Source organism: Spermophilus citellus (assembly GCF_964194105.1).
Source record: "Spermophilus citellus genome assembly, chromosome: 1".
NCBI lineage: Eukaryota > Metazoa > Chordata > Mammalia > Rodentia > Sciuridae > Spermophilus > Spermophilus citellus.
Genome location: NC_138182.1, coordinates 189,563,680 through 189,635,768, shown reverse-complemented (window position 1 = coordinate 189,635,768; position 72,089 = coordinate 189,563,680). Strand labels below are relative to the sequence as shown.

Here is a 72,089-nt window from a genome sequence, read left to right as displayed (position 1 = left end):
TTTAACAGTAATGAACTCGTTTGAATTATAATAGTTCTCAATTGTGTTCAATAACCCTAGTGAGTTGATTGTGTGATTCCTAACTAGTTAAATTTATATTAATAGAAGACAACTTCCTTGAACTTCTGGCATAATACAAGAAGTTTAAAGGCTTACTTTATAAGCTGATATTTTTAAGTCTCAAGTATTATTTTAGTGGAGATTAAGTACCTGTGCTTTTTCTGAATTACTATTTTTTTCTGATGATATAATAAAAAGGGGAAATTACTGACATTTAAGTCATTTTTGAAACAAAGATTTTAGCCATCATTCAATTGAAAAATTGAAGTGAGGCAGAGATAAAATGAGAACAGAATTAAACATGAACTTTAAGACAAGACATAAATATGGTGGTTAAATTTAATGATTTCTCCTTTATTTATTATCATCTATTTAAAAGAATATCTTTTATGTGTGACAAAAAAAATAAGTCTGGTTGAAGTTTCAAGTTCACAAAAAAATTCCAGTTCACTTTTCAGAAGTCTAATTTGTATAATCCCACCAAGGAGACTGGACAAATGACCATCCAGAACTCACTTCTTTCCTGCCTATATTCACAAAGTTTGGATTATTTGGGATACCACCAGAATGTAGAAAAGATCAACAGGTAATTTCACATACAAAATACACAACCAGAAATGAATAAAATAGATGACAAAAATTAAACAGAGCAAATTGGTAAACTTGAAAGTATGTCCTTCATAATTATTAGCAAAATTAAAACTCTTTAGATTAATCAAGTAAACCAACAAAAATACCAATTACCATCGTTAGGAGTTAAAAAAAAGAAACATCACTATCAATCCTACAGGCATTTTAAAAATAAAAAATAGATCTTGTGAACAATTTTCTGCCAACGTGGTATATCTCTGTACCCTATGATCATTTTTTATGTGACTCTAAATTTTTTAAAAAATAGTCTATTGTTTTAAAAGTTGAATCCTTAATTTTTAATAACAAAACTCATGACAGAGCTATATTAACTACAGCAGTAGGGTATTGCAGGATAAACAGAAAAATTAAATACTTGAGAAGACGTAAAATCACCTGACTTATGACAGTAATGAGGCTTCTGAAACAATGGGGAATGGATTATCTTTTCAATAGATGTTAAAAGGCATATGTAAAACTTTTGAGACTAACCAGATTCATTTGAAAAAAATAGTTTGATTACAGCTTTAGATGGGAAAACTATAGTAATTAATATTTCAAAATATACCTTTGTGTATATGAAGATTTAAACAGAACAGAAAAATGCAAGCCAAAAGTGATAACTATGTACAAATCAAAATAAATTAAAGAAGTTTTGATCAAAGATACCATAATAGAAATTAAAATACAAAACACAGATCAAGAGGAAATATTTGTAATATATTATATTAAAGGGACCCATACCCAGAATGTAAAAAATACTTCTACAAACCAAAAAAGCAAACATATTAATGCCCCAATAACAAAAATGACATAAGACTTGAACAAGTACTCCACAAGAATGTGTCCAAATGGTGAATAAACATGTGAAAATGTAAATAATTTTGTTAATCACCAGAAAAATACAAATCAGAATTACAAAAGGCTATCACCATACACTCGATAAAGTGGTTAGAACTGAAATGACAACATCAAATGTTGACAAGGATATGGAGCAACTGGAACTCTCATACTTTATTGGTACTGAAAAGATTACTTTTGAAGAATGTTTTACAGTATTTGCTAAAACTAAATATATATGTAGATATATATACTAAATACATTGCAGAATTTGATAAAACTGTGAGGGTTTTGCTAGAGCAGTCTGCCTTATTCAAATCTGTCCAGAAGGTGCAGTTCCTTCAACTCGGTATACAGTCCACTCAGACGATTTGGTTAACGAATCATAAGTTAAATATTTCTGTCTGACATGCACTTAGAATGATCCCTTCTCTGAAGATCTGTCTACTGGAGCTCGCTTAAAATTCCTCCTTCTTTGGGGGAGCTCTCAGAGTTATGATTCCCAGAACTAAATATATATAAATTACTAAATATATATATATATATATATATATATATATATATATATTTGCTAAAACTAAATACATATATATGTGTGTGTGTATATATATATATGTGTGTGTGTGTGTGTGTGTGTGTGTGTGTGTATACATATGCATAGCAAAATGATTAATCTAAATATATTCAGTATAAAAACAGACATGGTCACCAAAAGGTAAGTTCAGGAAGGTTTGTAACAATACTACTTTAAAAAAGGGGATGCTCAACTGGAAAAACACTGATTATCGTGAACTGGAGAATGCATAAACAAATCATGATATGTTCATACATAAAACTATTAGAAAGCAATGAGAATAAAACACATCAGAATGACATGCCAGGTATAATTTTTATGAACATAATGTTGAAGGAAAGAAAACAGAAATAAGAAAGTAATGCTCTATAACTCCATATGTGTCAAAGTACAAAAAGCAAACAACAACAACAAAACAGTATAATTCAGGAAAGAGCTTACGTTTTGGGGGAAATTTAATATTCAGACAGTGGCAGGAGACTCAGACTTCCTGAGTTTGGGCAGCTCTCTATTTTTAATCTACATTCTATTTATATGAGTGGATATACCTCCAATTTTTGATGTAATCAAATTATGAACCAACAAAGAGTTCCTTTTTGTATGCAAAAGGTACTTTTATGGAGAAGATTAAGATCTCCTTCCTTCCTTCCTTCCTTCCTTCCTTCCTTCCTTCCTTCCTTCCTTCCTTCTTTCTTTCTGGTACAAGAGATTGACCACAGGAGCACTTAACAACTGAGCGAGATCCCCAGCCCTTTTTATTTTTTATTTTGAGACATGGTCTCCCTACCTTGCCTGGCCTGGCTTTGATTATGCAATGATCCGGCTTCAGGCTCCCAAGTCCCAAGAACTGGAGGCATGCATCAGTTAAACAAGTATTTTTCCACTGAAAATTCACTCAGCAAAGGTTTACTTATAACTTGGAGATACAATTAAGGGTGCTTTTGGGATTAAAAGGGTATTGATACACAGCAGGTTTAGAATTTGGAATGAAATAGCAAATATTATATGCAATAGTAAGTAAGGACGCCTGGTGGCGCTGCAGGATAAGCAAGTGAATGATGGGCTCTGGATGCCAGGGACGCCATTAAGCTGGGAATCAGAACTCTGAGAGCTCCCCCAAAGAAGGAGGCATTTTAAGCGAGCTCCGGAAGACAGATCTTCAGACAAGGCACCGTTCTAAGTGTATGTCAGACAGAAATATTTAACTCAAGATTATTTAACCAATCGTCTGAGTGGACTGTATACCGAGTGGAAGGAACTGCACCTTCTGGGCGGATTTGAACAATGCAAACTGCTCTAGCAAAATCCCTGCAGAAAAGGCAAGTCATTTTTCTTGCTATGCTGTTGTTTTTGTGGGAGGTTGACTCTGAGGCAATTAGATATTCCATGCCAGAAGAAACAGAAAGTGGCTACTCTGTGGCCAACCTGGCAAAAGATCTGGGGCTCAGGGTGGGAGAGCTGGCGACTAGGGGTGCAAGAATCCATCACAAAGGCAGCAAACAGCTCTTGCAGCTCAATGTAAAAACCGGCAATTTGCTTCTACAGGAAAAGCTAGACCGGGAGGTGCTGTGTGGGGCTACAGAACCCTGCATTTTGCATTTCCAGTTGTTACTCAAAAACCCAGTGCAGTTGTTTCAAATTGATGTGCAACTCACAGATGTAAATGACCATTCTCCAGAGTTCCTAGACAGGGAAATGTTCCTTAAAATCCCAGAGAGCGCCCAGCCAGGGACTGTATTTCCTTTGAAATCAGCTCAGGACTTGGACATGGGTAGCAACAGTGTTCAGAACTACACAATCAGCCCCAACTCCAATTTTCGTGTTGCCACTCACAATCGGGAAGATGGCAGAAAATACCCAGAGCTGGTATTGGGCAAAGCCCTGGACCGGGAGGAAGAGTCTGAGCTCAGTTTAACCCTCACAGCACTGGATGGTGGGGTGCCACCCAGGTCTGGGACTGTCACAGTTCACATTGAGGTGGTAGACATCAATGATAATGCCCCTGAATTTTTACAATCCCGGTATGAGGTACAGGTTCCTGAGAACAGTCCCATAAACTCATTAGTTCTTGTTGTCTCTGCACAAGATTTAGATTCAGGAAATTATGGTAGTGTTGCCTACTCCTTATTTGAAGGTGATGAAGTTTCACAACCATTTGTTATAGACAAAATATCAGGAGAAATTCGTCTGCAAAGGGCAGTGGATTTTGAGGCAACCCAACATTATATCATAGAAATTGCAGCCACAGATGGAGGAGGCCTTTCAGGAGAATGCACAGTGGCCATAGAAGTGGTGGATGTGAATGACAATGCTCCTGAACTAACAATGTCAACACTCAGCAGCTCTATCCCAGAAAACTCCCTGGAGAGTATAGTTGCTATTTTCAGCGTTTCTGATCCAGACTCTGGGGACAATGGTAGGATGGTTTGCTCCATAGAAAAAGATCTCCCCTTCCTCTTGAAGCCCACATTTAAGAACTTTTACACTTTGGTGACAGAGAAGCCGCTGGACAGAGAGAGCAGAGCAGAGTACAACATCACCATCACCATCACTGACTTGGGGACACCCAGGTTGAAAACTGAACACAGTATAATCATCCTCGTCTCCGACGTCAATGACAACGCCCCTGCCTTCTCCCAAACGTCATACACGCTGTTGGTGCGCGAGAACAACCAACCCGCCCTGCACATAGGCAGTGTCAGCGCCACAGACAGAGACTCAGGCACCAATGCCCAGATCACCTACTCGCTGCTGCCAACCCAGGACCCAAACCTGCCCCTCGCCTCGCTGGTCTCCATCAACGCAGACAATGGGCAGCTGTTCGCGCTGAGGGCGCTGGACTTCGAGGTCCTGCAGGCGTTTGAGTTCCACGTGGGCGCCACAGACCAAGGCTCTCCCGCGCTGAGCAGCCAGGCGCTGGTGCGAGTGGTGGTGCTGGACGACAATGACAACCCGCCCTTCGTGCTGTACCCAATGCAGAACGCCTCTGCGCCCTTCACCGAGCTGGTTCCCAGGGCGGCAGAGCAGGGCTACCTGGTCACCAAGGTGGTGGCAGTGGACAGAGACTCGGGCCAGAACGCCTGGCTGTCATACCAGCTGCTCAAGGCCACGGAGCCAGGGCTGTTTGGCGTGTGGGCGCACAATGGCGAGGTGCGCACCACTAGGCTGCTAAGCGAGCGGGACGCGGCCAGGCACAGGCTGGTGGTGCTGGTCAAGGACAATGGCGAGCCTCCGCTGTCTGCCAGCGTCACGCTGCACGTGCTGCTGGTGGATGGCTTCTCCCAGCCCTACCTGCCGCTCCCGGAAGTGGCGCCTGAGCGCGCGCAGGGGGCCTCGCTCACTGTCTACTTGGTCATCGCCTTGGCCTCTGTGTCATCTCTCTTTCTCTTTTCTGTGCTGGTGTTTGTGGCAGTGAGGCTGTGCAGAAGGCGCAGGGCGGCGCCGCTGGGTGTCTGCTCTGGTCCTGAGGGCCAACTTTCTGGCCATCTGGTGGATGTCCGTGGTACTGGGACACTGTCTCAGAGCTACCAGTATGAAGTGTGTCTCTCTGGTGGCTCAGGGACAAATGAGTTCAAATTCCTTAAACCGATATTCCCCAAATTGCCGCCTCAGGGGCCTAATGAAGATACAGTAGAAAATGCTACTTTAGGGAATATCCTTCGATTCCCATAGAGATTTAATTATGGGACAGTTTTTGTCATTTTATTCTAACTCATCTAGATACAAATTGAGTTTGTATGGAGAATAACTTACTTTTGGAGATATTTTTCATTTTCCTGTTGTAATGAATTTGCCCATTTAACTTTATCTTAATTTGGAGAATTACTTTATTGCACTCATTTGCTTTAGTGCACTCATTTACATATTGTCATTCCAAACCTATGTATATTGCTTTTCCTGAGGTTTGTTCTTCTTTTTTTACTTTTGTTGTGACGTGTATATGCATTTTTGTTACATCTATATACCTGGTTAGAATTGCTGCTCATTTAGTATATATGCATTTTTGTTACATCTATATACCTGGTTAGAATTGCTGCTCATTGAGTAAGTAGTCATACCCTTTTTAGTAGAAATTTCAAAATGATTTCCCAAAGTAGTTGTATCAGTTTACAGTACTGTTAGCAGTGTCTAGATATACAGATTCGTTCACATTCTTGCCCTAACCTGATATTGCCTGTTTCTTTTTAAGTTTTGCCTCTTTTGGTAAGCACTTTAAACCCTTTCTAAAAGATCTTTCATATTTATGTATCACTAAGGAGTGCATTCGTAACTGTTAGTGGTTGAATAGTGCTCCCCCAGATTCAAATATTGAAGCCCTAACCCCCACTACCTTAGAACTGGACTGAATTTAAAGATGGAACATTTAAAGTTGTTATTACATTAAAAGGAAGTGGTTTGTATCTGCTCCAAGTAAATATCATTGATGTGTTTCATAAGATTAGCCCATAAGGGAGTGGGGTGGGGATCATACACAGGCACACAGAGATGTTCCTGTGAAGATTCCTGAAGATGCACAGTCATCTACTAGGCAAGGAGAGAAGGGAATCAGAATGTCAACTCCTTAGATCTCTAGCCTCCAGAATTGGGAAGAAATGAATTCCTTTTGTTTTATCCTCCCATTTTGTGGTATTTGCAGCTCTAGTAAACTCATACATTTTTAGACAATCTTCTTAAATTATTGCTGAGTAGCTAGTACACTTACATCAGTGGAGCCAGGCACAATGGTACATGTGTATAATCCAAGGTATTTGGGAGGCTGGGGTAGGAAGAGAGGCTGAAGGAGGAGGATTGCATGTTTGAGGCCACACAAAGCAACTTAGTGATATCCTGCCTCAAAGTAAAATTTAAAAAGGTTTGGGGATATAGGTCAGTGGTAGAGAACCACTGGAATCCCCAGAACTACAAAACAACAACAAAAGAAAGCACATCAATGGAAAAACTATCCATTCTTCACATATAACTATGTTACTATTTTTGAGTACTCCTCTGGTCCAACAGAAACTTTCATCTACTTTTCCATTAATGGCTATTAAGTTTGTTTTTCTTTATGAATGAAATGAACACTATTCTTATTCTTCCTTTTGTATCTGTTTCTTCTGGCAGTTTTCAACTTTCCTCAGTTGGACCTCTCTTTACAATAATCAAATATGATATTTTTACATTCATATATGTTTCTTTACATTGTCATTACAACCATATCTAAGAATTCCTTGTCATAGCTATAGATAGGTTTTAGAGCCTGAAAATATATGTTAAAATATACCTCTAAAGACAATATAGATTATAAATGCCCTGCAATCAAAGATTACTGGGAACACTATAAAAGCAAAGTTGGATTTACTGATTATTTGCATTGAGGGAGATTGCACACAATAAGAAGACCCGAGTCACCGTAGTAAAAGGGTTACTTTCTTATTCCTTACAAAGGAGTTCTAGAATTTGGGTTTGTGATAGGAAATTTTGGAGAGGGTTTAAGTATGGGTTAGATCTGGATTGGATGCTTTAAGAAAATGGAATGATTCTACAATTATGTAGTGAGGAGAACAAAGTGAAATGAAAGTATAATTGGTGAAGAAGCAGCATTCACTCACATTTGCAAGGAAGTGGGGGTCTTTGGTCATTGTTTTGGTTTGAATAATATTCTTATTTTGGTCTCTGCTCAACCATGAAGTAATTTTATTTTGATCTCGCTCAATCAGAATCACCAAGGTCTTTTCTGATGCTGGTGTTGGGTAAGATTGTTCATGTTCAATAAGGGATCTTGACCTACCTTAGAGGATCAGGACAGTTCCTGGTTACTAGTTGATGATTCTATCTCAAAATATTGTTCATTATACATCCATAGTACTTGGTGTAAGAACTCTCATTCCTTCTCCTTGGATCTACAGTTGTGCTTTCTATGCCATTGAAAACAGAGTGTTCCTAAACTCAAGATCAATTCACCATTTAAACTCCATGAGTTGACATTACCCCATCTTTGCAGTTTATCAAAATATCAATCATGAATTCAACTTCCTATATTTCCTCTTTTTGTTTTCATGGAAACTACTGATACTCTACTAATTAGTAAAAAATTGAATCTCACACATTATAAAGGCCCTTTTACATAAAGCAAACTTCTAATTGATAGATTTGGAGATCAGTCTGAATCCAACATACTATTGATGCAACCCATTTCATACCACTGTCTTGACATGGATTTGATACCCTCCCTCAAAATAATCTTGTAAAAAATTGCTTTCAAGCCCCTTTGAAATTGCAATAGTTCAACAAAACCACAAATAAACAATTGCCTGTTGAGCTATTATTTTAAATATAGACTGAAAAGCCAACAGGCATTTTTGTGTGCATTTAAAAAAAACATAAGTTGAAATATCAAATCTACAGAGCACTGTTCCCTACAGAAAGCAAGAAACTACCCATGCATCATGTCAGAGACTGTGAAAGTGGGCCTCCTTCAACGAGTGGCTGATGTGGAAGCAAGGGCTTTGATACAGTGCAGACTGCTCCCGAAGGGCTGAGGGGTGTTGGGGCTACATTTGGAGATGATCTGGCTTAAGCCACTCTCTGGCCGGCTGCCCTGTCTGGGCTGTTGATGCTGCTGCTCCCACCACTGTCACTGCTCCAGGACTCTGTGTCCCAGGAATCCTGAAAGACAAGGTTTCAGCTACTCCTTTTGGGTGGTGGGAGTAGTTACCTTCTTCACTGTCATTCCTTCTCCTTTTCCTGGGGCAGAGGTGCTCCCTCATGGTAGCTGATGAAGGGGATTGACAGGAAGATCCCACAGAGGAGATCATGCTGCATCAGTCACCATGGCCCCCTGGAGCCTTGGCTCCAGCCGATGCTGGTGGATGCTGTGGGCCGTGAGTTCCCATCAGGTGATGAGTGGGCACCCCTCAGTCGGTCAGTACCACTGTTACTTCCGGCGTCTGCTCTGTCCACCCCTCCCCCGACCCCATGGAGCCCACTATCTTTTTGCTTCCATTAGAATTAAAAGGTTTCTTAAAAGTCGGTATGGAACTGCCACCTTGTCTTCACTCTCTCCTAGTTGATTTCATTGTGTGATAGGATCCTTATTCCCTTTTTTTTCCTTTTTCATTCTCTCCCTTTGCTACAGTACAACCTCAAATGTCATCCTAAAGGAGTATGTACAGAAAAATCTGTGTCTTTATGTGCCTGAAAATATATTTAGTTTTTCCTCATGCTTGATTGATGATTCCACAAGATAAAGAATTCTTGCTCTGAAATTTAAAATCATTTATCTATTGATTATTTTTTCTTTTGGGTTTTCTGACTTTACTTTTTTATTAATTTTTAAAATTTGTTCTAGGGCCAGATTTGTGGCTCAGTATGTGTGAGGCACTAGGTTCCATCGCCGGTACCACATAAATAAAAATAAAAACAAATAAATAAAGGTTATTATGTCCACCTACAATTAAAATTTTTTTAAATTTTTTGTTCTAATTAGTTACACATGACAGAATGCATTTATGCACTTTGATATATTGTATATAAATGTAGTATAATTTTCATTTTTCTTATTTTACATGTTGTAGAATCACATGGTTATTCAGTCATATATGTACATAAGGTAATAATGTCTGTTTCATTCTACTCTCCTTCCTACCCCCAAACCACCTCCCCTCCCTTTACTCTCCTCTACCTAGAGTAACTCTATTCTTCCCTAGCCCCAGTTAGCCTTTGGCTTTTGGGGATTCGCTTATTTTGCTTAGCATGATATTCTTCAACTCCATCCATTTACTGACAAATTCCATACTTTCTTTCTTCTTTAAAGATGAATATTATTCCATTGTGTATGTCTGTGTGTGTGTGTGTGTGTGTGTGTGTGTGTGTGTATATATATATATATATATATATATATATATATATATATATATATCACTTTTTTATCCATTCATCTGTTGAAGGACACCTAGATTGGTTCCATGGTTTAGCTATTATGAGTTGAGCTCCTATAAACATTGATGTGGTTGCAGCACTGAAATATGCTCATTTTAAGTCCTTTGGGTATAAACCAAGGAGTGGAATAGCTGGGTCAAATAGTGGTTCCATTCCAAGTTTTCTGAGGCCTCTCATATCACTTTACATGATGATTGCACCAATTTGCATTCCAACCAGCAAGGTAATAGAACAGAGACCCTGTGCCAAATAGAAGAAAAAGTAGGCCAAAATCTTCACCATGTCATTCTAGGATATGACTTCCTTAAAAAAAAAACCCAAAAGTACAAGAAGTAAAATCAAGAATCAATAAATGGGATAGATTCAAACTAAAAAGCTTCTTATCAGCAAAAGAAACAATATTGTGAAGAGAGACCCTACAGATTGGGATAAAATCTTTTACCACGTTCACCTTAGATAAAGCATTGATCTCTAGGTTATATAAAGAACTCAAGGGCTGGGAATGTGGCTCAGGCGGTAGCTCCTGGCATGCGTGCGGCCCGGGTTCGATCCTCAGCACCACATACAAACAAAGATGTTGTGTCCGCCGATAACTAAAAAATAAAATATTAAAAATTCTCTCTCTCTCTCTCTCTCTCTCTCTCTCTCTCTCCCTCCCTCCCTCCCTCCCCTCTCTCACTCTCTCTTTAAAAAAAAAATTAAAGAACTCAAAAAAACTTAACACCAAAAAAATCAATAAATGGGCTAAGAAACTGAACAGACACTTCACAGAAGAAAAAATACAGTTGATCCACAAATATAAGTAAAAATGTTCAACATCTTTAGCAATTAGAGAAATGAAAATCAAAAAGACTCTAAGATTTCATCTCACTCCAGTAAGAATGTCACTTATCAAGAGTACAAGCAACAGTAAATGTTGGCAAAGATGTGAAGAAAAAGGTACACTCATATCTATTGATTATTAATCCATATTTTTAAATGTTACCAAATCTTATTCTTAATACTTCTTACCCTCTCTCTTCTCACATACATAATACATGTAATATGTAAATTATATATATATATATGTGTGTGTGTGTGTGTGTGTGTGTGTATACCATCTATTTATGGATCTACATATGTTTTTTTTCCTTCCCTCTCAGATTTTAGAATTTCTCTCTTAGATGATTTAAATTTCATGTTATGATATTCTTCATTAATTTTTCTGGACATCTATTGTACTTATATATTCTAACAATTCATATATTTTCATCTCTGGGATTATTTACCTCTGCCATTATTCCCTTATTAATTGTATCCCTAACTTTATTCTGTTATTACTTTCTGAAAATTTAGCTTATCAGATATTGAACATTCTCAATTCTGTTTCTTTATGTGTCATATATTTCTGTTTCATTTACATGTTTGTCTTTTACTCTTCATTCTAATATCTCTCACTTTATTTTGGATAATTTTCAATGAAATATTTATTTTAGTGGAATATGTAAATTCCTAAGAATGTTGTTTGATAGTGCTCTTTCCATAGTATCACTTGGGAGTTTTCAAGATTCACTTTATTTTGGAAATTATGTTCCCTACTGCATCTCCTTTTCTTCCTTTCTCGCTCATTAAATATTTCTGATTTTCACAAGTCTGGTGAGTCTTGGTCATCTGTATAAAGGACAGTATCTGCTGAAATAATCTCTCAGTTCTTTTTTACATATAAACACATAAGAGATTATTTGAAGCAGTTGCTGTTTTTTTAATACATTTTCTGCCTTCCTGTTACAGGGTGATCTCTACCCAGACCTCTGTCCTGAGTAGAAATTCTGACAGGGTGCTCTGTGAGAGGCAGTACAGGGCCAGGTTTGTGTCAGATGAGACTTTATGGGTGAGCTGTAATTAATGGGCAGGGAGCTATTTTCAATTAAGTGACCCTTGAAATGCCCAAATGTAAAAGGCTCTAATCTGGAATCCTAAAATCTCCACTAAATATTTTAGTGTTCTCCAGAATATTTCTTTAGAAATAAATGAGACTTCAGATTTTTGAGGGAAGGTCTTGAGAGGATATGATAATTATTAAACAACATTATGTATTATATACAATGAATCATTATATAATTACTATGTATTTTGTTATTAATTATTCAAACATTTACTAAATCCTTAAAATAATGCTACAATTGCTATTCCCACTTTAAAGAGAACAAACTGGGACACACAGAGATATAATAATTATGCCAAGGCCCTTGTCTTCATCAACTTGGGTTGCTATAACAAAGTACAATAGACTGAGTAGCTTATAAATAACCACAAGTTATTCCTCACAGTTCTGAAATTTGGAAGTCTGAGCTCAGGGTGCCAGCATGGTCATGTTCTGGTAAGGGCTCTCTTGCAGGTTATGAACTGTTGACTTTGCATTGTATCCTTGCATGCCAAAACAGGTGTGAAAGTATCCTCTAAGGTCCCTTTTATAAAGATATTAATTCCATTCCTACATGCTCTATACTCATAACTTTCTCTCAAAGTTACCTTCCCTCCTAATACTATAACATGTTAGGATTTCAACAGCTGTCTAGCCAGTAAATAGTACAATGAGAATTCAAATCTAGGCATACAAACTCCAGAGAAATTGCTTTCTTGTTTTTTGCCTTTTGTTCTACTTTGAAATCTATTTAAATTTTTTAAAAGTCTATAAAGATGTATATACACAATTGAAAATAAATAATAGAAAAATGATCACCCATGTGTCTGGTTATCAGGTTCTAATGAAGACCCTAGAAATCCCTGTTTGCTTCCCTCATAACGTCTTTAATCCCTATGAAAAACATCTCATATGCTAAATTTTTAAATTATTTATTCTACACAGTTGTAACAGATATCCATAAGTTCTTAAATAGTAGACTGTTCAGTTGTCTATGCAATTTATAGAAGTATGTTCATATAAATTGGATCATCTGTGGGCTTGCTTCAATCATTGTGGTATTGAACTTCAATCATTGTGGTATTGAACTTCAATCATTGTGGTATTGAATTCATTCATGTTCATGTTTTTTATTCACTTATACTTCTCTGTAGTATCCCATTGTATAAATACATGTTTGCCTTTTAATTCATTAAACTGTTGATTGACTTTCTGGTGCTCTGAATTTTGTTACCATGAACAACAATGATATAAGCATTACTGGACATATCCTCTCATGCACTTGAACAACAGTTCTTTTTCAGCATATCCACATTAAGGAAGGAACTATCTGGGTCATGCCAAGAACCAGGAAGATATCAAAGTGAGTGTAACAGACAATTAATAGATACCCCAACACCAAGAAGACAGAGATGTTAGAATTATCTGGAGAATATTTTAAAGTAGACATCATAAAGTGCTTCAACAAGCAATTTTGAACATAATTCAATGAGCAATTATGAAATAAATGAAAATAGGGTTTAAGCAAAGAAATATTAAGTCTGTGCAAAAAAAATAGAAAATACAATCACAATCAAGTGGGGTTCATCCCAGGGATGCAAGGTTGGTTCAACATATGGAAATCAAAAATGTAATTCATCACATCAATTTAAGAACCATATTATCTCAATAGATGCAGAAAAAGCATTTGACAGCACCCCTTCATGCTCAAAACACTAGAAATACTAGGGATGACAGGAACATATCTCAACATTGTAAAAGCTATCTAGCTAAGCCCAGGGCCAACATCATTCTAAATGGAGAAAAATTGAAAGCATTCCCTCTAAAAACTGGAACAAGACAGGGACGCCCTCTGTCACTACTTACATTTAATACAGTCATTGTAACTCTAGCAGAGCAATTAGACAGATGAAAGAAATTAAAAGGATATAGATAGGAAAAGAAGAACTCAAACTATCACTATTTGCTGACAATTATGATACTATACTTAGAGGATCTGAAAATTTCCACTAGAAAACTTCTAAAACTAATAAATGAATTCAGCAAAGTGTCAGGATAGAATATCAATACCAATAAATCAAATGCATTTCTGTACATCGGTAACGAATCCTCTGAAAGAGAAACTAGGACCACTGCCTCATTTACAATAGCCTCAAAAAAAAATACTTGGGAATCAACGAAAGAGGTGAAAGATCTCTACAATGAAAACAACAGAAAACTAAAGAAAGAAATTAAAGAAGATCTTAGAAGATGGAAAGGTCTCTCTTGTTCTTGGATAGGCAGAATTAATACTGGCAAAATGACCATACCACCAAAAGCACTACACAGATTTAATGCAATTCCAATCAAGATCCCAATGACATTCCTCATAGAAATAGAAAAAGAAATCATGAAATTCATCTGTAAAAATAAGAGACCCAGAATAATCAAAGCAATCCTTAGCAAGAAGAGTGAAGCAGGAGACAACACAATATAAGATGTTAAACTACACGACAGAGCAATAGTAACAAAAGTGACATGATATTGGCACCAAAATAGACTTGTAGGCCAATGGTACAGAATAGAGGACACAGAGACAAACCTACAAAAATGCAGTTATACTAGGCAAAGGTGCCAAAAAATATATTGGAGAAAAGATAGCCTCTTCAATAAATGGTGCTGGGAAAACAAATCCACATGTAGCGAAATGAAATTAACCTCTATATCTCACCACACACAAAACAAAACTCAAAGTGGATCAAGAACCTAGGAATTGGACCAGAGGCCCTGCACCTAATAGAAGAAAAAGTAGGCCCAAATATTAATCGTTTGGATTAGGCCCCAACTTCCTTACAAGACCCCCAAAGTGCAAGAAATAAAATCAAGAATCAATAAATCGGACACTTTCAAACTGAAAGTTTCTTCTCAGCAAAAGAAACAATCAGTGAGGTGAATGGAGCATTTTTTACCACATGTACATCAGAGCACTAATCTTCAGGATATATAAATAACTCAAAAAACTTAATGCTAAAAAGACAAATAACCCAATCAATAAATGGGCCAAGGAAATGAACAGACACTTCTCAGAAGAAAATATATGATCGATCAACAAATATGTGAAAAAATGTTCAACATCTTTAGCAATTAGAGAAATACAAATCAAAAGTACTCTAAGATTTCATCTCACTCTGGTCAAAAGGGCAGTTATTAAGAATACAAGCAACAACAAGTGTTGATGAGGATGTGGGGGAAAAGGCACACTCTTACAATGCTGGTGGGACTGCAAATTGGTGCAACCAATCTGGAAAGCAGTATGGAGATTCCTTAGAAAACTTGAAATGGAACCATCATTTGACCCAGCTATCCCACTCCTTGATCTATACTCAAAGAATTTAAAAACAGCATTTGACAGTGACACAACCACAACAATGTTGATAGAGTATAAATCACAATAGCTAAATTGTGGAACAAAACTAGATGTCCTTCAATAAATTAATGGATAAAGAAACTGTGATTGATATATATATATATATATATATATATATATATATATATATATGAAGTGGAATATTACCCAGCATTAAAAAAGAATAAAATCATGGCATTTGGGGGGTAGATGGATGGAGCTGGAGAATATCATGCTAAGTGAAAGCCAATCCCCCTCCAAAAAAAAAAAAACAAAGTCTGAATGTTTTCTCTGATAAGTGGATGCTGATCCAGAATGGGGGTTGGGGGGAACATGGGAGGAGTGGAGGGACTTTGGATAGGGCAAGGAGAAGGGAGGGGAAGGAAGGGGGACATGGAAGTAGGAAAGATGGTGGAATTAGATGGACATCATTACACTAGGTACATATATGAAGATATGAATGGTGTGACTCTAATTTGTGTACAACCAGAGAAATGAAAAATTGTGATCCATTTGTGCACTATGAACTGAAATGCATTCTGCTGTCATGTATAACAAAATAGAACAAATAAATTAATTAATTTTAAAAATAAATATAAAATACACAGAAATGCCAATGAAAATTTGGGCAATAATTGATACAAAAAAATCAATAGAGAAGCTCAAGAGCAGAATGGAGGAGACAAGTAATGAATCAGTTAACTAGAATATGGGACAATAGAAATGGTCTAATCTGAACAACAGAGAGAAAGTAGACTGTTTAAAAATGAACAGAGCCCCAGGATCTTGTGGAACAGTGACAAAAGATCTACCATTTGTGTCATTGGATTCTCAAGAGGAAAGGAGTAAGAGGATGAAGTTGAAATGAAATAACAGGGGCTGGGTTTGTAGTTCAGTATTAGAACAGTTACCTAGCATGTAGAAGACCCTGAGTTTGAAACCTTCCATTAAAAGGAGGAGGAGGAGGAGGAGGAGGAGGAGGAGGAGGAGGAGGAGGAGGAGGAGGAGGAGAAAAGAAAGACAATAAAAGGAAAGACACATGGCTGAAAAGTTCCCTTATTTGGCAAAATGACATAAACTCAGATAATATAAAAGTCAAACAAATCCCAAACATGATAAACCTAGAGAAACTATACCAAAAAAAAAATATTACAGTCAAGTATTGAAAAATAAACACAGGGAAATATCTTAAAAAGAGAAATGACACCTTACCAATAGGAACAATAACAATTTAGATATTTATCATTGGAAACCATGAAGCACAGAAAGCTGCACAATGTTTCTCAGGTGATAGAAGAAATGAACTGTCAAGACAGGATCCCATATCCATTGAAAATGACCTTCAGGAAAAGAACCTGTTGCCAAAAACATGGATAAAATAATTCTTTAAACACAAAGGAAACAATTTTTTAAAAGGAATCTTAAGAATGTTGGGAAAGAATTAAGAACACAGGAAATAAATACATGTGTAAATAATAGAGATTTTCCTTCAACTCTTGAGTTTTCTAAACTACCTTTGATGGTCAAGTCCAAAATTATAACACTCTTTGATGTGGTTATGAGTGTATCTACAGAAAATATATAAGACAATTATGTTATAAAGGGAAGAAGGTAAAGGGAGGTAAGTTCTTTACACTTTACTTGATCTGGTAAAATGATGACACTAGCATATTCCAAGTTATTTATAAATAATATCTTGAGCAACCACCATAAAAGCTATAGAGTGATACACTAATAAACAAAGTAGATGCATCAAGATGGAATTGTGAAGAAATGTCCCAGTAATTTACAGGAAGTTAGGGAAAAGAACAGTAGTTCTGTGGCAGAGCTTTCACTTGTCATGTATAAGTTCCTGGTTTCAATATCCAGCACCACCACCACAACAAGCAAATAAACAAACAAAAAGAAACAAAAGGAAAATGAGAAAGAACAACAGAAAACAAACAAAAAAAATAACACATTAAGGCTCTAACATATCAACAAGTACATTAAATGTAAATGGCTTAAATTTTACATCAATTATAACAAAGATTTGGGGAAAGTGGGCTTAAGAAATCACAACTCAATTATATATTGTCTACAAAAAAATTCTATGCAGATTGAAAATTAAAATGAAAAAGTATTATGTTAACATTAATAAAAGTAAAGCAGGAGTGGCTATATTAAGTCAGATAAAGTAACATCAGAGACAGCGTAGAATATTATAGGAGAAAGAAGAAACATAGTAATCCTAAATGTGTACATACCAAACAACAGAGCTGCAAAACATGCAAAAAGACTGATAGACTGAAAGAGAAATAGATGAATTTTCAAGTTGGAGGATTCAAGGATTCTCTCAACAATTGATAGAAGAACTAAAGAGAAAAATCAGCAGAGTTACAGAAGAATTCAACAATATCATGAACTATTGGCATCTCAGCTGTATTTACAGAACAACTCACCTAAAAACTCAATGCACATTGTTGTCAAACACTCACAGAACATACACAATGTAGACCACATCCTGTTCCATTTCAAACAAACCTCAACCACTTTAAAAATAAAATTAGACAGAGTGGGTTCTCTAACCATAATGGAATCCAATTAAAAATAAAATAAAAGGAAAATCTTCAAACACTTGGAAACTTAACAAGGCACTTGTAAATAATCTAAGAATCAAAGAGGATGTCTCAAGTGAAATTTAAAGAATGGAGTCCTAATTAGAAAAAGATATATTCCATGAGTGTATAATTACATCAAATGAATTATATGGTATAACTAAAAGAACCAATGAACAACAAAATAAAATACCTGTAGTAATTTTTTAAATAAATAAAAATACATTGTGTTAGCCAAGCAAGGTGATACATGCCTATAATCCCAGCAACTCAGGAGTCTAAGGCAGGAGGATTGCAAGTTTGAGGCCAGTCTCAGCAATTTAGTGAGACCCATCTCCAAATAAAAGGGCTGGAGATATGGCTCAATAGTAGAGTGCCCCTGGGTTTAATTCCCAGTACAATAACAACAAACATTGAAAGGAATGGAAAACAAAAATACAACATATCAGTATTTGGGAGAGATAATTTACAGCACACTAAGTAAATATGTTAAAAAAGATAGAAAGTCTAAATCAATTACTCAACACTTTGGTAGTTACAACTTCCATCTTAAGACTCTAGAAAGAAGATGAGAAAAATATGAGATGATAGAAGCCAAGGAAATTAAAAGCAAAAATAATAGAGAAAATATATGAAACCAAGAAAAAAAATCAATAAAACTGACAAATCTCTAGCAACAATGATCAAAAATCTTCTTGCTCCACCACATCAGATTTCAAATATAATTTAGCATCAAATTTTTTTATGTTTTCTAATTTTCCTTCAGTGTACCTCCTATTATTTGGGATATTTCTTACATGACTGTTTACATATCATCTTTTTCCTATCCCTGAATTATTGTGCTTTTCTTTTCATATAACGAAATTACAGAGAATTGTGAGAAGTCCATTTCATCCTTGAAGGGTAGTCTTTACCTTTCAATTTGGCAAACTTGAAGAATTTCTGAAAGATATAATGGAATTATAGGAAAACAAATATTTGAAACACAAAAGGGAAATCAACTTGATAAGGTATGTAATGATATAAGTTAACTAAATGAAATTAAATATAGTGTACTTTGCAAGTTTTCATAAAAGAACTTTTTCAGGACATTGGTAATAATCCAGCTAAATTAACCTTTAGAACATCTTTAATTTCAGTATCGCACACATGAGCATAAAGAGCATAGGGCATTGTGATGTTTTTTACATTGTCTACCATTCCATGTCATTTAAAGCAAAGATCGAGATCTTGCACTTCAGATATCAAAAGAAGTTGGAGAATATGATTAAAATTATTCACAATGAAAGCATAAATGTTCTATATCTTGAAAAAGGTGTGTATTACATGGATCAATTCATTTATTACAATGGTACCATTAAGTTTGGTACCTTTCAATTTATGTAAACATTACCTCCAGAAAAGGACAATACAAAAAGTAAATGTGTAGTGGAGGTAGAAACTGAAGAGAAAGTTACAGATAAGACAAGACAATGTTGTGAAACTGAATGATGTGTTTGCTTTGTATATGTTGGAAATTTTCCATAATAAAAATATTTTAAATAATTCCTTGTGAGAACATGTTTATGAAAACCAAGTCAATTCAAAGTCACTCAAGCAAATCAAATTAAAGCAAAAAGGATAAAATCAGAGACACATTCTCCTGCAAATATCTAATGTAATCAATCCACGTTCTGTAAAAAGGCAAGTTCTTGACATACCCAACTGATGTCTTTTGGGAGGATGTTCAGATACTTTCTTCTTTCTCTCTGCCATGATTATCATTGTCCTCAAAGATATTTCGCTGATATAAATTGAACACATACTGTACTACTGATGAAGGTTGCTTTTAAATGAGAAATAATTCAACAAGTAGTATTGAGGACACCTGATGTGCTGCAATCATACAGAGTGAGTACAGGACTTTGGAAGACAAGATTGCTGGATTCAGAACTTCAGTCCCCACTCAGAAGGATGCATTTAGAAGTGAGCCATAAATTGCCTTGTTTCAGAAAATAAACTAAATCCATCTGAGATCGTCATGATTGTTGGTTTTGTCTCATCAATTCCTTTTTCTTGTTCATATCCTCAAGGGATAGTCCATTCTCAGTAATATTTAGTGAGTGAGTCCTGGAGGTGAGTCACATTGATATCATATATCCTTATGGCTTTATATATCTGATTTACCCATAAAATGACGGTAGCTTTTCAGACTATTTTATTTAGTTTTATTTGTTTTACCTGGCATTGAAGTATTTGGAAAATATCTTCATTTTTAGTTTTGCATCATCTTGGCTCTTCTGTGAAGTAAATTTTTCTTGACCTCAGTGGATTTCACCTCTAAATAAATATGAAATCCACCATAAATAAATTATGCTTGGCATATTTCATGTTCTTATATTTGCACTTTATCCATGCTTTCAGGATATTTAGAAAAATGTTGCCAGTTGTGGTGGTGTATGCCTATACTCCCAGCAGCTAGGGTGATTGAGGCAAGAGGATCACAAGTTCAAGGCCAGTCCCAACCACTTAGTGAGATCCTAAGCAACCCTGTCTGGGGATGTGGTGCAGAGGTTAACTCCTGGGTTCAATCCCCAGTACCAGAGAGAGGACAGAAGAGAGAAGAAAGAAAAAGGGAGGGGGGAGAGAAGGAGTTGGAATAATTTTCAATTTATCTGAGGAGAAACTGGTGGGATAAAGTGAGCACGGTCACAATGTTCTGTCATTAAATTCCATGGTTTTCACTCAAATGTTAAGACACCTTTTCACATCAACTTATTTGACCTATATTTATAGGACCTGGATAAGAAAATATGACAAAGGTAGTTCTTGAATGTCTTCTTTTGCATTGTGATATATTCATAGGAAAAGGACATTTTTTTATCATTGTAACCAATATGAGGAGAATTTGAGAAAATGTTAGATCAAAATACACAAGACTCTTCAAACTGTGACCAATTCTATTAATACAAAATGAAGATTAACACTAAGAAGCTTCTGACAAATATAATTGATTGTTCCTAATTCCTTTTCTGAAACATTTAACTTACTTTAATGCTTCTGTCATAAGTAACTCTTGGCTTCAACTTTTCTTCTAACAGCCTAATTGTTTTCTTTACTGTGCACACATCACCACATTACAAAGTAAGTAGGTTGTTCATGCCATTTGAGTCATATAATTTAGAAAATTCATTGTCTGTTTTACGATTAGTGTGTTAAACATCTTTTACAATTTGGATAGTTTGTTGATGAGTTTGTTGGGACAGCTAAATAATGTACTTTATGGACTGGGCATGTGGTTCAGTGTTATAGGCCTTGTCCAGCATACACAAAGCCCTAGGCTCAATCCTCAACATTGACAAAAAAATTTTTTTTACCCTGCTTATCAAAGATAAATTGTACATCTAAAGAATCAAAGTTGATTATAGGAGTTTGTTACCTAAGAGAGTGATTCTTAAACATTAATATGCATCAGAATCACTTAATGAGAATCACATAGGGGAAAAGATTGAAGTGTAGATTTCCCTTAGCACCAGACAGTTTGATTGAAATATCTGGAGGGAGCCAAGGAATTGACTTTAAAAACAAAAATTTTAAAACACGCACACAAACAAGCCTTCCAAACAACTCCTTATGCCTGTGCTTCACACACTCCATTTGAGTAACACTGATTCAAACTAAGCTCAGATTTCACAAGCATTGTTAACTTGAAAATACCTCATGAAGTTAATAACTTGACCGCGTGGTGGCGGTGCAGGCTAAGAGAATGAATAAAAGCTCTGAAGATTTGGTGGACTCCCACTTCACCCAGAAACCAAAGAAAGAGAAAATACAGAACACATTTACAGCTTGAGCTAAGATAGATGTAATCGGCAAGGGAGTCGTAGCTGGATAAGCTATAAGGAGGAATTAAAAATCTATATACAACAAAGACATTTCAAAGGGTCTGTGGTCGATCTGGAACTGGGAGTTGAAAAGGATTTCCCCCTCCGGAACTGGAATCAGACATAACAATGGAGATGGTGAAAACAAAAATACAGCACAAGAAAAGGCAAGTGGCTACCTTTATTATACTGATGCTTTTGTGGGAGGTGGGTTCAGAATCGGTTCAGTATTCCATAATGGAGGAGACAGAAAGTGGCACGTTTGTGGCTAACTTGACAAAGGACCTGGGTCTTAAAGTGGGAGAGCTGGCAGATCGGAGCGCCCGTGTTGTTTTCAAAGGAAGCAGGCAACATTTGCAGCTTGACCCACAGACCCATGGTTTGCTGCTAAATGAAAAACTGGACCGGGAGGAACTCTGTGGCTCCACTGAGCCCTGTGTGCTACCTTTTCAGGTGTTACTGGAAAACCCCTTGCAGTTTTTTCAGGCTACCTTGCGAGTCAGAGATATAAATGACCATGCTCCAGAGTTTCCAGCCAGAAAAATGCTCCTGAAAATTTCAGAAATTACTATGCCAGGAAAGATATTTCCTTTGAAAATGGCGCAGGATTTAGACGTTGGCAGCAACAGCCTTCAAAGCTACACCATCAGCTCCAACCCTCACTTCCACGTTCTTACCAGCAATCGCAGCGACGGCAGGAAATTCCCAGAGCTAGTGCTTGACAAAGCATTGGATCGCGAGGAGCAGTCCCAATTCAGACTAACCCTGACCGCCCTGGATGGTGGGTCTCCGCCCCTATCGGGAACTTCAGAGATTCAAATCTTGGTTTTGGACATCAATGACAATGTCCCTGAGTTTACTCAGGACCTCTATGAGGCGCACATCTCTGAGAACAAACACCCTGGCTCGCTGGTAATTACCGTCTCAGCCAGAGATTTAGATGCGGGATCATTTGGGGAGGTATCTTACACCTTATTTCAAGACGATGATATTAACCAACCCTTTGAAATAAATGCAATAAATGGAGAGATTCGACTGAGAAAAACTTTGGATTTTGAAGAATTTCAGTCTTATCATGTGGATATTGAGGCCACAGATGGTGGGGGCCTAACTGGAAAATGCTCTTTAATCGTACAGGTCCTGGACGTGAATGACAATGCTCCTGAATTGACTGTGTCCTCACTTAACAGCCCTATAGCTGAAAACTTGCCAGGAATAATAGTGGCAGTTTTCAGTGTTTCTGATGCAGATTCTGGACCTAACCAAGAAGTTATTTGTTCCATAGACGACAATCTCCCCTTTCTTCTAAGACCTTCAGTGGAAAATTTCTATGCTCTGGTAACAGATGGAGCTCTGGACAGAGAGACCAGAGCCAAGTACAACATCACCATCACGGTCACCGACTTGGGGACACCCAGGTTGAAAACCGAGCACAGCATAACCATCCACATCTCTGACGTCAACGACAACGCCCCTGCCTTCACGCAAACATCCTACACACTGTTGGTGCGCGAGAACAACCAACCCGCCCTGAACATAGGCAGTGTCAGTGCCACAGACAGAGACTCAGGCACCAATGCCCAGATCACCTACTCGCTGTTGCCAACCCAGGACCCACACCTGCCCCTCGCCTCGCTGGTCTCCATCAACGCAGACAATGGGCAGCTGTTCGCGCTGAGGGCGCTGGACTTTGAGGTCCTGCAGGCGTTTGAGTTCCGCGTGGGCGCCACAGACCAAGGCTCTCCCGCGCTCAGCAGCCAGGCGCTGGTGAGAGTGGTGGTGCTGGACGAAAATGACAACTCGCCCTTCGTGCTGTACCCAATGCAGAACGCCTCTGCGCCCTTCACCGAGCTGGTGCCCAGGGCAGCAGAGCAGGGCTACCTGGTCACCAAGGTGGTGGCAGTAGACAGAGACTCGGGCCAGAACGCCTGGCTGTCATACCAGCTGCTCAAGGCCACCGAGCCAGGGCTGTTTGGCGTGTGGGCGCACAATGGCGAGGTGCGCACCGCCAGGCTGCTGAGCGAGCGCGACGCGGCCAGGCACAGGCTGGTGGTGCTGGTCAAGGACAATGGCGAGCCTCCGCTGTCTGCCAGCGTCACGCTGCACGTGCTGCTGGTGGATGGCTTCTCCCAGCCCTACCTGCCGCTTCCGGAAGTGGCGCCCGAGCGCGCGCAGGGGGACTCGCTCACTGTCTACTTGGTCATCGCCTTGGCCTCTGTGTCATCGCTCTTCCTCTTCTCTGTGCTGGTGTTTGTGGCGGTGAGGCTGTGCAGAAGGCGAAGGGCGGCGCCGCTGGGTGTCTGCTCTGTGCCTGAGGGCCACTTTCCTGGCCACCTGGTGGACTTTAGTGGCACTGGGACCCTGTCCCAGAGCTACCAGTATGAGGTGTGTCTGGCTGGAGACTCTGGGTCTGGTGAGTTCAAATTCCTGAAGCCTATTATCCCCAACTTACCTCCTTAGGGAACTGGAGGGCAATTGAGGAAAGTCCCACCCTTCAGAATAGCCTCCTATTCTGGGAAATATTGTATTACTATACTAAACCCTACTTAATTAAGTTTAGAAATGTTCTCTTTTTTTGTAGTTGTAGATAGACAGAATGCTTTTATTTTATTATTTGTTTATTTTTATGTGGTGCTGAGGATGGAACCCAGTGCCTCACCAATGCTAGGCAAGTGCTCTGCCAGTGGGGTACAGCAGCAGCTCCTGGAAATGTTCTTTAACTTAAATTCATGTTATTGATTCATGTTTTGATTCTCCCATTCTTTTATTACTATTCATTATACTGAAATTTTAGAAGAAAAGTCAGATACCAGAGATGTACCATATTTTATCCATTATCCATGTGCTTCATCTTTTTTATTACTCCCACCTACTTTTTAATTAATTAATTTTAATTGGGTATATATGACATCAGAATGCATTTTGATTGTACACAATTGCAACACAACTTTTCATTTATCTGGTTGTACATGATGTAGCAATTCTCATCTACTTTTGACAACTGAAATAAAAAGTAATTTTTTAGTAATTAAGACATTTAAAATTACCTATCCTTTCAAAAAACTATATTCCAAAATCCTTACAATCCTATTTCTAAAAATTGGTTACAGTCATTTCTCTACTACTTTGGAGAACTATTTTTAAATTGTATTTGAAAGTATTTAATCTCCCAAAGGAAGTCTCATTTTGAGATAACTCCACCAGTATGTATGTAATTCTAAATGCTAAGACAGATAAATGTAAAAATAGCCATTCATACTTATATGCATATCAGTACACCATAAAAATTAATACTTTCTTTGGATATAGACTTTGCTGAACTGTCAACACATAAAATTGCAATTTGTAAACCTCATATAAGAATATGATGGTCTTTTTTCTTAACACTAAGCTAATTATAAATGATTAATAAATATTTGCTTAATGTTATTAAAATTTCAGTAATGATGGTTTAAAATTGATTAAAGTAATGTTAATATCTTCTCTACAATAAACTACCCTTGCCAATGAGTGAAGTTATTAAATATTTCTTATGTTCTTATTTTTGTTTAACAGTTTCAAAGTTCAAAGGTATTATTTTGTAAAATCCGAATTATATTTTTAAATTTCTCTGGTTTTCAAGCTTTTATATGTGATACTAGCCAAGAACTAAGTACTGTATTAGACTGATTATTAAGGAATATCAGACTTTCCTTTCTACTGCTGTGTAAGCATCTTTTATCTCTATTAGCCACAAAACCATTTACATTCACAGTTTAACCTAACATTTTCTCTTTTTGTATCAGTTATGTTTGTGATTTTTTAATGAAAATTTTCATTTCAGCTTGCTACAAAAGGCAGACAATTCACATTAAATGACAAGTGAACTTTTATTTTTATACTTAATTAAAACGAAAGTAGTCTCACTGTATTTTGTAACCAAATAAGTCCAATTTTTATGGATGATTGCCAATTGGCTTGAAGAGTGTTGATAACATTTACTATTTGAAATTTTCAGATACTTATCCTTTCCTCTGTCAAATAGAATTATTTTTTGTTGAGAAGATTTTCCTCTTTCACTATTCACACTCCAACCACATGGCATTAGTTGGAACTTTGCTCTTTTTCTTTCTTTTTAAATTTTATTTTAATTTTTTTCTTGTTTTATTTTTTTGTAATTTTTTATTTGTTCTTCTTAGATATACATGACAGTAGAGCATACTTTGTAGTTTTTCAATTCCCAGGACTCCATAGGCCAGAAAATGTACACCAGAATAGACTCCTGTCTAGTGCAAAAGGTTAAAACACTTCCCCCAGAAAGTATATTTTTTACTTTTTTGTCTTTATTGTCTTTTTCAAGTTTGTAGAAAAGACATTGCCTGAAGTCTGAGCTTACACTGTTTCAAGTAAAACGAGTCGGTATTTTCTCTTTAGTTCACTGGGCATTACATCCAGTGGGTTTATGAAGGGAAAAAAGCCCAGAACCTATTTAAGCCTAGGACTGAGAAGAAAACACATTTTAATTTTTTTTCATGAGTTATAGTTACTTTGCAATTTAGGAACAGAAATCAGATTTTAAAAACATTAATTTTGCCTAATGAAATGTACAAATTAATATCTGTAATAGAAATAAACTCCACAAGACAAAAAAAATGTCTCATTTACTGTTGATCCTTAGAAGCTAAAAGATTGCCTGCACAGGTAAATATTTGTTAAATGAATTTGCCTCAGCAGTTTGTTTACTGGATTTTATCTTACTTAGGACTATATATTACTTTTGTTTTTATAACGATTGTTAGCTACCTGAATAATACTGCAAAATGGGTTCAGGAAAGGGGATTGTATAAACACTATGACCTACAATTTATGGTAGCTCTTGCTATGTACTTTGAAATAAAAAAAAAATATATCTGAATTTGTAAAGCAGAACGCTTGGTGGCGCTGCAGGCTAAGAGAGTGAAAAACTGCAGCCAGTGACTCCTTGAAAACTGAACAGTTTCCGGCAGTTTAAAAAGGAACCGTGTTACATTTCTAGGGGTAAGAATATTTCAAAGAAGCAGCTCCCACTATGTCAATAGTATTTTTTTTTAAAAAGATTAACATTATTAAATCTAGATAGCTGAGTTGGATACAAATCAATTATTGTGTATTAAAATACTGCATCTTTTGGACCCGAAGGAACAATGGAGTCTCCGCTCCCCAAAGCGCCTCAGAAAAGGCAAGTGACCATCATTATTTTCTTGTTTCTACTGTGGGAGGTGGGCAGTGTAACCGTTAAGTATTCCATTCTAGAAGAAAGAGACAGCGGTTCTTTTGTGTCCAACCTAGAAAACGATCTAGGGCTGGGCATAGGGGAGCTGGCCAAGAGGGGCGCCCAGATTCTTTCCCAAGGGAACAAACAGCACTTAGAGCTTGAACAAAAGAGTGGGAATTTGCTCCTGAAAGAAAAATTGGATCGAGAGGAGTTGTGCGGGGACACGGATCCATGTATACTGCATTTCCAGGTGTTAGTGAAAAACCCGGTGCAGTTTATTCAAGGTGAACTACACCTCCAAGATGTAAATGACCATGCCCCAGAATTCTTGGGAAAGGAAATCCTCCTTAAAATCGCGGAAAGCAGCCAACCAGGGACTCTGTTTCCTTTGGAAATAGCTCAAGATTTGGACGTTGGTAGCAACACAGTTCAGAACTACATAATTAGCAGCAACTCCTATTTTCACCTTCTCACTCGCAATCACAGCGACGGCAGGAAATATCCCGAGCTGGTGCTGGAAAAAGCCCTGGACCGAGAGGAGCAACCCGAGTTCAGGTTAACCCTCACAGCTCTGGATGGTGGGTCTCCGCCCAGAACTGGAACTTGCCAGGTTCTCATCCTGGTTCTGGACATCAATGACAATGCCCCTGAATTTGCTCAAGGACTCTACCAGGTGCAGATCCCAGAGAACAGCCCTGTAGGTTCCCTTGTCATAATCGTCACCGCTAGAGATTTAGATGCTGGGATCTATGGGGAGCTCACCTACTCATTTTTCCAATCCCCAAATCAAGTCATTCAGGCCTTTGAAATAAATAAAGCCTCAGGAGAAATTAGATTAAAAAAACTGTTGGATTTTGAAGAAATTGACTCTTACCACATAGAAATTGAGGCCTCAGATGGTGGAGGTCTTTCAGGAAAATGCACTGTTGTCATAGAAGTGATGGATGTAAATGACAACGCCCCTGAACTGACTATGTCATTACTTATCAATGATATCCCAGAAAATTCCCCAGAAACTGTAGTTGCTATTTTCAGAATTTCAGATCCAGACTCTAAAGACAACGGAAAAATGATGTGTTCTATTCAAGACCATCTACCCTTTATTCTGAAACCCACAGTAGAAAACTTCTACACTTTGGTCACAGAAGGAGCACTGGACAGAGAAACCAGAGCCCAGTACAACATCACCATCACCGTCACCGACTTGGGGACACCCAGGCTGAAAACCAAGCATAACATAACCGTCCTCCTCTCCGACGTCAACGACAACGCCCCTGCCTTCACACAAACATCATACACACTGTTGGTGCGCGAGAACAACCAGCCCGCTCTGCACATAGGCACCATCAGTGCCACAGACAGAGACTCAGGCACCAACGCCCAGATCACCTACTCGCTGTTGCCAACCCAGGACCCACACCTGCCCCTCGCCTCGCTGGTCTCCATCAACGCAGACAATGGGCAGCTGTTCGCGCTGAGGGCGCTGGACTTCGAGGCCCTGCAGGCATTCGAGTTCCAAGTGGGCGCCACCGACCAAGGCTCTCCCGCGCTCAGCAGCCAGGCGCTGGTGCGAGTGGTGGTGCTGGACGAAAATGACAACTCGCCCTTCGTGCTGTACCCAATGCAGAACGCCTCTGCGCCCTGCACCGAGCTGGTACCCAGGGCGGCAGAGCAGGGCTACCTGGTCACCAAGGTGGTGGCAGTGGATGGAGACTCGGGCCAGAACGCCTGGCTGTCATACCAGCTGCTCAAGGCCACGGAGCCAGGGCTGTTTGGCGTGTGGGCGCACAATGGCGAGGTGCGCACCGCCAGGCTGCTGAGCGAGCGCGACGCGGCCAGGCACAGGCTGGTGGTGCTGGTCAAGGACAATGGCGAGCCTCCGCTGTCTGCCAGCGTCACGCTGCACGTGCTGCTGGTGGATGGCTTCTCCCAGCCCTACCTGCCGCTTCCGGAAGTGGCGCCCGAGCGCGCGCAGGGGGACTCGCTCACTGTCTACTTGGTCATCGCCTTGGCCTCTGTGTCATCGCTCTTCCTCTTCTCTGTGCTGGTGTTTGTGGCGGTGAGGCTGTGCAGGAGGCGCAGGGCGGCGCCCTTGGGTGTCTGCTCTGTGCCTGAGGGCCACTTTCCTGGCCACCTGGTGGATGTCAGTGGCACCGGGACCCTGTCTCAGAATTATCGATATGAAGTTTACCTGGCGGGAAGTTCTGAGACTAGTGAGTTCCAAGTTCTTAAACCAATGCTCCCCAACTTACTGGGTGAAGGTGCTGATAAGAATACCGAAGAAAACCGTAACTTGAGGAATCATTTTGGGTTCAATTAGGAATGTGATTTTGACAATATGAGATAAATTATTATATTCACTAGTCTTGTAAATTCTTTACCCTTTCATTCACGTAAAGAAAGTACTAATGTGTGGTAGTAATTATTGTATGTATAAGAATTTCAACCTGTAGTACTATTTTTTCATTGTTTCCATTTCTTAGGTATCTCACATATTGCACGTGGACACAATAGCAGAGAAATCAAGTGGTTTTTCTTTTGGTCCTGTTTTTGCAAGTCACAGATATTTTCAGGTTTATTTTTCAACTTATTCGTTGGTACCTTTTTATGATTAAGATAATCATTCTCCAAACTTACTGATTACCCACAGGAATTATTTGTAATTAATGTCTCTTAGTTTTAAAAAATAATTTTCATTTATGCAATAAATTTAAGTGACTTTATAAATTGTGTTTCTGTTGTTTTGTTTCAAAAACATAATTGTCTTTCTCAAAGAAACCAATATTTTATCTGGATGGTGTTTACTTAAGTTGAGTAGATTCTTTCAAATTGATATCATTCAGTTAGGTGATCTATTATTTTATGGGATTTATTATCTATTAAGTGAAAAATTTTAAAACAGTGGTAGACTTGTGACTACTTTTTCATTATAAATGGGTTTGGTACTGAATGATTCTTATTTTTCAAATCATATTTACTCACATCATTCAAACATATACAATAAGTACAAAAATAAGATTAACATAATAATTCCGCTATCCAGAAATAATTTAAGTAACATCATTCTAAAATATTCTATTTAGACTGAGGGTGTAGCTCAGTGGTAGCTCACACAATGAGCAGTCAAGAAGCTGAGTTCCATACCCAAGACCATATAAAAAGAGTATAAATAAAATATACCTCTAAATATATATAAGAGTGAATTGTTGGGTGGAGATAATTTATAAAACTAATAATAAACTGATAGTTTCTAATTAAAATTATTAGATAAAATGTAATAAAATGAGAAATTATAAAACTTTCTTAGGCTTAGACAAATAATAGCTATGAGATTTGAAAACAAGATTATGAACAGCAAATGTATCTCAGTGGTTATTCAGTGGTTATTCAATCCCCAGCTCTGCCCAAAAATTGCTGCTGTGGTGCATACTAAGAAATTAGCATCATTTAACTGTTTTGTTTAAAAATGAGAACATAATGCTGGGAATGTAGCTTAGTGATAGAGTGCTTACTTAGCATATGTGAGACCTTGGGTTTGATCTCCAGCACTGCAAAAACAAGTACATAATAATAAAGTAAAAATGAGCAAATAAACACTTTTAAATCTCCTCTCTCCTCATCAGGCTTATATTTTGTGTGATATATATCTATATATTACCTTATCAATATTTGTAACATTTACAATATATTTGAAAAGATAACTTCTATAATCAGCCATTTTATATTTTTAATTGAAATTCACATAATGCTACATTTTTAAATTTCATTTGACTGCCCAGAGGTAATCACTTTTGATATTTGTATCTGTTCTTCCCCATTTACTTTTTTTTTTTAATAAGACATGGTTTGTTTTGTTGTTGGCTTTAAATTTTTGCAATGCTGGGGATAGAAACCAGGGCTCACATATTCTGGATGAGTGCTCTACAACTGAACTACCTCTCCAGCCACTACTTCTGTATTTCTAAATAATATGTTTATAAACTGCTTTTTTCCATTTTCAGTTTTAGATATCCTTTACTTCCTTTCTTAAACAGCACACACAAACATTCACACATACACATATACTTTTACATTTTCTCTACTCCATCCTCCAAATTAGAAATATCATAATTGTTTATATTGTGTTTAAATAATTAATACTGTGCAAATATTGATTACATCTGAGCCTCAAGAGGAAAAAAGAAAAGCCACTTTGTTTAGCCTTAAATTAATAGTTGCCTCCTTTTTCATCTTATTTACTTTTCTATCTACATAGTTTTAAGGTATTCCCATGCTTTCTAAAATCTAAAGCTCACAATTTGATATTTAGACTCAAAAAGATATCTATTAGTTTCATTCTTTTCTCTTCAAGCCACTCTAGAGCAAAACAAACTCCTGTTCAACAGTATACTATTTGCTCTCTAGACCTATTGCATAGCTAGTAGTTTGCATTATCCTCATAATGGGAATCTTATCTTCCTTTTGCATTTGATTTCATTTTCTGGATTTTCTACTTCTCTCTTATTATTTTCTTTGGAGTTCCTAAAGAATATTTGCTATTAATGTATTGAGAGATTGAATATCTTAAAATTCTAGATGTCAAAAGGTTCAGTGTGAAGATTTTATTGTGTGCAAAGTTATAGGTGGTATTATTTGCTGCTAGTACTTTGAAGGCATTCCTCCTCTGTCTTTTAATCTCCAGTGTCGAATATGCATTAACATTCTGACCATCCATGTTTTTCTGAGAACCACTGTTTTCCCTCTGGGTCTCTGGATCTCAACCAGAGCAATTTTACCACCCAGAGACATTTGGCAATGTCTGGAAACATTTTGATATTCACAACTGTAGGACATTCTTCTCCTTGGTAGAGATATACTGTTAAATATTCCACAATCCATGGGTCAGCTTCCCACAAAGAATTAACTGACCTCAAATGCCAGTAGTGTTGAGGCTGAGAAACTTTATATGAATTTACCTTCTTATATATAGCATCAGCATTCTAGAATTTCACTATTGTGTTATAGTGGGGAAAAAAATTTGACACTCATTGTGCTAGGTACTCAGTGAGACCTGTCAATCTTGAGATGTACTCTTCAAACTAGGACATGTTTAAGAATTTTGTGGGTTTGTTTTGTCATTTAAAAAATTATTTCCTCCACTCAATGTTCTTTGTTTTCTATAACTCCTTTTAATTTATAGTGAGCTCCTGGGTAACGTTTCTTCTTTCTTTTCCCCTTTGTTTAAAAAAAATAACAATTTATGTTGAACCATCCTTGCTTCATTTGATCATGGTGAATAATCTTTGTGTGGATGTGTGTGGATGTGTGGAGGGGTGATGGTAGGGATGAACCCAGGGCCAAATGCATGCTACACAAATGCTCTCTCACTAAGCCACACCCCAGTCAGTGAATAATCTTTTAAAGGTGCTATTAGATCCAGTTTGCCAGTATTTTGCTAGATCCAGTCTGCCAGTACTTTGTTCATTAAGGATATTGCCTTGCAGTTTCCTACTTTTTGTGTGTATATGGTGCTAGGGATCTAACCCAAGACCTTGTGCATGCGAGGCAAGCATTTTACCAACTGAACTATATCTCCAACTCTAATTTCTTATTGTTGCTGTGTCCTTGTCCAGTTTTAGTATCAGAGTATAGGTAGGGAAGAATTCCTTTCTCTTCCATTTTTTTGTGATAATTTAAGAAATTTGGTGTTATGTATTCTTCTAATGTTTGGTGGAATTCAGTAGTGAAGATGTCTAGTTCCGGGCTTTTCTTTGATGGGAGACTTTTTATTACTGATTCAATCTTATTAGTTGTTATGAGACTCTTTGGATTTTTTTAGAAAGTCTAAATTATGTTTATTATTTTTTTTATTGGATGTTCACAACATTACAAAGCTCTTGACAAATCATATTTCATACATTAGAATCAAGTGGGTTATGAACTCCCATTTTTACCCCAAATACAGATTGCAGAATCACATCAGTTACACATCACATTTTTACATACTGCCATATTAGTGACTGTTGTATTCTGCTACCTTTCCTATCCTCTACTATCCCCCCTCCCCTCCCCTCCCATCTTCTCTCTCTACCCCATCTACTGTAATTCATTTCCCTCCATTTTTGTTATCCCATTCTCCTCATAAACTCTTATATGTAATTTTGTATAACAATGAGGGTCTCCCTCCATTTCCATGTGATTTCCCTTTTTTTCTCCCTTTCCCTCCCACCTCATGTCTCTGTTTAATGTTAATCTTTTCTTCCTGCTCTTCCTCCCTATTCTGTTCTTAGTTGCTCTCATTATATCAAAGAAGACATTTGGTATTTGTTTTTTAGGGATTGGCTAGCTTCACTAAGCATAATCTGCTCTAGTGCCACCCATTTCCCTGCAAATTCCGTGATTTTGCCATTTTTTAGTGCTGCATAATACTCCATGGTGTATAAATGCCACATTTTTTTATCCATTCATCTATTGAAGGGCATCTGGGTTGATTCCACAGTCTAGCAATTGTGAATTGTGCTGCTATGAACATCGATGTGGCAGTATCCCTGTAGTGTGCTCTTTTAAGGTCTTCAGGAAATAGTCCGAGAAGGGCAATAGCTGGGTCAAATGGTGGTTCCATTCCCAGCTTTCCCAGGAATCTCCATACTGCTTTCCAAATTGGCCGCACCCGTTTGCAGTCCCACCAACAATGAACAAGAGTACCCTTTTCCCCACATCCTCGCCAGCACTCATTGTTGTTTGACTTCATCATGGCTGCCAATCTTACTGGGGTGAGGTGGTATCTTAGGGTGGTTTTGATTTGCATTTCCTTGACTGCTAGAGATGGTGAGCATTTTTTCATGTACTTGTTGATTGATTGTATGTCCTCCTCTGTGAAGTGTTTGTTCATGTCCTTGGCCCATGTGTTGATTGGGTTGTTTGATTTCTTATTGTCTAATTTTTTGAGTTCTTTGTATACTCTGGATATTAGGGCTCTATCTGAAGTGTGAGGAGTAAAAATTTGTTCCCAGGATGTAGGCTCCCTATTTACCTCTCTTATTGTTTCTCTTGCTGAGAAAAAACTTTTCAGTTTAAGAAAGTCCCATTTGTTGATTCTTGTTATTAACTCTTGTGCTATGGGTGTCCTATTAAGGAATTTGGAGCCCGTCCCCACAATATGTAGATCGGAGCCAAATTTTTCTTCTATCAGACGGAGAGTCTCTGATTTGATATCTAGCTCCTTTATCCACTTTGAGTTGACTTTTGTGCATGGCGAGAGGAGGGGATTCAGTTTCATTTTGTTGCATATGGATTTCCAGTTTTCCCAACACCATTTGTTGAAGATGCTATCCTTTCTCCATTGCATGTTTTTAGCTCCTTTATCAAATATAAGATAGTTGTGGCTTTGTGGATTAGTCTCTGTGTCCTCTATTCTGTACCATTGGTCCACCCGCGTGTTCTGGTACCAGTACCATGCTGTTTTTATTACTATTGCTCTGTAATATAGTTTGAAATCTGGTATCGCTATACCACCTGATTCACACTTCCTGCTTAGAATTGTTTTTGCTATTCTGGGTCTTTTATTTTTCCATATGAATTTCACGACTGCTTTATCTATTTCTACAAGAAATGCCATTGGGATTTTGATTGGCATTGCATTAAACCTATAGAGAACTTTTGGTAATATCGCCATTTTGATGATGTTAGTTCTGCCTATCCATGAACAAGGTATATTTTTCCATCTTCTAAGATTCTCTTCTATTTCTTTCTTTAGGGTTCTGTAGTTTTCATTGTATAGGTCTTTCACCTCTTTTGTTAGGTTGATTCCCAAGTATTTTGTTTTTTTTTTTGAGGATATTGTGAATGGAGTGTTTTTCCTCGTTTCCATTTCAGAAGTTTTGTCGCTGATATACAGAAATGCTTTTGATTTATGTGTGTTGATTTTATATCCTGCCACTTTGCTGAATTCATTTATTAGTTCTAGTAGTTTTTTTGTAGACCCTTTTGGGTCTTCTAGGTATAGAATCATGTCATCCGCAAATAGTGATAATTTAAGTTCTTCTTTTCCTATTTTTATGCCTTTAATTTCTTTCGTCTAATTGCTCTGGCCAGTGTTTCGAGAACTATATTGAATAGAAGTGGTGGTAGGGGGCATACCTGTCTTGTTCCAGATTTTAGAGGGAATGCCTTCAATTTTTCTCCATTCAGAATGATGCTAGCCTGAGGCTTGACATAGATAGCTTTTACAATGTCGAGGTAAGTTCCTGTTATCCATAGTTTTTCTAATGTTTTGAACATAAAGGGATGCTGTACTTTGTCAAATGCTTTTTCTGCGTCTATCGAGATGATCATATGGTTCTTATCTTTAAGTCTATTGATGTGGTGAATAACATTTATTGATTTCCGTATATTGAACCATCCTTGCATCCCAGGGATGAAGCCTACTTGATCATGGTGCACAATTTTTTTTGATGTGCCTTTGTATCCGATTCGCCAGAATTTTATTGAGGATTTTTGCATCTAGGTTCATTAGAGATATTGGTCTGTAGTTTTCTTTCTTTGAGGTGTCTTTGTCTGGTTTCAGAATCAGGGTGATGTTGGCCTCATAGAATGAATTTGGAAGAGCTCCCTCTTTTTTCTATTTCCTGAAATAACTTGAAAAGTATTGGTATTAATTCTTCTTTAAAGGTTTTGTAGAACTCCGCTGTATACCCATCCGGTCCTGGGCTTTTCTTGGTTGGAAGTCTTTTGATTGCTTCTTCTATTTCATCTATTGATATTGGTCTGTTTAAGTTGTGAGTTTCCTCCTGACTCAGTCTGGGCAAATCATATGACTTAAGGAATTTATCGATGTCTTCACTTTCTTCTATTTTATTGGAATATAGGTTTTCAAAATAATTTCTAATTGTTTTCTGTATTTCTGAAGCGTCTGTTGTAATATTGCCTTTTTCATCCCGTATGTTAGTAATTTGAGTTCTCTTTCTTCTTCTCTTCGTTAGCATGGCTAGGGGTCTGTCGATCTTATTTATTTTTTCAAAGAACCAACTTTTTGTTTTGTTAATTTTTTCAATAGTTTCTTTTGTTTCAATTTCATTGATTTCTGCTCTGATTTTAATTAATTCTTGCCTTCTGCTACATTTGCTATTGTTTTGCTCTTCCTTTTCTAGGGCTTTGAGATGAAGTGTGAGCTCATTTATTTGTTGGTTTTTCCTTTTTTTGAGGAATGACCTCCAGGCGATGAATTTCCCTCTTAAAACTGCTTTCATTGTGTCCCATAGATTCCGATATGTTGTGTCTGTATTTTCATTTATCTCTAAGAATTTTTTGATTTCCTCCTTTATGTCTTCTGTAACCCATTGATCATTCAGTAACGTATTGTTCATTGTCCATGTGATGTAGGATTTTTCCTTCCTTCTTTTATCATTGATTTCCAGCTTCATTCCATTATGATCTGATAAAGTGCATGGTATTATCTCAACCCCTTTATATTTATTGAGGGTTGCCCTATGGCATAATATATGATCTATTTTTGAGAAGGTTCCATGTGCTGCTGAGAAAAAAGTATATCCACTTGATGATGGTTGATATATTCTATATATGTCAGTTAAGTCTAGGTTATTGATTGTGATATTGAGGTCAATAGTTTCTTTATTCAACTTTTGTTTGGAGGATCTGTCCAATGGTGAGAGAGGTGTGTTGAAGTCACCCATGATTATTGTGTTGTGGTCTATTTTATTCTTGAACTTGAGGAGAGTTTGTTTTATGAACGTCGCAGCGCCATTATTTGGTGAATAAATATTGATAATTGTTATGTCTTGTTGGTGAATAGTTCCTTTTAACAGTATATAATGTCCTTCCTTATCCCTTTTGATTAACTTAGTCTTGAAGTCGATTTTATTCGATATGAGAATGGCCACCCCTGCTTGCTTATGAGGACTGTGTGCTTGGTATATTTTTTCCCAACCTTTTACCTTGAGCCTGTGTATGTCTTTTCCAATCAGATGTGTCTCCTGGAGGCAGCATATTGTTGGATTTGTTTTTTTAATCCATGTTACCAGCCTATGTCGCTTTATTGGAGAGTTTAAGCCATTAACGTTTAGAGTTACTATTGATATATGGTTTGTACTTCCTGCCATGTTTGATTATTTATCTCTTTTTTTCCTAATTTAGTTTGTTTCTCCATGATTAGCTTTCCCCCTGTCCTCTGTCTTTACCGAGGCACTTCCCGCTGATGGTTTTGGTTATTGTTTTCCATTTCTTCCTCGTGTAGAGTTTTGCTCAAGACGCTTTGCAATGCTGGTTTTCTGGCTACAAATTCTTTTAGCTTTTGTTTATCATGAAAGATTTTTATTTCGTTGTCGTATCTGAAGCTTAATTTTGCTGGATACAGAATTCTTGGTTGGCATCCATTGTCTTTCAGTGTTTGAAATACGTTGTTCCAGGATCTTCTCGCTTTCAGCATCTTTGATGAAAAATCCGTTGTCAACCTTATTGGTTTACCCCTAAATGTAATCTGCCTCTTTTCTCTTGTAGCTTTTAATATTTTCTCTTTGTTCTGTATATTGGATAGCTTCATAACAATGTGTCTTGGCATTGGTCTACTGTGATTTTGTGTGCTCGGTGTCCTGTATGCATCTACAATTTGTATATCTGTTTCCTTTTTTATTTCTGGAAAGTTTTCTGTAATTATTTCCTTCAGCAAGTTACTCATTCCCTTGGCATGAATCTCTGTGCCTTCCTCTATCCCAATGACTTGTAAGTTTGTTTTTTTTAAGTTATCCCAAATCTCTTGGATGTTTTTCTCGTGATTTTTTACCAGCCTATCTGAGTTGCCTAGACTCTTTTCAAGATGATATATTTTGTCTTCATTATCTGATGTTCTGGCTTCTACTTGCTCCACTCTGTTAGTGATACTCTCGATTGAGTTTTTAATTTGGTTTATCATTTCCTTCATTTCTAGAATTATTGTTTGATTTTTTAAAATAATCTCTATCTCCTGATAAAGATGCTTAACTTCTTCTTTTATCTGTTTATGTAATTCATTTTCAATGTGATCTTTAAGGTTCCTTTCCATCTGTCTAAGGTGTTCCTTGAGTTCTTTATATGGCCATTTTTCTGATGACTCCAGGTCCTCCTGAATATTTAGGCTGTCTTTCATTGTTTGTACTCCTTTTCTTCCTTGCTTTTTTATGCTCATGATACTTCTTGTTCTGTTTGACTGCTGTGTTACTGTTTACTCTTATAAATTTATTTGATGCTTGGGAGGAGAGGTATTAGAAGGGAAGGGAAGAAGTCACTAAAGAGAGTGAGTGTAGGCAGGTGGAATTCAAGAGAGGGGGAATAAGAAAATTGAAAAGAAATGAAAAGACAAAAGAAAAAAAGTGAAAAGAAAGAAAGAAAAAACGAAAAAATAAAAATGTAAAACAAACAAAAAAAATTATAATGATAATAAAAAATGGAAATTGAAGTTTAAAAAATAATAGTAATAATAATAGAATAAAAAGAATTAAAAAAATTGAAACCATTAATAAGAAAGTTAAAGAACAACAACAACATCAACTACAAAAAGTGAGAATAAAAAAAAATTAAAAAAATACTAATAATACTCATTAAAAAAAAAATAATAATAAATGCAGTCATAGAGCTCGATTAACTTCTCTTCCAGTAGGTGGAGCTATGCCCACTGGGCCAGGCTTCTCCTCTTGATAGGTGGGAACCAATCACTGTGCCTCAGCTCTTCTTCCCAGACTGTACGGGTCTCCAGTCCTGAGTGCCTAGGTCCTTCTCTTGTGGTTCCTCAATCCAGGCCCCACTCACCTGTGACGCTTACCACATTACTGGCTACACGCCGGGTCTGCTGCTCCTGGGAGCCCTGTTTTCATGGATGCCTGGGCACACCCTTTCTGTTTGCCTCCCTCGGACCCTAAGTTTGTAGGGCTTGGGGCTGAGGACCCCCAGAGAATTTGTTTGCCCTCAGGTAGCAACTCCCCTGGTAGCTGGTGCAAGGGACCTCTGTTGTCAGCCCTGGTGGGAGCGATAATCGGGGGTTCTGCGCCGCTAGTCCCATGTCACTCCTGATTCCCTGGGTCTGGCTATGGTGCTCAGTTGGCTTTTACCTCTGTGAGATCAGGTGGGCCGACTAGTTATTTCAGCGGGATCGTTAGTGCTGAGTCACAAGAAGCAGGCGATCCGGGGCTTAAATGCAGCAGATTCGTGCTCAGTGTGTGTTTTCTGAGGGGCCCAAAGTGTACGCCCTAGCTCCACGTCAGCTCAGCATTGCCTAGTGATCCTGAGCAAATAGGCTTTAGATAATTTACAGCTCCCTATGCCCTCGCAGTTGAAGAGGTCAGAGACTTGATCTCTCCGCGCCTGCCGCCATGTTAGACCTCCTCAATGATATTCATGTTACCCTTACAGTTTCCTGGCATAAGCAAGATCTTGGAGTTATACAAACTGCTGCTTCTGTTTCCAGTCCAGTTTTCTAGAACTGAAACCCTGCTGCCGTTGCCTCCACCTCTGGGCCGTGCTCTTGGGCGCCGCGCTTGTCCGCGACCTTAGCAGCGCCGCCGCAGCCTCCGCTGCTCCTCAGCCTGGTGCCTTGCACCCAGGGCCCAAGTGGCTGCCGCCGCGCCTCTCCAACCCCCTCCCGGGTCCCCTCGCAGGGGGATGCCGAACGACCCCAGAGCAGGCTCTGCCCCAAGGTGCAGCAGGGAACAGGCGACCGAGGCACTTGAGGCCGTGGTCCAGCCTTCAGAGGACAGGGCTCGGCACGCAGCCCAGTTCCAGTCTCTAGATACGGCAGCTGGACCGTGTAGACAGGGCCATCAAGACAGCATGCAGAAAGCAAATGGCGGCTCCCGAGGAGTGGATTTTCGGCCCCGAAACCACAGCCCAGCCAACAATTTCAATCCACTAACTCTCCCTGTATAGACAATATTCAAAAAAAAAAAAAAAAAAAAGGGCGGGGTGTATCGAGCTTTCTTTGCCTCAGGTACTTACAATCCACTGCTGATTACCCATTCAGCTTCTCTGCCGGGAGCGAAGTGAAAGAGGAAGCAGATGGGCGCAAAGCGCCCACGGCTCTGAGCAGGAAAGCGTCCGGGAGCCAAGCGTCTCTTTTTCAATCTCTTTGTTTTTTCTGCTGCTTGGCCGGGTGGTCCACTACAGATTAATGGTGAAAGGAGCTCTAACAAGCTGCACGAAGTCTCAATTAAAGCCGCTGCTCTGAGCACCAGGCTCAGCACTTCAGTAACCCCTGTACGCAGCGGCCATCTTCCCACATTTTTCGACTCTTTGGATTTTCACTATTTTTTCATGATTCAATCTGGGTAAGGTTTTTATGTCCAGGAATTTTTGCATTTCTTCTAGATGATCAAATTTATTAGCCTATAACTGATCATAATACTCTCTAATGAACCTTTGTATTTATTTCCATGGCATCAGTTGTAATGTTTCCTTTTTAATCTCTGATTTTACTTGAGTCATCTATTTTTCTTAATCTAGGTAAGGTTTGTCAGTTTTATTTATATTTTTGAAGAACCAGCTTTTTATTTCATTGATATTTGGCATTGGTTTTTTTAGTCTCTATTTCTCCTTGGATCTTTTATTTATTTTATTTTATTGTTTTTTTGTGATACTAGGGATAAAACCCATGTTTGCCCTACTGCTGTAGAGCAAATCCAGTCCTTTTTTTAACATTTTGAGACAGGGATTGTTTTCAAGCCTAGCCTCAAACTTACATCCTCCTGCCTCAGCCTCCCAAGTAGCTGGGATTACAGGTGTGCATCACTCCACCCAGCTGAATTACCCTTTGATCTTTAATATTTCTTTGCTTATACTAATATTGGGTTGGGTTTGTGTTTTTCTAATTCCTTAAAAGGCAGCAACAGGTTGTTTATATAAGATTGTTCTGCTTTTTTCACATAGGCACTATTGCTATGAACTTCCCTCTAAGTATGGCTATTGCAGTACCCCATAGACTTTGGTATGTTGTGTCTCTATTTTCATTGGTTTGAAATATTTTTTTAAATTCCTTCTTGATTTCATCCTTGATCTGTTGATTTAACAGTAAGTTGTTTAATATTCACTTTTTTTATAGTTGTTATTATCCTTCATACTTATTTTCCTGGATTCTAGCAAATATTCTCGCTTATTTTTGCATGCTTCTGACTGAATTTTAAACTTCTGATATCAGTTTTACTTTCAAAAGCTATTTTTGTTCAATGAATTTTTTATTTTGACAGAAGCCTTCTGGTTTTAAATTCTTTGGTGAGCTATAATTCATATACCATAACAATAACCCTTAAAAACAGAATCCATTGGATTTTTAGTATATGCAAAATGTTGTACAGTTATTACCACTAATTCCAGAACATTTTCACTTGTTACCACCAAAATTCAGTACCCATTAGCAACCACTTTCATAACCTCCTTCCTCTAACCTCTAGGAACCATTAATCAATTTTCTATCTCTTTGGTGTTCTGGACATTTCATATAAATGGAATCACACAATATGTAACTATTTGTGTTTAGATTCCTTTGCTTAGCATAATGTTTTCAAGGTTCATCTATGTAATAGTATGTATCAGTACTTCTTTCCTTTTTGTGGCCGAATAATATTTCATTGTATGAATGTGCTGCATTTTGTCCATTCTTTGGTGATAGACATTTATTTGGGTTTATGTCTACTCTTGGTTATTATTAATAATACTGCTTTGTAAATTCATATATAAGTTTTTGTGTGGACATATGTTTTCAATTCTATTGGAATTGAAAATTAAAATATACTGAAGATTAGAATTGCTGGGTCATATAGTGGCTATGCATAACTTTTGAGTTATCATCAAAATTATTTTCCAAATTGACTGAAGCATTTTATATTTCAATCCACAGTATATTAGGGATCCAATTTCTATACATCCTCTTGTTATTTTTCTTTCTAACTCTTGCTATCCTAAAAAGTAGGAAATAGCATCATTGTGGTTTGATTTTATAGTTCCCAAATAAATAATGATGTTGTGCATTTTTTGTATACTTATTGGCCATTTAAGTATCTTATTTGGAAAAATGTCAACTCAGATCCTTTGCTAATTTTATCATTGAATTTTTATTTTTTAATTAGTTTTAATGCCTTTATTTTATTTGTTTATTTTTATGTGGTCCTGAGGATTGAACCCAGTGCCTCACGCATGCTAGGCAAGCGCTCTACCATTAAGCTACAGGCCAGCCCAAATTTTTATTTTTTACTGTTGAATTGTAATAATTCTTTAAATATTATGGACTAGACTCTTATCAGATATATTATTTTTAGATATTTCTCCATTCTCTATTATTTTACTTTACTATTTTCCTTTGAGGCACAAAAGCTTTTTTTAAAAAACTTATGTAGCTCAAATTATCTTTTTGTTGTTATTGCTGTTACAGAATGCATGAGAATTACAGACTACCACACTTATTAGGCCAAATTGGAAGGGAAAAAAAAGCCTTTTAATGAGCATGCCAGGCAAGCGGTTGGGAGCAGGCTAATGTTTCAAAGAACTCCCAGCACCGAATTTTGGAAGTACAGAATTTATGAAGGCAAAAACCAAAACCCACAAGGATAATTGATGTACATATGCCCAGAAATGAACTTGTTGAGACATATTTTGATTATATGAGAATTGTTTTGATTAGTCATTTTTGTTATATATCAGGGCTATAGTCAAGAACATGGGAAGGTCCTACTTAAGTGTCAACATAGGCAGTTGTCAGGAGGCTGAAAAGAAAACATTTTAAGCAAGCATACAGTGAAGTCAGGTCAGAACAAAATGGTGTTACTTTTGTTCTATTTCATTTCAATTGTTGCTTGTACTTCAGTTGTTATTATCTAAGAAATCATTGCCTTATACAAGATCATGAAGGTTTACACTTTTTCTTCTAAGGGTTTTATGGTTTTAGCCCTCACCTTTAGGTCTTTAATCCATCTGTTGTCTTTTATTTTATTACAGGAAGTGGGCATTTTTTGTTCTCTCTGAAGATATAATTTTAAGTTTTTAAAATATTTCTTCTAATACTAGCACTTTATTTTTCTTCTAAGTTATTTTTCATTCTGTTTTTTTGGTCTTGACCTTCATGATAGAGACTTTTTATTTCACTGCTTGACTGTGTTTTTATTGTTTTAATGGGGCAGTGAAAAGTGGATTAGACATTAAATGTTTACATGGGACAAGTGGAGTGGTGGTCCTCACCTTAAGGTATTGAAATGGAATATATTGTTTGGGGACTAAAAGTCAATATTTTAAGTCTTTTATCTTGGACCCAGGTTATTCTTCAGAGACATGTTTAATAAGGGTGGGCATGGGTGGGATGAAAGGTATTAAAAAGTTGATACCAAGCACTTTGAAAGTTTCTTGGTTTAGGGGATGTAGTACTAATCAGTATGTAGAAAACGTTTAACCTTCTCATGAAGATCTCAGCCTCATCCCCAGCTGATTCTTTGTCCCTTTATTCACGGACTTTTCTATTTAACCTTTACAGATACTTAATATCTCATTTTCTGTCACTATGAGAAAAGGGAATGTACCTTGCTTCACTGACTAGTAAAGGAATTCTCAGATTTAAGTACTCCATTAACAGATTTTTCAATCAATATAGTCCTTTAGCCTCTTCCTGAACTCTCAACTTGAATCATTACTTTGGCTGAATTTTTCTTCTTAAAATTCTCCCCTTCTCTTTTGAAAGCAGAAAATAGTAAAATGTGTTAGTTACCAATTGTTTATATTTTTTTCATTTTTCCATAATTTTGGTGGTCTCCAATTCTTGTCTTTAAAAGTTCATTTGGGGCTGGGAATATAGCTCAGTTGGTAGAGTGCTTGTCTCACATGCAAAAAGCCCTGGGTTCAATCCTCAGAACCACAAACAAAATAAAAAGTTCATTTATTTAAAAGCCTTTGCTTTCTATCACCTTAATGAGGCTTAAGGAGTGAGTGTAAGGGAAACTGGTATGCTCAAACTGGAATGAAATGCAATCTTTAGTCATATTATCCCAACTTCTCCTTACCTGACTCATTTATGGTTTTTAACCTATTCATTTGCTTTATTTCATCAGATGTAGTCCTTTAAATAAGAGTTTAAGCTAGCACAGAGGTGCACACCTGTAACTGGGAGGCTAATGCAGGAAGATCACAAGTTCCAGACCAGGCTGGGCAACTTAGTGAAACAAGTAAATTTAAAAAATAAAATAAAATAAATACAAAGGGCTGGAGTAGTTCAGTGGTAGAAAACCCCTGGGTTCAATCCCCAGTACCTGCCCTCCAACGAATTTATAGTTGCTGCACTTTTTGAATTCTAGATTCCTAAAAAGTACAATTTAGCTAGGTATAAAATATTTCAGTTGACTTTCTTTTCCTCAAAAATTCATTGACATCAAGTATTATATTAGTCCTTCTGTCAGTTTCTCCATTCATTTGTAAGTTGGCTGAATTTCATCCTTAGTTTTTTCCAAAAGGCACTCGTGAGTACTAATGTAATGTTTTATTAATTCTTTCCTGTTTGCTGCATTGTTATCTTCGTACTTGAGCAACATATTGACTGGTGTGAAATCACAAAGCCAAAAATTTCTTTCCCTCAAAACTTTTTATTTATTTATTTTTTAGTTGAGCACAATATCTTTATTTATTTATTTTTATGTGGTACTGAGGATTGAACCCAGGGCTTCGAATGTGCTAAGCAAGCGCTCTACCACTGAAGCCACAACCCCAGCTCTCCCTCAAAACTTTACAGACATATTGTATATTAAATGTTTCTCAGAGGAAATTTGAAATCTGTTTTTTTCCCCTTTGGGTAATTTGTCTTCTATTCTTGATCATTATCATTATTAGGTTACATCTCAATTATTTTATATATTTTTCCCCTGGAATTGAGTGTGCCCTTTCAATTTGGTCCATGCAGATATTTTCAGGCATTTCATTTATTTATTTATATATGATAAATTTAATTGATTTAAAATTCTGTCAGATACTTCCAATATCTGAAGTTTATGTGGGCCTATTTCTTCTGTATTTGTTTCTGCAGCTTCTCTTTCATGTTGTCTTTGTTTCTTTGTATGACTCATGATTTTTCTCTTTTTATTTAATTTTTTCTTTTTAGACATGACAGTAGAGTATATTTTGGCACATTATACATACATGGAGTATAACTTATTCTAATTAGGATATCACTCATATATGAATATAGGAAAGTTATGTCTGATTCATTCTACTATCTTTTCTATTCCAATCTCCCCTTCCCTTCATTCCCCTCCCCCCTTCCTTTCATTTCCCTTTGTCTAATCCAATGAACTTCTATTCTTTGTTTCTCACTCTTAATTGTGTGTTAGCGTCCACATATCAGAAAGAACATTTGGCTTTTGGTTTTAGGGGATGGGCTTATTTCACTTAGCATGATTGACTCACAAGATTGATTGCCCTTAAAATGGATTTGTGGGGTGTCCACAAAGCTTGTCTATATCTCTAAAATGGGTTTTCATTTGCTTCAGTTGGGATATTGGAAACATGTATAGGGGAGCACCACAAATCAAGATTCATCACAAACCCAGCTTATAACTTGAAGTTTCTTGCAATTTGACCTATGCATGTTCAAAAAACAATATACAAAACAATCAATCGATAGCTACAACTTCTGAGGCATATTTTATTTCGCATTCTAAATTCCTTGGAACTAGAGGGAGGGCAAATTTTGATCTGTTGATGTTTAGATTGTATTAACATTATAATATAACCTTGTAGATTCCCTTTATATGGGTAATACTTTCCTATAATATGTTTGCAAATATGAACCAAAGCCTTGGTTTATATTTCTTTAATGGCACATAACTTCTGATCCAAGCCAAATATGAATGTTTAAAAATTTCCCAAGGAAAGTTGGTTGTTCTTATATATTACTTACCTCTCTGTTGTAGGTTTAACTGTGTTTTCTATTGTTTTTAGTATATTATTCTACTAGGATTTTAGCCTTCTTTAAAAAGTTATGTCCACCACTTTTTTTCCACAGGAGGCTCATCTGAATTGTCTACACCATAATTTTCAGAGATAAAAAGCTCTTGGGCCAGGGTTGTGGCTCAGTGGTAGAGCACTTGCCTAACCCTTGGTCCCAGTGGGTAGTTGAGGATATAGGTCAGGTCTGAGTTAGTATGATATACACTCTAACTTTACCCAAATATATATTATTCCTTAATTATGTTAAAATGAGACCTCCCACATTTTAGCTTCCCAAGTAGATATGTGAATTATAGCTTGCATTTTCCAACTTCTCTGACAGCCAGATGTGATCTTGCAACTAAGTTATATCAATGTAGTACTTCATGGGAATATTTTTTAAATGAAGGAACATCTCTCTTCCTTTTATTTGTTGGTATGACTAGAGATATAATAGCTAAGAAATAAAATCCATGGACTAAGAAATAAAAGCCATGTTCTGAATACATCAAGTCAATGATAAAATAAGACTGGATCCCAGGTATCATGGAGTTCATTTCAGCTACCAGCTTCCTTTTATATGAGAGATTAATAAAACTTCATTTTAAAAAGCCATTGTTATGGCAGAAAGATCAATGGAGGAAAGAGAGTAGGGGGTGGGGGAAGGAAGTGTAAGGAGAAGTACTAGGGACTGAATTAGAACAAGATACATTACTTGCCTTTATAATTATATAAAAATGGATTCTACTGTCATGTATAACTAAAAATGGGTAGAATAGTGTATGAGACAACTTAGGAAAATCTTAGAACAGGAAAGCAGGTGGATTCCTTAGTAGACCTGACAACCCAACACCAACCCTGCAATGGGGTAAGGTGAGAACCAATCCTGTTTAGACTGCAGACAGTTTAGAGGTATCAGCTAGATACTCTGGAAATAATGGTAGGGTACCATGTAAGGAGAACTGTGTTAAAGCTGCCTGAGAAGCAGTTAAACCTCTAGCAGTTGGATCACATTTCTCCACTTCAGTCACTGAGTAGCCTATCTCCCTGGCCCTAACAAATCTAGAGTTTAAACTGTGATGAATGTCAAAAGGCAAGGTCCATTATAAAAAAAAAAAAAAAAGTTCTACTGGCAAAATTGAGGACAGTGGTAGTGAAAAGTAAGTAACCATTAATTATAATTTTGAATATTGATTGTTAAAAAGATATGACAGTCATTAGAACCAATTACAAATACTTAAGTTCCCTTTTCAGACACGATAGAATTTCAATTCTATTTTTTTAAAGTTATGTATGGCCATGTAATTTCCTTTCTGAGCTTAAATTTTCAGATACAGTGACTAGCTCAACACATTTTTTCCCATCACGGTGATGATGAGCAAAGCCTGGATTCCTAACTGACTGCTATTAAGGAGGGACCCGTGTTGAAATGTACAGGATATATAGCATGAGAAAGAAATCAACATTCTATGTATTGGCCCATTCAGATTAGTGGAGTCATTTGGTAATGAACCCCGCTTATCCTGATGTCAACTTCCAATTCCCTTTCCCCACTCAATCCTTTACCTTTTTTCAATCCTTACTTTTTCCTTTTGGGTAAACTATGGGGAAAGAGTTAATCATATTATCAGGGTTTCCTCAGTCATCAGTGCTCCCAGTTGGCCTTGGAATGAAGATCAAAATGGACCAGCACTAACAACTTGCTCAGAGCTGTGTTATACCTCTTAATCTCCTGAAATGAATTAAGAACAATTACTTGGGATTGGGATGTAGCTCAGTGGCAAAGCACTTGCCTTGTATAGGGGGGTTTGATCCCCAGTTCCAAAAAAAAAGGAAAACAAAAAAGACCCAAACCAAAAAAAGAAAGAAACAAACAAAAAAGAACAATCACTTGAGGTTTCCAGAAAGAAATATAATAATCAAAACAAAGCAAAGGAAAAAAAGTAACTGGGGGAAAATAGAAGTTTGCAAAAAACAACAGAGGGAAAACTATTATTAATATAATCAGATAAAAGAAGACATTATTGTATTTAAGAAATAAGTACATGGGGAGCTCTTGGAAAACATGAATATAATAAAGAAATTAAAATATCAGTAGAAGAGCTTGAAAATAAAGTTTAGAAAATATCCTAGGAAATACTGCAAAATTGACAGAAAAGAAAAAAAGAAGGAAATTAGAACCATATCAGAGGCCCAACATTTGAATCACAAGAATTCCAAAAGGAGAGAGGAAGAGAAAGAAATTATCAATGAAGTAATTTAAGAATATTTTTAACAGATGGAGGAAATTATAAAGATATCTTGTTACATTTATGATCACAACAAAATCTCATTATTATATATCCTTCTCTGGAAATTACAGGAAGATGTGTATCAAAATGAGAAAGTAAAAAGGAAGAAAAACAAAAAATAAAAGATGCAAAATAAGACAAGTGAAATCAATCTCCAGATGGTATTGAAGGATGATCCCAGGATGACAACTGTGTCTCAAGCATAATGAACATAACAGTAGTCCAGTCTGGAGTTGTGTAACTCAAGAGATAGCCATTTTGAAGATATTATCAGTGAGCCCCTTCATATTGTATCATCATTTCCATCAGATGACCCTATTGGAAAATGTGATCTATTAACACCATAGATAAAATGGGAAAAGATGAAAATATAAACCAGAATAAAAGGCAAAGAGTATTCCAAGAATGACAGCAAATGGAAGTTCCAAGATAGAACCTGAAAATAAATAGCTCTGCTGTGGTAAGTAAGCAGCCTCTCAATTTAAAGTAAAATTGATGTCTCAGGAAAGATGGTAATCACCATTTTGAAAGGCAACTGAAATTATTGAAAGCATAACAAGAAATGAAAAAGCAAGGCAATTATTAACTTCAAGAATAAATAAAGAAAATATAATTAGTACATAACAAAGTTCCCAATGTTACGAGTGAAAAAAAGTATGAAAGGGTTAAAATGTAATCCGGTGTATTAGGGAATCAATTGGTAATCTGTAAAATCAATCAAGATACATCAGAATAGAGACTAAGGGAAAAAATAGCTAAGGAATTTTAAATGGCTGCCTCTTTATTTGGGGTGGGAATCAGGAAAAATGAGAAGGGAAATGGCAGAGAACCATTGTATTTTATTATAAGCCTCTCAGCACTATTCGGTTTTGAACAAAAGTCATATGTTATTTTGAAATAAAATACATTTTAAAATATCAGTAAAATAAAGCTTTTTTAAGCCTCAAAAATAGGAGATAAAATACTAAATATTGTAATAATAATAGAGATACAACTAAAGGTAAGTAATACAATAAAATTTGAAAACTAGGAAAAAAATGTTTTTAAATAAAACACAAGTTACTTAAAAAGCAATCAAAACATGAACAGATTTATAACCAAAGATGAAATGGAAAAAATAGTCATGGATCTACCATCATCAAAGTCACCATTCCAACCAGTTTACAAGGCAAGCTGTAATTAAGCTTGTAGAAACAAATAATAATAATATGCTTATAAAAAACTAGTCTGCCATACAAAAGTAGATGTAAGGCTTCCTAACCCATTCTATGAGGCCAGAATGATAGTTTAATACCAAAAACCATAGAAGTTAAACACACACAACCATGTGGGGCTGAAAAATCCTAAAATCATGTTGACACATCAAATCTATCTGTGCACCAAAACTATAAGACATCATGGTTAAATTTCATTCATATCAATGACTCAAGAATAAAAAAGCTTAAGTATAAAGAGAAAATTTAAACAAACATAAAAATTACCTTAATTGTGAAAGAATAAAGAAAAGATGATTGATGTTTTTTAAAAGTATTTTTCTCAAATTGAGATCAACCACCAGTAGTTAAAGATGAAATATTAGAAACATAACTGCAAGATTGACTTAACTTGCTACTACAATTTTAGAGTATTCACTGGATGTTGGAGATCCTGGCCATTGAAATTGTTTATGAATAATAAATTATAAATAATACTTAAGGTAAGTGAAGGTTGAAGGCTGTGCAGCATAAAGTGTTCCAGAAAATACCATGGGTGAAGAGTGAAGACCTTGAAAATGTAAGTATTATATAATGCACAAGAAACTGATAAAGATCTGTTATTCTGCTTGTGTAGACTTCCTTATTGCTAAGTGACTTACAAATAAACAAAATATCCTGAACCAATATTTCTTGGCTTCTTGATTAAGGCTTCATTTTCTTTCATATTCTTTACTATCAATTTTTGGGATAGGAGAAGGTTTTCTTCAGATTTTTAAAAGATTTTTGGTAGGGAGCTAGAGTGTCCCTAGATTTAAGAAAACAAGAGATTCATTTTTTTCTACGAATTCAGATTATCACAGGGGGAAATGAGAACAAGCTATTACTTACTAGCATTACTGCAACCACTTGAAGAAAAGAGGTGACATGAAACAGCAAGGACACGAAAAACTCAGTACTGTTGCAGAATGCCTTCAATCCGCCATCTTTTTTTTTTTCCTTCCCCTATTCTGAGAATAGGAATAACAAGCACAAAACGCAAGGTGGCGCTGCTGGCTAAAAAGAGAAGGGGGAAAAAATATGCTCACAAAGAGTGTTACAGATTCCACCCTAAAGGGAAGTCTGCACAGAAGGGAAGAGGAAAGGAAATCGCGGAGATAAGCGTTAGGGAAAAGTGGGGATCTCTCCCCAGGAGAAATGCCCTTATCCCACCATCTCTAAGGATTTAGTTCCTGCCCTTTCTGAGAGCTGCTTGAGGCCCAGAGGTTCTGTTTTTGAAAGACTGACAAATAATGGAGGCCAGTGGGGAGCGCGCTGTACAGAAAAGGCAAGTCCAGTTTTTCTGTTTATTTCTGGGAGTGTTTGGGGCTGGCGCGGAACCGCTTCGGTATTTTGTGGCGGAGGAAACTGAGAGAGGAACTTTTCTGGCCAATTTGGCCAATGACTTGGGGTTGAGGGTGGGAGAACTCTCAGACCGACGGTCTAGAATTGTTTCAGACCAGAATATGCGATTTTTGCTGCTCAATTCGCTTACTGGTGATTTACTTCTAAATGAGAAATTGGACCGGGAAGAACTATGCGGCCCCACAGAGCCCTGTGTGCTTCCTTTCCAGTTGTTATTGGAAAAGCCTTTTCAGATTTTCCGTGCTGAACTAGAAGTCAGAGACATCAATGATCATTCTCCAGTCTTTCTGGACAAAGAGATTCTCTTGAAAATATCAGAAAGTACAAATCCAGGTGCAATATTTCCTTTAGAAAGTGCACAGGATTCAGATGTTGGAACCAACAGCCTGAGTAATTACACCATCAGCCCTAATGCCTATTTCCATGTTAATGTCCATGTTGGTGGGGAGGGGAATCTTCTTCCTAAATTGATACTGGATCAAGCGCTGGATCGAGAGGAGATACCTGAGCTCAGTTTAACCCTCACGGCCTTGGATGGCGGCTCTCCAGGCAGATCCGGAACCACGCTATTACGCATCCTGGTGGTAGATGTCAATGACAATGCCCCTGAATTTGTGCAGTCGCTCTACAAAGTGCAGGTACCTGAGAACAGCCCGGTTGGCTCACTGGTCGTCACTGTCTCAGCTAGAGATTTAGATACAGGAAGTAACGGGGAAATAGTCTATGCATTTTTTTATGCCACTGAAAGAATTCTCAAAACATTTCAAATCAATTCAACATCTGGATATCTTTATCTTAAAGCCAGATTGAACTATGAAGCAATTCATACTTATACATTAACTATTCAGGCAAAAGATGGTGGAGGACTTTCTGGAAATTGTACAGTGATTGTTGAGGTAACAGATATAAATGATAATCCACCAGAAATTCTCATATCATCACTTACTAGTCCAATTGCAGAAAACTCACCAGAGACCGTGGTTGCTGTTTTTAGGATTAGAGACAGAGATTCAGGGAACAATGGGAAAATGGTGTGCTCCATCCAGGATGATCTCCCCTTTGTCCTGAAGCCATCTGTAGAAAATTTCTATACATTGGTAACAGAGAGATCTTTGGATCGAGAGCAGAACACTGAATACAGCATCACAATCACTGTCACTGACTTGGGGACACCAAGGCTGAAAACTGAACACAACATTACTGTCCTTGTCTCTGACGTCAACGACAATTCCCCTGCCTTCACACAAACGTCCTACACGCTACTAGTGCACGAGAACAACCAGCCCGCCCTGCACATCGGAAGCATCAGCGCCACAGACAGAGACTCAGGCACCAACGCCCAGATCACCTACTCGCTGCTGCCAAACCAGGACCCAAACCTGCCCCTCGCCTCGCTGGTCTCCATCAACGCAGACAATGGGCAGTTGTTCGCGCTGAGAGCACTGGACTTCGAGGCCCTGCAGGCATTTGAGTTCCATGTGGGCGCCACCGACCAAGGCTCTCCCGCGCTCAGCAGCCAGGCGCTGGTGCGAGTGGTGGTGCTGGACGAAAATGACAACCCGCCCTTCGTGTTGTACCCAATGCAGAACGCCTCTGCGCTCTGCACCGAACTGGTGCCCAGGGCGGCAGAGCAGGGCTACCTGGTCACCAAGGTGGTGGCAGTGGATGGAGACTCGGGCCAGAACGCCTGGCTGTCATACCAGCTGCTCAAGGCCACGGAGCCAGGGCTGTTTGGCTTGTGGGCGCACAATGGCGAGGTGCGCACCGCCAGGCTGCTGAGCGAGCGCGACGCGGCCAGGCATAGGCTGGTGGTGCTGGTCAAGGACAATGGCGAGCCTCCGCTGTCTGCCAGCGTCACGCTGCACGTGCTGCTGGTGGATGGCTTCTCCCAGCCCTACCTGCCGCTCCCGGAAGTGGCGCCCGAGCGTGCGCAGGGGGACTCGCTCACTGTCTACTTGGTCATCGCCTTGGCCTCTGTGTCATCGCTCTTCCTCTTCTCTGTGCTGGTGTTCGTGGTGGTGAGGCTGTGCAGGAAGCGCAGGGCGGCGCCCTTGGGTGTCTGCTCTGTGCCTGAGGGCCACTTTCCTGGCCACCTGGTGGATGTCAGTGGCACCGGGACACTGTCTCAGAGCTACCAGTATGAAGTGTGTCTGAAAGGAGGTTCAGGGACCAACAGTGAGTTCAAGTTCCTAAAACCAACTTTCCCCAATATACTATCCCAGAGCATAGGGAGGGAAGTGGAGGAAAATCCCTCATTTCAGAATAATTTGGGTTTCTCATAAAGAATGATAAGTAAGCCCTTCTGTCTGAGGATATATTCCTAGTTAGAAACTTACCCTGGATACCTGTAAAGAAGTGACTTTGCAGTATTTCAAGAACTCTTAAAGTCAAAAAAGGATCCAGCTTAATTCCCAAGAACCATCCACAAGCATGAAATATATATGTGTCATGTTTTATTCCAAACAATTATGCTTAATGTGCAGTTGGAGAAGTTTAAGGGCAGTTAAATTTATTTAGAGTTATTTTAAATTGCTCTCCATTGTCTTCATTCTTTATTGCTAGTTTTCATAGTTGACTGGGATTCTGTAAAAGTGTACCTACTATAAGTTTGGGGAGCAGAGATTGTAGAGTATTTTCTAAAGATTTTTTTTCAAAGCACATATGGTCTAGCATACACTATCTTAACACAATTAGTCGTCAGTGAATCCTATGAGGGGAAGTATTTCAGAAGTGAGCTAATATATAGTCATAGTGACTCAGTAAGGTCACCAACTAGTAAATAGCAGAACTGAGAATCTCCTAGTTATTTTTGTTGGTATCATGGCACCAATGCTATACTGTTTTCTGTCATTAGATAGCACTTGGCATGTTTCTAAACAATAAAAGAGTTTTTTCTTTTTATCACACTGCTGGGTGTAATAATATTACTACCGGTCTGTAGTTTTATTATTTTAATAAACCAACAAGCCATCTTTTATGAAACAGTTATTCAACTATTACTATTAAAGATCTGATCTAACCAAATATCAAGTAAAACGAATTGAAAGATCAACTAGTGCTTTTTCCTGAACATATGTTTTTCATTTAACAAAAAAGATTAATGGTCCTGAGTAGGGATATTACATAATTTTGTTGCTTCATTAGCTTATTATTTTCCTCACATTACAGTGTTTCTTCTGCAGTATTTCATAGCTATATTCATAATACTTTTTCCCAATTTAATTTAAAATTTTATTTTAAGAATTTCCTAATCAATTCAATTCAGTGCTTAGTCAGAAAAAAATAATAAAATGAATAATGTAGTATCAAATAGTATCAAAGAGAAACATAAACTGTTAATAAATTTTAGAAATTATGGTGCATTAAGGAGAAGCTTTGTATTTAAAAATTATCCAGAGCTGGAGGTGTAGATCCTGTATACAGCACTTAGCATGCTTGAGTGCTCTCAAAATATTATATATTATTGCCAAAAATAGTATTAGTATCAATGTACAGTACTAGTGGGATATAGTCTACAGATAAAATACAGTAATAAAATCTTAAAGTGTTTTCAATAACTTCTCAACAAACAAATAGCATGGAAATTGAAAAAGGGAAGTTTACACAGTAAAAGAACTTGAGAGACTTTACAGCCAAATACAATGTGTGTATCTTGCTTGATATTGACTGAATGATTTTGAATACACTAGAGAAATTTGAATATATATGAATCTTAATTAATATTAACAATTTCTTAGGTATGATAATGACATTGTAGTTTAGGTTTTTACAGTGAGAAATGCATAACAAAGTATTTGTGGATGAAAATTCACTTTTCCTAGAATGTGAAAATGTTGGATTGATGGGATAAAACATTATGGAAACATATTGATAACTGTTGAAACTAGTGATAAGTACATGGAGGGTTATAATATTATTCTTTTATGGGGTTTGAGATTTTTTTTAAATGACAAGGTTATTAGAAGTTGATTCTGTGAGAAAAGAAATAGAGGTAATCAAAAAAGACATTCTTCCAAGATATATATTTACTACTGCTATCACAGATTTACTGAATTTATGCCTCTATTTAGACAAGCTTTTCAGTGTTTCCTTGTTTCATATTTGACATAACTTCTTTCTGAGATAGTCCTGCTTATGCATTCATCTACCATGTGAATTTTTAGGTGTTTTCTAGTCACAACAATGGATTCATGCAGATTCAGCTAGCTAGTGGCATCAAATCACTATATGTTGTTTATTTATAAAGTTAACTTTTCTCTACATTCGTTCCTCATCTGTAAGGTGGGAAATTCATAATAGTCCTATGTGATAGTTGTTATTACTATTTCACTTTACATGTGTGTAAACTGAGGCAAAGAAAGATTAAATAATTTGCCTAAGGAAGTTTCATATGTAGTAATTGTTTCCATAATTCATAGAAATTAAAAGTGTATAATTATGAAAGTTTTCTATGTTATTCCAATGTATGTTTTTTTCTGATTAAATTATTACAATAATATGTACCTTTTGCCCCAAACTCAATTAGAATTATTGAAAATCTCTGCTAATGTCATTTCCTGTGTGCTTCAGGTAATTGTCCACCCAAAATGGTACAGTGATAGTTGATGTGGTGTTGTAACCTTATATAGCCCACTGGTACATAGAGGCAATGTTAGGAATATTGCATCCATTTTCATTCCACAAATTGTAAGAACCTATAAGGACGCTTGGTGGCGCTGCAGGATAAGAAGGTACAAACCGGAACCATAGGTGCGACTCCAATACGGGAAAATTTACCAGCAGAGGCTGGAAACCCAACCCAAGCTTGAATGCCACAGAAAGGAGGACTGGATCCTCTGAAAAGAACTCTAAAAAGAACTGGAATATTTCTCAGATATCTTGCGGAATACCACAGCATCAGATACTCGCGACTTTACAGTTCAGCAGACAATCTTGCAGTGGGCTGTACCAAACACAATGGAGGCCAGCGGGAAACGCATCTGCAGACAAAAGCAAGTCATTTTCTTTTTCCTATTGAGCTTATTTCAGGAGGGAGCGGGAGAGCCTAGGCGCTATTCTGTAGTGGAGGAAACTGAGGGCAACTCCTTTGTAACCAATCTAGCAAAGGATTTGAGTCTGGGACAAAGGGAATTCTCCAGGAGGGGGGTTAGAATCCTCTCCAAAGGGAATAAGCTACATTTGCAGCTCAATCAGGAGACGGGGGAATTGTTACTAAATGAAAAACTGGACAGGGAGGAATTGTGTGGGCACACAGAGCCCTGTGTGCTTCGTTTCCAGGTGATGCTAGAGAGTCCTTTAGAATTTTTTCAAGCTGAGCTACAAATAATAGACATAAATGACCACTCTCCGGAGTTCCTGGACAAAGAAATGTTGCTGAAAGTATCAGAGAGCAGTCCTTCTGGAACTACATTTCCTCTGAAGAATGCTCAGGACATGGATGTAGGCCAAAATAATATTGAGAACTATGTGATCAGTCCCAATCCCTATTTTCGGGTCCTTACCCGAAAACGCAGCGATGGCAGGAAATATCCGGAGCTGGTGCTGGAGAAAGCACTGGATCGAGAGGAGGAACCTGAGCTCAAGTTAACCCTCACAGCACAGGATGGCGGCTCTCCTCCACGGACTGGCACAGCTCAGATCCACGTTGAAGTCGTGGATGTCAATGATAATGCCCCGGAATTTCAGCAGCTCATCTATAGGGTGCAGATTCCTGAAGACAGTCCGATAGGTTTCCTGATTGTCACGGTCTCTGCTACGGATGTAGACCTTGGAGTCAATGGAGAAGTCTCTTATTCACTGTTCCAGGCTTCAGATGAGATTAGCAAAACATTTGCAATCAATCCCTTGACAGGAGAAATTCGGCTGAAAGAACAACTTGATTTTGAAAGAGTTGAGTCCTATGAAGTCAATATAGAAGCGAGAGATGCTGGAAGCTTTACTGGAAAATGTGCGGTTCTGATCCAAGTCACGGATGTGAATGACCATGCCCCAGAAGTTACCATGTCTGCATTTACTAGTCCCATATCTGAGAACTCTCCTGAGATGGTGGTTGCAGTTTTCAGTGTGTTAGATCTTGATTCAGGAGAAAATGGGAAAATAAGTTGTTCCATTCAGGAGGATCTACCCTTTTTCCTGAAATCTTCAGTGGAAAACTTTTACACCCTATTAACAGAGAGACCACTGGACAGAGAGAACACAGCTGAGTACAACATCACCATCACTGTCACGGATTTGGGGACACCAATATTGAAAACACACCTTAACATAACAGTGCAGGTATCAGACGTCAATGATAACTCGCCAATCTTCACGCAAGCCTCCTACATCCTATTGGTGCAAGAGAACAACAGCCCCGCCCTGCACATAGGCAGTGTCAGTGCCACAGACAGAGACTCAGGCACCAATGCCCAGATCACCTACTCGCTGCTGCCAACCCAGGACTCGCAACTGCACCTCGCCTCGCTGGTCTCCATCAACGCAGACAATGGGCAGCTGTTCGCGCTGAGGGCGCTGGACTTCGAGGCCCTGCAGGCATTCGAGTTCCATGTGGGCGCCACAGACCAAGGTTCGCCTGCGCTCAGCAGCCAGGCGCTGGTGCGAGTGGTAGTGCTGGACGACAATGACAATCCACCCTTAGTGCTGTACCCAATGCAGAATGCCTCTGCGCCCTGCACTGAGCTGGTGCCCAGGGCGGCAGAGCAGGGCTACCTGGTTACCAAGGTGGTGGCGGTGGACAGAGACTCGGGCCAGAACGCCTGGCTGTCATACCAGCTGCTCAAGGCCACGGAGCCAGGGCTGTTTGGCGTGTGGGCGCACAATGGCGAGGTGCGCACCGCCAGGCTGCTGAGCGAGCGCGACGCGGCCAGGCACAGGCTGGTGGTGCTGGTCAAGGACAATGGCGAGCCTCCGCTGTCTGCCAGCGTCACGCTGCACGTGCTGCTGGTGGATGGCTTCTCCCAGCCCTACCTGCCGCTCCCGGAAGTGGCGCCCGAGCGCGCGCAGGGGGACTCGCTCACTGTCTACTTGGTCATCGCCTTGGCCTCTGTGTCATCGCTCTTCCTCTTCTCTGTGCTGGTGTTCGTTGCGGTGAGGCTGTGTAGGAGGCGCAGGGCGGCGCCGCTGGGTGTCTGCTCTGTGCCTGAGGGTCATTTTTCTGGCCACCTGGTGGACGTCCGTGGCACCGGGACTCTGTCCCAGAACTACCAGTATGAGGTGTGCTTGACAGGAGGCTCAGGGACCAGTGAATTCAAGTTTCTGAAGCCTATTTTACCTACTTTCCAAGACCATTCCCTTGGGTCAGAAATGTAACAAAACCCCAACTATAGAAATAACTTGGGTTTCAATATTCTGTTAAAATAATCTTTTAAAATATATGATATTTTAATTATTGTGACAAATTCAAAGAGATGGTTTTTCTGTCAGAATATTAACTTGCCTGCAATAGTTAGGTTTTCACTGGATTAAAATATTGGTTTCTTATCTTTTCTCCATGTGTGTAAAATGAGTGATCCTAAATTTTGCCTTTCAAAACTGACATTGCTGATGTCAATGGTCATACAAATCTTTGTTGTGAAAAAGTTTAGGAATAGGGAGGAAGTCTGGAAAATTAATTCTACATAGTCAATTGTAATTCCTCGAATATTTTCTTAGTTGTTAAACCATTAAATATCTACAGAGCAGTAATACAAGCTAACACTCTAATGTCCAATCAGGAAGGAAGATAACTGTACAGTGAGGATATCTGGGTCATGCTTTATTTTCTCCACATAGTAATAATTTTGTTTGGTACTGTTTTTTTTTCTTAAAGCATTATATAATTGTGCTTCTTTTATCACCATATGAGGTTTGGGGGGGTTGTGTGTGTGTGTGTGTGTGTGTGTGTGTATGTGTGTGATGTATGTGTATGTTGCTGGGGAACTTGTGCATTCAAGGCAAGCACTCTACCAACTGAGCCATATCCCCAACTCCAAGTTTTTAATTAATTATTTTAAACTGATTTTCACTTAGTTTCATTGGTGTTAAAGGAAGGGAAATAAATATTGCACCATAACTATCTTGTGAGATGAAGTAGCAAAATAGTGAAATTGGCTTTTCTTCTTCATCTGTGACAGAAAGTACATAGGCCAATGTTCATTCATCTTTTAATTTTTAGTAGTAGACCCCAAGTTTAGGGCATTAGTGTACTTGGTCAAAAGAATATATCTTTCAAAGACTTCTTGGTGGTTAGAATTGGACATGAGACTGTGTTATAGTTTAGATGCATGTACAATAATTCTGGGAAACTCCCAAGACATTTTTGGTTCTGGGAATTGAACCCAGGGCCTTGCACTTGCTGGGCAAAGACTTTACCACTGAGTTCCATCCCCTAAACCCAAGAAGACCTTTTAGAGGGAAATAAATCATCAGGAAGGAGTCTCAATTTTTCCTTCTCCAACAGCTTTGTGGTGCTTGAAATATGTATGGAATGGGTTATACACAAACAGCCATGTTGGATCATAGAAACAATGGACTGAGATAGTGTAGTGACTCTTTAGTCATCTTGTCATCCTACTTCTGATTTTTTTTTACTTAAGTAATAAGGGAACATTTATCTTATTAGCCCACCTCTATTTCAGTTTTTATGCTGCCTCCAGTAGAATCTAATTAACAGTAATACATACATAAAATGCACAAATCTTAGCTATGCAGTTTGATGTAATTGATATTTTGACACTTGTGTGTTTCTTGATTTCTAATTTCACTAGAAGTAGTGTATCGTGCTCTATATTCATTATCTTTTTAATCTTTTCCCAAACCCTGAGGGAGCCAGCATATTATCCCCTTTTTACATATGAGGAAATTGGAGATTTAGGAAGATAAAGTTACTTGCTCACGATTCTGAGTAATAAAGGGAAAAATTTGAAATATAAATTTAAGTCTACCTGAATTTAATGCCTCAGTTCTTAACCAGTATGCTATATTGGCAGGCCTTACCTGGGATCATTTTTTTCCAAAGAAGTAAATTCCACTATTAGTCTTAATTTTATTCCATGAATTAAATTCCCATGTGAAAATAAAACTTTCACACTATAGTTTGTATATATTTCTATACCAGTGACCACACTGTTGTAGATCAATAAAACCAAAGTTGTTGGAGAAATTCTGTTTTAAGTATGCTGGGTCATCTACCACAATTGATCTGAATCAGTCTGATTGTATCAGTGGTGTCTTTAGAATGTCACATTCATTATTGTAGAAATGAGTGCATTGAAAAAGAGTAGTTACCCTCTGGTTGCATTTTTTGAATTTCTTATGATTTTTCTTCAGTGTTCTTTTATCAGATGTAATATATTTATTTTTATTTTGTTTTGGAAGTGGAAACTTTATTATATTTTCATAAGTCCTTTATTAAAATTAAATATACTATATTCATTTTGGCAAATGTTTGAAATATGTTTGAAAGCAGTTGCTATTACAGTACTAATTGTAACCAAAACCTAATTTTAGAAAACTATAAGCAATATTATGGAGGTGTTTTCATCACTAAATAACTTAGAGATCTGGAAATTCAGTAGGAAAAATATGATGGGCTCCATTTATTTTCTGTTAAGATTAACAATGTCCTTGGCAATTCCTCTTTAAGTTATGCTGGGGGAAAAAACTACATATGGGTCATAAATGACTGTTCAGAAAGAATGATCCAACAGTGATGAAAGAGACACTCTTCAGCATTTGTTATGCTAATATTATTCTTATAGAAATGATAACTTTTTGTTGATTCAACCGCTGGGTGCATGTAAATCCATATTTCTGTTAATACATTAGTTTTCTATTGTTGCTGGGAAAAAATCACAAAGTTAGTTGTTAGAGTCTGTAAACAAGTCAGGATGGCGCCTGGCAAAATGCCAGAGGGAGTGGTTTGTGAAGTAACACCAGTGAGCCATTAAGTGTGGAGATTCCTTATTGGTTGACTGCTGTATCTAGTTTATGTTAATTAGATAAGCTGTGTGGAATGTATATATACCCCTCCTGTCCTACAATAAAGGCTCCCACTCCTGCTGCATCAACCTTCACAAGTTGTTCATCACTCCCCGGTTAGTTTGCAACAGCCGGAGTGCAGCAGTTAGTTACTTAAAACAATTAAACTGTATAAATCTTACAGTTTGTAGACAAGAAGTCTGATCTGGATCTTACTGAACTAAAATACTGAATCAATAGGGATGCATTGCATGCCAGTGGCTCTAGAGAGAACCCATTTCTTTTGTCTTTTCCATATTATAGATACTACCTTTATTACTTGTCTCATGACCCCTTCATCCATCTTCAAAGCCAGCAACATTGCTACTCTATCCATTCTTTACTGGTTACATCTCCCTCTGACTGTAGCTAGGGAAGATCCTTCTTATCTAAATAATACAGGATGATCTTCTCTTCACAAGATCTTGAATTTAAACAGATTTGCAAATAATTTTTCTGCCATGTAAGGTAACATATTTACATATTTGGGGACATCTTTGAGTAGCTATTATTCTGTCTACCACAGGTTGGTCACTTGGAAGAAAATTCTCCATTTTAACAGTACCACCCACCTGTGGTCAAAGGAGGACTTATGAAAGTCTTTATAGCAGAAAGTTAGGCCTCACTGATTTGATGCTTGAACTCAAAACAAGATAATTAACAAGGTTCTTAAATTCATGCACAAGAGCACAAAATTGATAAAGATCATGAACTGTTTTTATAGTTGTGGGGCTCAAATCCAGGTCTCATGCATGCTGGCCAACTCTGCTACTGGTTATACCTCCATCCTACCATGAATTGCAATTCAATTCAAATTACAGAAATGGGAAACACAAACAAAAGAATCCAAATTTGATAAGGGTCTTATACCTAGAATTATAAAGCGCACTTGTAATTCAATTATAAAACAAATAGCTGAATTCACAAAACAGGCAAAAATCTGAATAGACATTTTTTCTAAGGAAAATAACCAATGGCCAATAAATGAAAAGATGCTCAATATCATTAGTAATTAGGGACATATAAATCAAAATTACAGTGAGACACTATTTCACTGAGGTAGCTACATACAAAAACTCAGATAATAACAAGCATTGGGAGGATGGGGGAATATTGGTATCCTGATACACTACTGAGGATGTAGAATGATTCAGCCATTTAGGGGAAAAGTGTGGAAGGTCCTGAAACAATTAAATATATAAATAGCATATGATCCAGCAATTTCACTATTAGCAAAATAAAATTACAGGTCCACCCAAAAATTGGTATAAGAATGTTCACAACAGCTTTGTCAACATAGCCAAAAGGGGACAACTCAAATGTCCCTCAGTGGATGAATAGATCATCAAAATCTGATCTATCTGAACAACACAGTATTATTCAGTTGTAAAAGAAGTGTTGCTACATGCTAAAACTTGAATGAAACCTTGAAAGCATTATTCTGGGTGAAAGAAACCAGTCATAAAAGTCTGCATATTATATAATTTCCTTCATTTAAAGGTTTAAAATAGGGAACTCTATAAAAAAGTAGATTAATAAATGCTTGGGGTTGAAGCTAGGAGAAATGGGACAATAGTGGGATTATAGATAAAGGATAATGTTTCTTCTTAAGGTGATGGGAATATTCTAAAATTGAATGATTATGGAAGTACAACAATGTGAATACATTAAGAGCCACTGAATCATATGCTTTAAGTTGGTGAATTCTGGGTATTTGAGTTACATCTCAAAGATGTTTTTAAAAGAACAAGATAGAAATTGTTCTTGTTAAAATTTAAAAAAACAGAATTCCAAAGTGTGGCAAGGCCAACCTTGAGATTTGCCTATTTAGAAAATAATTTTCCATTAATTTGAAAATTGTAAAAATTCAGTTTTGAGGCTTAGGTGTTGGAAAGAAGTTACTTATTCTTTAATAAAGCATTAGTTAGGGGCTTGGATGTGTCTTTGTGGTAAAGGTCTTGCCTTCCATGCAAGAAGCCCTGGGGATTGCACCACATCAAAAAAGGTTAACTACACTCTTTATAACCCCGCTGATTGTAATTTTTGCATTGTCCATTCATTTGTAATACTATAATAAGTACCCTGAAAAATATGTGCTATTACTTTGGAAACATTTTGCTCCTACACGTATGTTCTTCTTAGTTTAGATGTAAATAGCAACATTTAATCATTAACAACAGCATAGTCAATAATATCAGTAATAGTGTGCTATTTGTACTCCTTTCCATGAAACACCAGTGTTCTCTCTGTACATACAAAAGCCTCTTGAAAATAAAACTCAAGTGTTTAATATCACATAGCCTATTCCTTCATTTTGGAAAATTTGGTTTCCAGTTCCATCAGAAAAAAAAAAGTAAGACTAAGTGAACGCATGGTGGCGCTACAGGTCAAGAAAATGGAAAACAACACTGGCTTCCGCAATTCCAGTTTGCCAGCCAGTTTCTTGCCGCCTAGAAGCAAAAGAAAAGCTTTCTCCGCCAGAGCAAAAGCGAATGCGATATCTTTAAAAACTCTGTTTAACGGCTTAGTTCTGGCATTCTGGACTGCTGGACAACGCTAACAAGACCCTGGGACGTGAATCTCCTGTGAACAAGAATTTCCAAGAAATAGCAATGGAGATTGAATGGCTGCCAAATCAGAGACAAAGGCAAGTCTTACTTTTCTTTGTCTTGCTGAGCTTGTCTGGGGCAGGCGCCGAGTTGGGACCATATGTGGTAGTGGAAGAAATGGAGAAAGGTTCCTTAGTGGCAAATCTAGTGAAAGACCTAGGGCTGGAGTTGGCAGAGATGTCCACCCGAGGGGCCCGGATCATTTCCCAAGGAAACAAAGAGTATTTGCAGCTCAAGGTTCAAACTGGGGATTTGCTCATAAATGAGAAATTAGATAGAGAGGAGCTATGTGGGCCCACTGAGCCTTGTATACTAAATTTCCAAGTGTTAATGGAAAAACCCTTAGAGATATTTCAGGCTGAACTGAAGGTGAAAGACATAAATGATCATTCTCCTGTGTTCCTAGAAAGAGAAATACTTCTTAAAATACTGGAAAACAGCCCCCTAGGAAATGTGTTCCCTCTGAATAATGCTCTGGACTTGGACGTTGGAAGCAATAATGTTCAGAACTATCAAATCAGCCCCAACTCCCATTTCCGCGTTCTTACCTATGAACGCAACAACAGCAAGAAATATCCTCAACTGGTTTTGGAAAAAGAGCTGGATCGAGAGGTAGAGCCTGAACTAAGATTAACCCTGACAGCTCTGGATGGCGGCTCTCCTCCGCTGTCTGGAACCACACAGGTCCTTATTGAAGTGTTGGACATCAACGATAATGCCCCTGAGTTTCAGCAGCCAATCTACAAGGTGCAAATTCCTGAGAACAGCCCTGTAGGTTCTCTGGTAGTCACTGTCTCCGCCACTGATTTAGACAGTGGCATCTATGGGAAAATAATATATATGCTCTTTCAGGCTTCAGAAGATGTTAGCAAAACTTTGGAGCAAAATCCTATGACAGGAGAAATTCGACTTAGAAAACAAGTAGATTTTGAAACAGTCCCGTTTTATGAAGTGGACATCAAGGCTACAGACGGAGGAGGTCTTTGGGGGAAATGCACTCTTCTCCTGCAGGTAGTGGATGTAAATGATAACCACCCCGAAGTGACCATGTCTGCACTCACCAGTCCCATCCCGGAGAACTCCCCAGAGATGGTGGTTGCTGTTTTCAGAGTTTCAGATCCTGACTCTCAGAACAACGGAAAGACGATTTGCTCCATTCAGGAAGACATGCCCTTTCTTCTAAAACCTTCAGGCAAGAACTTTTACACCTTGAAAACAAAGAGAGCACTAGACAGAGAAGAAAGAGAGGAATACAACGTGACCATCACGGTTACAGATATGGGGACACCCAGATTGAAAACACAGCTTAACATAACAGTGCAGGTATCAGACATCAACGACAACGCCCCTGCCTTCAGAGAAACCTCCTACACGCTGTTAGTGCGCGAGAACAACCAACCCGCCCTGCACATAGGCAGTGTCAGCGCCACAGACAGAGACTCAGGCACCAATGCCCAGATCACTTACTCGCTGCTGCCAACCCAGGACCCGCACCTGCCCCTCGCCTCGCTGGTTTCCATCAACGCAGACAATGGGCAGCTGTTCGCGCTGAGGGCGCTGGACTTCGAGGCCCTGCAGTCATTCGAGTTCCACGTGGGCGCCACAGACCAAGGCTCGCCCGCGCTCAGCAGCCAGGCGCTGGTGCAAGTGGTGGTGCTGGACGACAATGACAACCCGCCCTTCGTGCTGTACCCAATGCAGAATGCCTCTGCACCCTGCACAGAGCTGGTGCCCAGGGCAGCAGAGCAGGGCTACCTGGTCACCAAGGTGGTGGCGGTGGATGGAGACTCGGGCCAGAACGCCTGGCTGTCATACCAGCTGCTCAAGGCCACCGAGCCAGGGCTGTTTGGCGTGTGGGCGCACAATGGCGAGGTGCGCACCGCCAGGCTGCTGAGCGAGCGCGACGCGGCCAGGCACAGGCTGGTGGTGCTGGTCAAGGACAATGGCGAGCCTCCGCTGTCTGCCAGCGTCACGCTGCACGTGCTGCTGGTGGATGGCTTCTCCCAGCCCTACCTGCCGCTCCCGGAAGTGGCGCCTGAGCGCGCCCAGGGGGACTCGCTCACTGTCTATTTGGTCATTGCTTTGGCCTCTGTGTCATCGCTCTTCCTCTTCTCTGTGCTAGTGTTCGTGGCGGTGAGGTTGTGCAGGAGGCGCAGGGCGGCATCGCTAGGTGTGTGTTCTGTGCCTGAGGGCCACTTTCCGGGCCACCTGGTGGATGTCGCCAGCACTGGCACTCTGTCCCAGAGTTACCAACAAGAGGTGTGTCTGAAGGGAGGTTCTGTGACCAGCGAGTTTAAGTTCTTGAAGCCAATTATCCCCATCCTCCCGCCCCAGTGCCCTGAGAAAGAAATAGAGGAAAATTCTTTCTTCCACAATACTTTTGGATTTAATTATTGATAGAAATCCATTCAATAAGGGAAAGACACTTACCCACTCTCAGTGCTGGTGAATCACCCTGCTTAGGCCTCTAAAGTAGCTGAGATTATTTATTTTTCAGTTTAATTCATTATCAGTTTACTACAGTTTTTTCTTTATGTTTACTCAATTGTTTCTCATAGACTTTTTTCCTCATAGACTATTAATGAGTTGGCTTTATCTTCAAAGCTGACAGCATTTAAAATTTTCTTTCACCCAATGTGTTTTATTGATTTTATTATCAACATATATTTCATGTTGGTTCTCCCTTTTCTAGACTTCTGCTTCATGAGATATCATATATACTATTTGATATTTCTATTTTCCTTTCTAAATTGGTCTTCTTGTTGATTTGTAATCCTTGATTTTAATTATTACATCTTTCTTAAACTATGTTACTTTTTAAAGTTCTGTTTTCCCTGTTGATGTATCTGTATTTAATAATAATATTTCTGTTACAAGTGGTATGATAAATATCTAATCAGCCTAACCTGAACATAAAAAGAAAAGTCATTGTAAAATATTGAGTGTGTAAATGCTCTTATGTTTGAAGCCATAAAAGCAAACTTTGGGCATTCTACAGCATCATATAGAAATATTTCATAATTTGTTGCTTTTAATTGTGTGTGAAAAAATCAGGGATCCCTGTTAAGTTTCATTGGCTAGCAATCCATTTCCACTCAGTTGAAAAAACAATAGAAACTATCAATTAGAGGTTCTCATAACGTGTCTTTTATATTCAGCAGAGTAGTGGGGTTTTGTTGTTTGCTTTTGTTTCTTGGTGATATCTAGCTTTTTCCTTATATATCTCCCTACACTTACTAGACTTAATTTATATCACTTGCTTTTTGTAGGAAAATCATAATATGTAGAAGACTATCTTTCTAGATATTAGGCCTTTGAATAAAATTACTGTGAAGCAAATGGTATAATGTTATTTTTACTTTCCATAATGTTATGATATGTGTTAGTTGTGATCTTTACCTCCCTTTATTTAATGCACATAAAGTCTTACTGGATTTCAATTAAGAGGAACCTTAAAATAAAGGTTAGGCCATTCTTTAATTCTGCAAGGTATTTTAAATTTTATATAAGAAAAACAAAGACAAAAAAGGTATTAGAAATTGAAAAGCATGTGTAAGTGAATGAAAGAAGACAATTTTCAAATTGTAGGGGTTAGGTTTTGAAAGGTACTGAATATTGTTTCAGGTCCTACTCACTACAGTTTATCTATATACATGCTTTATTACCAGAATTAGTGAGTGGCTTATTTGCCAACCAAAGATTACTAAGATGTAGTTTCTGTCCTCAAGTAGCTCACATATTGAAGAAAGGACAGAGTGGCCTAAAATGAGAAGCAATACTATTTACAGGGTCATCATAGTTATATGCATAAGTCTTTATGGGAACATGGAAAAGAACAGCCTAAATGCTTGGTTCTGATTACACAGTGGTGATTCTGTTTAGCCATTGTAATGAGATTTTTGAAGGAGTTTTTTGAAAAACATATGAAATGGGCTTCTTTGCCAGTTTTTGGTGTTCCTGTGCCCAATGTCACTGGAAAAATAAAATTACTATTTTGATGGTTCCATGAGGAACCCAAAATATTCCATTTTGGTTGCATAAGTGTTGTATCACAATTGAAAGACCTAGTACAGGAGCAAAACCTATCAGTGAAGTGAACAAAATTACTGCTACAGCAGGAACTTTATGTTTCCCAATTTTTTTAACTTTCCCATGGAACAATGAATAAACAATGTGAATGCATCTCTATACAAATATTATTTTAAAAAATAGAAAATAAAAATTTAAAATTTGAAAAAAACCACTAAATGAAATAATTTATAAATAATACACAGGAAAAATGTTAAAATTTTGAGTGTTTTGGAAGCCACGCGGTGGCGCTGCAGGCTAAAGAGACAGAAATTTTGAACTGAGGTTGCTATTGAGGTCACTAACAATAAAGGAAGATCCAGTCAGATGGGCTGGGAAGAAAAGGACAAAAGAAATCTTAGCTCCTTGTTAGTACAAAGTGTAAGTCTGAGGCTTCCAACTGCTGTTTAGGCTGTGAGTTCTGCTTATTACTGGAATTGATGAAAGAAGAAGCTATGGAGACCAGAAGGTTGTGCTTCCCAAGACAAAGGCAAGTCTTATTTCTCTTTCTGTTTGGGGGAGTATCCTTGGCAGCTAATAGGTTTCGACATTATTCTGTGACAGAGGAAACTGAAAGAGGATCCTTTGTCGTCAATCTGGCAAAGGAGCTGGGAATAGGGGTGGAGGAGCTGGCTACACGGAGAACGAGGGTGGTTTCTGATGATAATAAACAACACTTGCTTCTGGATTCTCATACTGGAAATGTGCTCACAAATGAAAAACTGGACAGGGAGAAACTGTGTGGCTCCATAGAGCCCTGTATGCTGTATTTCCAAATTTTAATGGATAACCCCTTTCAGATTTACCGGGCTGAGTTGAAAATCAGAGATATAAATGATCACTCACCAGTATTTCGGGAGAAAGAGATGGTCTTAAAAATACTTGAAAATACAGCAGAAGGGGCAACATTTCGTTTAGAAAGAGCACAAGATTCAGATAGAGGACTTAATGGTATCCAAAACTATACAATTGAACCCAATTCTTTTTTTCATATTACAATTAGTGACAGTGATGAGGGAACAATATATCCAGAGCTAGTGCTAGACAAAGCTCTTGACTGGGAAAAGCAGCCAGAGCTCAATTTAACACTCACAGCACTGGATGGTGGATCTCCACCCAGGTCAGGAATCACCACTATACGCATCCTTGTTCTGGATGTCAATGACAATGCTCCCAAATTTTCTCAGCTGATTTATGAGACCCAGGCTCCAGAAAATAGCCCCTTAGGGTCTCTTGTGGTTAAAGTCTCTGCAGAAGATGCAGATTCAGGAGTCAATGCAGAAGTAACCTATTCATTTTTTGATGCTGATGAAGATATTCAAACAATCTTTCAAATCAATCCTTTTTCTGGGGAAATCATTCTCAAAGCATTGCTTGACTATGAACTAGTAAAGTCTCACAAAATAAACATACAGGCAATTGATGGTGGGGGCCTTTCTGCAAGATGTATGGTTTTGGTCCAGGTATTAGACACCAATGACAATCCTCCTGAATTGATCATATCATCACTTTCCAACTACATCGATGAGAACTCTCCTGAAACAGTACTGGCAGTTTTTAGGGCTAAAGACAGAGATTCTGGAGAAAATGGAAAGACCGTTTGCTACATACAGGATAATTTGCCTTTCCGTCTGAAACCCTCTGTGGAAAATTTTTACATCCTAATGACAGAAGAAGCACTAGACAGAGAGAGCAGAGCCGAGTACAACATCACCATCACGGTCACAGACTTGGGGACACCCAGGCTGAAAACCCAGCACAACATAACTGTCCTCGTCTCCGACGTCAACGACAACGCCCCTGCCTTCACACAAACGTCATACACGCTGTTGGTCCGCGAGAATAACCAACCCGCCCTGCACATAGGCAGTGTCAGCGCCACAGACAGAGACTCAGGCATCAACGCCCAGATCACCTACTCGCTGCTGCCAACCCAGGACCCGCACCTGACCCTCGCCTCGCTGGTCTCCATCAACGCAGACAATGGGCAGCTGTTCGCGCTGAGGGCGCTGGACTTCGAGGCCCTGCAGTCATTCGAGTTCCACGTGGGCGCCACAGACCAAGGCTCGCCCGCGCTCAGCAGCCAGGCGCTGGTGCGAGTGGTGGTGCTGGACGACAATGACAACCCGCCCTTTGTGCTGTACCCGTTGCAGAACGCCTCTGCGCCCTGTACCGAGCTGGTACCCAGGGCAGCAGAGCAGGGCTACCTGGTCACCAAGGTGGTGGCGGTGGATGGAGACTCGGGCCAGAACGCCTGGCTGTCATACCAGCTGCTCAAGGCCACCGAGCCAGGGCTGTTTGGCGTGTGGGCGCACAATGGCGAGGTGCGCACCGCCAGGCTGCTGAGCGAGCGCGACGCGGCCAGGCACAGGCTGGTGGTGCTGGTCAAGGACAATGGCGAGCCTCCGCTGTCTGCCAGCGTCACGCTGCACGTGCTGCTGGTGGATGGCTTCTCCCAGCCCTACCTGCCACTCCCGGAAGTGGCGCCCGAGCGCGCGCAGGGGGACTCGCTCACTGTCTACTTGGTCATCGCCTTGGCCTCTGTGTCATCGCTCTTCCTCTTCTCTGTGCTGGTGTTCGTGGCGGTGCGGCTGTGCAGGAGGCGCAGGGCGGCATCACTAGAGGTCTGCTCAGTGCCTGAGAGCCACTTTCCTGGCCACCTGGTGGATGTCAGAGGCACTGGCACTCTGTCCCAGAGTTACCAGTATAAGGTGTGTCTGACGGGAGATTCTTCTGGAACAAGCGAATTCAAGTTTTTGAAACCAATTTACCCTAACATTCACACCAATGGTCCTGAGCGGAATAGTGTAGAAAATCCTATCTTTTGAAACAGCTGTAAATTTAGTTTTCAGCAACACTTTTGTTTATATTGTGATGTACTTTTGAAATATTATAATCCCTAATAAGTTTAGTTTTCTATCAGTTATAATGCAATATAACAATTGATTTTCAACTATCAAGTACTATACATCTACCATTTTACAATGTTGTTTAATCTCTTTTGCATTAACAGTTTAATTTTAATTCATACCCATCTGTGAATAATACCTTTAAAGTTTTAATCCTTTACAATTGCACACATATTTATATTGTCATTTTTCTTTCTATAAAACTGAGGTTTTGGGTTTTCTCCTGTTTGTCTATTGTTTAATGTTGGTGATTGAACTTAGCACTTCAGAATGCTAAGCACTGTATTTCTGAGCTACACCCAATTCCCTCACCTGGTATATTTTAGAGCCTGCATGCCTCATAATACTAAACTACCCTTCTGTTATTTCCTTCATGTAAGAAGTCATATCTGCACTTCCAATCTTATTCTAATGTTCTATTTATTCATCTTAAAAATCATACCAACGTCTAAATCATAGCATGTGGGAAAAAATTACCTTTTCTGTGTTCATTGCAAAATTAAACATCTTTTTATGATTAATATGGGACTCCCATAATTGTTTATTATTTTATTTCCTTTACATTTACTGTACTAACTTAGCCAATATTTTCTTACGTTCACTTTTGCTTATATTTAGAACATCATGTGTTATAATTCAAATAAAATGTAATAACCTGAATGAAAATGAATACAAATTTTAAAACATTTTGAAAACTTGTGTGTATTTGGTAGAATGTCAGAAAGATATTAACTTTTCAGTTTATTTTGTAAGTTCATATAATTTTCAGGTTTAAAATCAAGATGAATGAAAAGTTACAACAAAAAGTAATTTCTTATATCTCCAGACACCTTTTACACAGTGGCTTCTTCTAAAATTGATTTCAATGTTCTAAATAGTAGGTTTAGGCTGTCTTAATATTGTTTAAATTTTAATTATTTCTTACTAGAATAAATAAAGGATTTAACTTTTTTACTTCCCAACAATATAGACAAACACTGTACATTCCCTTCCCCCTATTCTCGTAATAGAATTTTCACCTATTTTTAAAGGCTAAACTATCAGTTAAAGTCCATATTGTTAGTGTTGTATGATTATATTTCCTTTCTTGAAAAATATTCTTCCTAGAGCACTTGCACTTGCATCATTTTCTATTAACTGCAATGAATATTTTACACTATCCTTTACTTGAAATCTATTTTTCTCCTTAAAATATTCAAGTATATCAGATACCTACCAATTATGTTTATTTCCTGGAGGTATTTCATCTATATTTCTGCTTCCTTTACATTATTTGCTATATAAGCTATCACCCTAGGTATTTTTCCCCTTTAATGTTTTCCTGCGCTAGTCCCCCGTTATAAAATCAGGTATATTTTTCTTTCTTAGTTTATTCTCTTTTGGCTAACATATATCTCTCAATACCTTCATCAAAACAGATGCAGAAGAGTTTAAATAATTATTTAAGACCTTGCATTGTGAAGTCATCTTTTTTCCAGTTGATTGATAGTTTCACTGGGTATAAAATTCTAGATTGAAAATAATTTCCCCTCAGATTTCAAAAGCGTTCCTTCTATTTATTGCATAGAATTGTTCCAAAGACTGATTCCATTCTGATTTCTCTTTTTATGTGACCCCTCCCTCCCCCTCCCTCTTTCTTTTTTCTTTCTTTCTGAAAACTTTACCCTTATATTCTGAAAATAACTTAGTACAGGCTGTA

The 72,089-nt window shown here is 38.1% G+C and overlaps 2 protein-coding genes across 12 annotated transcripts; both read left to right on the top strand.

Moving 5' to 3' along the window:
* Nucleotides 1-3,203: 3,203 nt before the first annotated feature.
* On the top strand, nt 3,204-9,931 carry LOC308650702 (protocadherin beta-5-like). Its single transcript, XM_081296944.1, has one exon. It carries the CDS (start codon nt 3,389-3,391, stop codon nt 5,774-5,776), a length of 2,388 nt encoding a protein of 795 aa, XP_081153070.1. The 5' UTR covers nt 3,204-3,388; the 3' UTR covers nt 5,777-9,931.
* An 11,744-nt stretch (nt 9,932-21,675) lies between these two features.
* On the top strand, nt 21,676-70,939 carry LOC308650581 (protocadherin beta-17-like). Of its 11 annotated transcripts, XM_081296669.1 has the most exons (3): nt 50,544-50,861; nt 63,582-64,160; nt 68,681-70,939. In XM_081296669.1, the coding sequence occupies exons 1-3, from the start codon at nt 50,697-50,699 to the stop codon at nt 70,307-70,309; spliced, it is 2,373 nt and encodes a 790-aa protein (XP_081152795.1). In that variant the 5' UTR covers nt 50,544-50,696; the 3' UTR covers nt 70,310-70,939. The 11 variants fall into 11 exon arrangements, with proteins under 11 accessions (XP_081152785.1, XP_081152788.1, XP_081152795.1 ...); XM_081296659.1 differs by lacking the exons at nt 50,544-50,861; nt 63,582-64,160; nt 68,681-70,939 and adding exons at nt 21,676-24,185; nt 26,930-29,645; XM_081296662.1 differs by lacking the exons at nt 50,544-50,861; nt 63,582-64,160; nt 68,681-70,939 and adding exons at nt 26,922-29,190; nt 52,938-55,276.
* Nucleotides 70,940-72,089: the final 1,150 nt, after the last annotated feature.

What these genes read in the sequence shown, in the direction of transcription:
- LOC308650702 (XM_081296944.1), top strand. Translation starts at nt 3,389, where the DNA reads ATGCAAACTGCTCTAGCAAAATCCCTGCAGAAAAGGCAAGTCATTTTT.
- LOC308650581 (XM_081296659.1), top strand. Translation starts at nt 21,902, where the DNA reads ATGGAGATGGTGAAAACAAAAATACAGCACAAGAAAAGGCAAGTGGCT. An exon ending in GGCTGGAGACTCTGGGTCTG is followed by an intron (nt 24,186 to 26,929) that starts GTGAGTTCAAAT and finishes TTGGACCCGAAG; the next exon opens with GAACAATGGAGTCTCCGCTC.